This window comes from Dermacentor andersoni, chromosome 10 (genome assembly GCF_023375885.2).
Source record: "Dermacentor andersoni chromosome 10, qqDerAnde1_hic_scaffold, whole genome shotgun sequence".
Classification (NCBI taxonomy): Eukaryota; Metazoa; Arthropoda; class Arachnida; order Ixodida; family Ixodidae; genus Dermacentor; species Dermacentor andersoni.
In genome coordinates, this window is record NC_092823.1 from 3,527,504 (window position 1) to 3,599,592 (window position 72,089).

Here is a 72,089-nt window from a genome sequence, read left to right on the forward strand (position 1 = left end):
ATTTATAAGTGTAGTGGAGATAGTTTTCAATTAAACTGAGTTTTTAATTATTTATTTAACGGCGCGTACAGGCATTTACCAACTGTAGCCAGCGTAATTGAAAGGCATATCTTCTGGAAGCAAGTTTTTAGAATTGCAGTAGTTTCTCGACATGTGTTACCAATGTATGCGACGATATGCATTGCTGTTTCGTTTATTTTTGAGCTTCGATGCTTAACAAGACGATTTGATAAAAACGTAAGCGCTGCAATGATGCATCTTTAACGCGAATTTGACGACGCTCATCTGAAAACTGGAGCCAGTTTGAAAATTCGTACGAGAGGTTTGTGCTTTGAGAACCAGCTGGCTTCATTTCTCAATTGGCAATCTGCGCCCTAAAGGAAAGGGTTAGGAACTTGACTAGTGAAATATATAGTTTATTTTGCAATTGCGCATTTTCATTTCTTGCCCAAGTAATGTACACTTCTTGGAGTATTCCAGCTAAATGAATTGATTTACACTATATGCCACATGCAATATTTATAAGTAGTAAACAGCGGACAGCGGACAGACCACACACATCTTTCAGCCGGACGATAACCGCACATGATGAATCATTGCCAGCTTGTTTCACCCCGGCTGCGAGACCTTCGATTCCTCCATGGTGCCTCGCTCAGCCAAAAATCAACCTCACAATACCTGGTATCTCGAAAAAAGCTGATCTATCATCGCCAGCCCTTAGACAGCTCACGCTACTACATTTGTACGAGAATTACCGTGATTCTACGCATATTTACACTGATGGATCTGTCCTTCCAAGTAGCTCCGCGGCGGCAATCGTCATACCAGCGAAAGCTACAACAATCAAATTTAAGACGACCCACGCGACAACATCGACGGCAGCAGAGCTCGCAGCGCTCTTTACTGCCCTTCATCACATTGGTGATGAACCACCACATAAATGGACAATATTCTGCGATTCGAAGGCGGCACTGCAGTCTCTACTGTCACCTTTACGACGCGGACCACACGAACAACTAATATTCCATATTACAGAGACGTTGCAACATATAAGTGAAGCAGGCCATGAGATAACCTTTCAGTGGCTTCCAAGTCACTGCGGGATTATCGGCAATGAACGGGCGGATCACGCTGCCCGCTCAGCCCATACTGAGGAGCGCCACGTCCCAATTCCTGTCGCTAGAACTGACGCGGCACGGAAGCTCCGCCTACTTGCTCGGCAGTGCACCGCGTCGCAATGGAATGAGCCACATTTAAGAAACACGCGACTGTACTCACTTGATCCAACACTAAGTCTTGGAGCGCCATCACAGCTTCGCCGTAGAGGCGCCACGCTTTTATATCGACTTTGGTTGGGCGTTGCCTTTACTAAAGCCTATGCCTTCCGCAAAGGGATGACCGACACACCAACCTGTGACCACTGCGGCTATGAAGAATCAATTGGCCATATTTTGTGTGCCTGCCCGCAGTACAGTACACAGAGGGCATGCCTTCGCCACGAACTTGACCAACTGGACGACCAAGCGCTATCCGAAAAAAGAATTCTACAACATCGAAAGGACCTACCGTCACAGAAAAAGGCCGTGCAAGCGCTATTGCGCTTTTTGCGATCTACCGGCCTGTGTGAACGACTTTAACTGGAACGCCTTTTGTGTGTGTGTGCCTCCATGTGTGCGTGCTTTTTTTCCCTTTTTTTGCGTTTTCCTCTCTGTCATCTTTCTAACCCCTATCCCCCATCCCCAGTGTAGGGTAGCAAACCGGAGACTCATATCTGTTTAACCTCCCTTCCTTTCCTCTTCATTCTCTCTCTCTCTCTCTATAAGTACTGTTAAATTCTAAATGAAACACGTGTTATAGATTGCACTAAGGCCACCGCACATTAAAAATAACAACAGGCAATATAACATACTTATGTTTAGTAATTTTACCTCCCTGCCCCAGTATTTGGTAAATAACTAGCAAAAAGCTGTTAACGATATGTGATACGTAGAAACTGCTCCCTTTCTGGCATTCTACTTTCTTAGCGGCTGTTCATCAAGTAGCATGTAGCCCAGCGATACAAATTGGGTATTTGTTTCCACTTCTTTGCATACGTAGGTGCAAATAAGTTCACAGATTCTTCTTCGAACTAGATCATTTTTAGCAACGTTTTCCGATTGCCTTCTTGTCTTCATGGTCGTGTTGTTCTACTGGTTAAGTTTTCTGAAACATCTTTCACAAACTGGGCAAGCAGCAGGCTTGGTCATCTTACACGGCCCATAAAACTCTGTAATCCACATTCAATAAAAAAATATTCGTGTTAGTTTAGTATAGAAAGGGGCACTTTTATGGACTGAGGCTCTTAGGCAAAAAAAAAAAAGTGATTACAAGGAGTAAAATAAACCTTCTGCATGTCCTAGGAGCTCCCCTAAAATGTGGTTGAACATGTCGCAAGCCGCATGGCCGCACACGCAAAACCCTGCGCCACATTACGGATCCGCAATGATGCCGGTTATTATCCACGTATCTAATACACGTGGTTTTGGGGTATTTATTTACCCCCTTCGCGAACTGCGAACCCCTTTCAGAAGGTTACTATCGCCACGCTAGCTCTCCAGGGTCACGTGAAGCGAGGTAGCTCAAGTAATTACCCGTGGGATACTGCCGGCGCAGGGGTAATGAAGTTAGGGCCGGAGACGACCACAAAGGCCACTGTTGATGAATCACACGCCACGGGGAGCTCGCACTAATTATCACACGAATTAGATTAGGTCCACTCGACACACCGGTAAAACTGTTCATTCATAGTTTTTTTTTTTTTCGTGTACGATTTCTGTATCGTCAATGTCAGGCGGATTGGGCTTTTTTTTTTTTTTGCTTCACCTTCTTGAGAGGCGAATGTGGCTATACTATGGTGCGCTCGAGCACTGTTTACGTGATCTCGTCTATTTGTTCTTAGAATGAACGCAGTGTATTTTCCCTACGGTGCAGAAAAGTGATTACCGGGCTTTGCATGCAAACGGTCTAAGTTTAGAATCGTGCCCGCAACGCCTTTATAAACAATTAAAGACAAGTGGGGTTTCACTCGCCATTGCATAAACTTTGCACCATCACTAATATTTATTGCCCCATATTCTCTAGCAATGTATTAAGTAAAAAGGATAACTGCTCTAGCTTAAATACTACCACTCTTGCAGATGGTTCCTATACACAACCATATATATCTTTGTATATATGGGTATGCTGCGAGAGAGAGCGAGAAAAGGATGCATAGAAAGGCAGGGAGGTTAACATGAGGCAGTTCCGGTTGGCTACCCTGCACGGAGGGAAGGGTGAGGGGGGTAAAAAGAGAACGAGAGCGGAAGGGGGAAATAGAGAGAAATAGAGACGAGCACGTATAAACCGCGTACACTACAGAGCGGTAGGGGGCGGCGTTCCCTACAGTCTATCGTGAAGCTCCGCAGACCGCAGGAACATTAATAAGGGGCGGGTAAGGTCTTCAGCGTGGATGTTCTGTGGGAGTACTGACCTAAAACTTTGAGTGGAACTCGAACGCTTTCACCATGCGTCGTTTGCGTTCGTTGTCCCCGGACATACGGATGCACCTACCACCTGGGTTACCACCACGTGAACAGACCATGCTGTACCGTCTGTGGCTAGGCATTGCATTTACAAACTCATATGCTTTCCTTATTGGAATGGCCAACAGCCCCACGTACGCCACATGCAACATCGATGAAACACTCGCACATGTTATCTGTGCCTGCCCACGATATAGTGCCCAAAAACAAGTGCTGTGCAGAGTGCTGGGCTATTTGGACAATCGTATGCTGCGAAATACAACAACAAGGCAGTACAGTAAAGCTAGAGAGACGAAGCGAACAATTAGTAGAATTGCGAGAAAAATTACGTCGTCCTTTGGCACAACAATATTGCATTTAAAAGAAAAAGCAAATTCGAGCTAGCTTTCGAAGGGAAAAAAAATTGGGCCAGACGTCAGATTTACGTCATGAAATATCGCCTGTAATGACAAAAACAAAATCTACGGTCACTTCGTTGAACTAAACTGCTATATATGGAAGCCTTTCTATGACTGCCTTGCTGTTGTTGCTGCTGTTGCTGGAACTTGTTCCGAAGGCGTTGTAGTCGCTTCCGTTATGCCTCTTTAGCCTTCGTCCCAAGAGACCAGTTGAGTCGCTTCAGTCGCATCCGTTCATTGGCTTTCACCCTTCTTTTGGTAGGAGACTCTGGAAGACGATGTTCCTTTCCACTCGAATGTTGTCGCTGAGCCTTCCGCGACTTGCACTTTCGTGCGGCAGCGCGAGCGCGCTTGGTTGCTGGAGAAACGGGAGCACGCTTCGGAGTCATCAGACTGCATCCGACTGACTCGGCTAGCGAGGAGCGTCTGCCGACGCCATTTTGGAGCGCGAAGGTGGCGCCTTCTACTGGGCGCACGCGTAGTGCGCGCGCCACTCTGATGACGTTACGAGCGCCACCTAGCGGAGTGTGACGTGTTCTGCGAACAGACGCCACCGTGGCCGTGAACATGAGCCATTAAAGGATTTGCCTTAACGCTTTGCTGAGCTACACTGCGATAGGCGAAAGCCTATCTATGAGTACCTCTGTTGCTGTTGTCTGAACTGTTCTGCGAACGGATGCCGCCGTGACCCCGAATATGGGATGCAATGACAGCCATATGGCTGCAGGATTTGTCGCCGATGTGCGCGCATCCCACGCGCATGTCCGCGCTTTACCACGCGCCTACTCGCACAGCGCTACTGGCATGGCGCCTTCTCTCCTTGCTCCCCTCGCCGGTGATCGCCGTTTTCCTGCGTCCACCACGGACTGCGTCCGGTCACTCATGAGCCACTAAAGGCTTACGCCTTAAAAGTGGAATGGTTGGATGAGTGCCAAGAAGGGCATTCTTTTTCCGAACGCTTCCCTCAGTCACTTCGATAATTTACGCATCTCTGTAGACCCATCGACAATGCTTCCGTCCAGTTTTATTCGCTTCACCATGGCACTTAGAAGGGTCGTTTGCATGCAATCGTTCGCGCTCTTCTCGAAGGATTCGTTAACGCAGTGGTCAGTGTAGTGAACCTGAACGAACGTCGTAGGCTGAACAGATTATGAGATGCAAAAGTACTCAACACGCGGTAGTATACAATCGGTCTGCTTCATGTAACAGCTGAGCTCAACAACGTTGCAATGTATATACTATTTGTACACTGTTATCGCTAAGCTATGATGGCTGCAGTCTAGGCACTACATCGCAAACAATGGCACCAACCGTTGCCTTAGCATAATAGTTCTGTGTTTAAACCATGTAAGAGCACGTTCGTAGTTAGAGCCGTGAAAAAAGTTTCCGACCATAACAGGGCATATTTTAAACTTTAAGTGATTCTCAGCCCGCCTTTCAACTCTCGCCACATAATTTCCACAATAAACTATACATATAATGATGTTTTTGACACGCCAACTTTGCAAATATTTAGTACAGTTTCTGCACACCTAACAATAGTGAGGGACGTTCACTACAAATGTATGCTCCTCTGGCCTACGCTGAGGGGAGCGAAAGAGAAATGCTCTCGAAACTGCTGCCGGCCGATCCATAGAGTTGGTGTTCTGAACAATACGAAAATTGTTCTACAGATTCAATTACCACACTGCACAGCAAACTTTCGCCACTTTCGCCCTTTAGTCGTAAAAAGAACTCTGGTACACCCACAGTAAATCTGAATATTAACTCATATGACGTCACCACGGTTGGCGCCTTTCTGACGTCTATAAATGGCTGCAGTCGAGACAAAGCCGGGTCGCATTCAGTTCGAATGGAACATAATAATACTTGAGGTTTTCGGAAACACACTGCAACTAGCTGGTGGCAGAAAAATCGAACGTCAGAACGCGCGCAGAAAGCCTCCGCTTATGGCTGGCGCCAATAATAGCAGCTTTCCGATTTATGGTCTCATCAGAATGGGAGTGGCACCAAGAAGTGCAGAAGAACAAATAAAGAAAAGTGCCAACAAATCTCCCACGATAACGTTCGCGGCAATCCTACGTGCTCAGCTATTAGCGAGCTGAGCATTCCGCACCCATGCCACGTGGCCTATGACTAATGACCATCGTATAGTCATAAAAGTCTGTCTGCCTCGTAAAGTAAGGAAGTTGTTTCCTCGGCAAGCCCGTGGAACGTTTCCGAAAGTAGAAGTGCGCGTTATGCTTTGGATGTTACAATTACGAGCATTCTTCGGTATTCGCAATGATAGTTATATTCGATGGTGTGACCAGAAGGCTCACTTTACTTTAACCGTACATTTTTGTGGATGTTACAGACGCGGCTACGGCAGGACCAGGTGTATTTGATTCTATTACAAGCACTTAATTCTTTCCTTTTTCTTCTAGTAGTGCTGCGCTAGAATACTCATAAAAAATTAAAGTTTGGACAGATCCCAGACCACATCCGGAACATTCTATTAGCGTGACATGCTTTGTTGTTTCCATTGAAGTGATTCCAATTAATGTGAGGAGAATGCTTATAGTTCTTTCTTGTGCTATTTATTTTTGTTCTCAATGGTTGCCTAACTAGAAAGCGCGCTTTATTGATTACGACGGCAGGAGCAAGTGAATCTGCTTCGCTAACTGGATTTTCCTATTCCGTATTGTCGTATTCTGTTTAATAAAAATTGCACGTTCAGTCCGATGGTAGGCAGCAAACCATGTCGCACACTGAAGCATTCTTTTTCTGGAGGCCTTCCTGGATTCTATCCCGACGCCGTCTGCAATGAAAGTTTGTTTCGATCACTGCAAGAATGCTGCGATATATCAATCGTCTGCCTCCCGTACAGAATTGCATGGTGCACCTCAAATACGTTGAATATGATTTCCGTAAACTAGAAACACGTCAGGTTTGGAACATGGTTACCGGAATTGGAAGCATAAGAATTTCACTGTTATTCTTAAATTAGTTTTCTGTTTCATTCTTGTAATACTGTCCAGCTCAGTATGAGAAGCATATAAAAAAGTTCAATATTCTTGGTGCTTTGGCCTGAAATCTCTTCAAACCATGACTAGTTCTCGAGAAAAGCAACACCCACAGATTTCACTTGCTGAATTTGTTAAAGAAATACAGCGGTAACAAAGCAGACGTAAACATGGACCACGGGACACTATCTTCAATTGCCGTTCAGAAAATTCACTTCTTGCCTTGTCAAGCTGAGCGGAGCACTGAAACAGATGCCTGCCGTTCCGGATGACCCCGCATAAGCTTCGTAAATTTAAGTATTTGTTGTGAAATAATGAAATTGAATGATTGTGCACGATATGGACCGAAACAAAAAAGCAAACACAGGAACATTCACAATGCCACGAGGTTCACAGGATGCACTAAAATTTTTGTTTTGTACCAGATAACAATTTGTCCACGAGAAGCTACGTCGGACCGACCAGACGCTGTTTGAATCGTACAGGGTGCTTTCTTTTTTTTGGCTGCACTAAATTTTAAAGAATTGCCTACTGCTGATAACACGTTCATAACGCTTGAGCTAAATTACTCGATAAGGCGGTCATTACTTCTAGGAGAAATCAAAATGCCTAGCTGAATAACAAATATAATTTCCTAATTAGATGTTTAATTAATTACCTTGCAGCACATATTTCAGTCTACAAAATGTAGGTATCTAGTGAGGTTGCAAGGTATCCTGACTTGGAACGAATTATAAAGATTGCACCAGTTTCGAGATGTGCGCCGTCGAAGTTGAGGTGAAGCTGCACGGTTGTTACACTTGCTTTACAAAAAAAAAAAAAAAAAAAAAAAAACTCTTCCATACACTGAAGAACAAGAGTAACTGGGACGCCATTGCATTTCGTCGGGTCCTTCGAAAGTTACTATGTCGTAATTGGCGCAGTTCCGCAAATTCCTTCCCAGTGGATGACCCTTGCGAACTAAGGGGCTACAACTCGTAAATATAAACAAGTGCTATAATGCAATTTAAAATTCGTTTAGTGTAATTATGCTAATTATTCCAATGCGCCTTTCGATTTCTCGTAGAAGTAATGGCTACCGCATCGAGTAATTTAGCTCGATCGTTAGAATTATGCTATCTGCCGTAGGCAGTCCTGTAAAAGTTTAGTGCAGCTAAAAAAAAAAAAAGAAAGCCACCTTGTATATGCTCAGGGGACACAAATACGCATGCGGCCTCGGTAGTGGCAGCGGGAATCTTGGAGCGCACTGGGCAAGAGCAAAAGCCAACAAATTTTCTGTGACACCTCGGTACTGAAAAACTTGGTAATTAAAGCAAAACAGGAAATTTTGGAAGCGCGGCTTGTATTCCGGTATTGCAGGCAATCGTGTCAGCGTTACTCCTGGCAGCTTGGTAAGGAAAGAAGTTCATTTTTTTCTCAGCGACAATTGAAAACAATATCTCGTTGACAACCCTCAGAACTGCTTTTTAACTGTTCTTTTCTTTTTCTTTATTTTTCATCCCCCATGTGTATTAAAGTAAACTGCAGTAGAAAGTTTGCACTTGACGTGATCAGTCAGATTCACTTGTGTTTGTCCTTGTTCGAGCTGCTTCCTCTCGCTAGCGCAAGAAAGAACACTTCTAGCGCTTCTCGCGTCTTCCAACAACGTATGTCTCGGTGAATCCAGAACGAGCTATGTAATTTTGCGAAAACCGAATAGTCGGGAACTCCGTCCCTTGGGCCGAGCTCTAACGCTGATTTGACAGTGTCGGGCAAGTGAGAGTACCAAACAAAGGACACCTAGAGATGTCGACTTGAAGGGAAAGAGCTGATTTAACCAGGCAGGACCACCCCGTCGAACGTCGTCGCGACTAGTCCTTACTTCTTGGCACCAGCTGTCGTCCGCGCTTGCCGAATTGCGGCGCTATCGGGGAACAAGGGATCGTGCCTAGATTGAGCACAGAACAGACCTCTCGCTTCCCTATCATTCCCTATTGCCTATTCTGCACTGGCACTGCGTACTAAAATGACCGGAAAGAAAATAATGGCGAAACGTGTCGGGAATTTTTCTCCCTAGTTAATATTCGGATTTTTGACTGTCATTGCTCTCATTGAATTAGGCCAGGCTGTTTGCCATGAGACCGGCAAAGCGAGATCACATTTGACCTGTTGGAATATTGTCGTCTCATTCGAGACGGGCGACTCTTTTCATAGCTTGATATTTCATTCTTCCCTCTAACTGTCATCAAACTATATGTTAACAAATTGTACCTTAGCATCGCATACAGTTTTCACCTCTTTGTTTGCTTAATTGTTTCATTCGAAGACAGTATACTATTGTGTATAGTTCACCTTCTGTGATGATGATTATGCCTCTTTAGTACCCACACTGCTATGTCCCGTGTTATCGCGATATCATTATATTGGAAGCACCCGCCTCAGTTGCAGAATACTGAACAAAAGTTATGGCCATTCCGTCGTCGTCATGTCGTCGTCGCGATGCCGTCGTTGTCTATTCCATCTTCGTTACTGCACTTGCGCCATCCCGATGTCGTCGTTGTCACGGCATCGTCGTCATACAACCGTCGCCGCGCCACTGTTGTCACGCTTTGTTAATGTCGTCACCATAGCATCGTCATTATTTCAGTATCTTCGTCCCAGTGTTGTTATGTCGTCGTCGTCATACTGCCGTCGTCGTTCCATTGTCATCATACAGTCGTCGTCATGCTGTCATGTTGGTTAAGCCGTCGTCGTTCTCTCATAGTCACTGCAGTGTTGTCACGTTGTCGTCGCGATACAGTCACCATACCATTGTCATCGCGTCGTCGTTGTCGCATCTTCGTGACACCGGATGAAGATGTGTCCAACTTGGCCTTCTGCTCAATACTTGCCAATGGTCGTCATCACCCCGTCGTCGTCATACCGTCCTCATCCTTATTTAATCGTCATCCCATCGCCGTCATTACGTCGTCGTCCCACCTTTGTCGTGATATCTTCTTTGTCGTTCAATGCTTACCATTGCGCCGTCGTCTTAGTCATCGTCAATCGTCATCTTTCTCTCATAGATAAAATTCCGGTGTCGTCATGCCAGCGTCATAATGCCGTAATGGTCATTATAGCGTCGCAATCTCGGTAGCGTTATCCCAGTGTGTGTTAGTAATTGTCATGACGTCGTCATCGTCATACTATCGTAGTCATCGTCGACGTCATTTCTTCATCACCATTCGTGAGCTCAGCATGTTCGAGCGCCACAACTTCCGGTTGAGCTAGGCTTTTCCCGTTTAAGATGTGTCCAATTTGGTCGCGTGCTCTATTCTTGCAAATCGTCATTAAAAAAGAACGTCCTTCAAAAAATCCCAATGATTTTTTTTGCCAGTGAGCAGCTATTACGCGTGTTTGATTCTGACTGGATGTTACTAATTTATTTTCATGAATATTTCATCTTCATTGATTCTGCCGCCTTCTATCTGCACAAGGTGGAATAATCACGCATTTGCCTATCAATCCTAAACTACCTATACCGCTGACTTGGGCACGTTAAACACTTCGAAGCTATAGTCTTGCGATGGACGGGTCAAATAGGTAAGGAATACGGACGACGAGGCCCTGACCGTCAAATAAACTTTATTTCATGCTACGCACGGAATATAAATCAATGCAAATCACGCCTATATTTTGTGGCCGAAGGCAACGACAAGAAGCTGTGGGTTTATTGCGCTGTTTTCCGTGAGTGGCGCAACTGTAACGTTGCTTTTGTAACTGCGTTAGCAACGCAAGCAGTCTTGTACAGGCGAAAACTAAATGCTCGGACATTCCCCATAGAAGGACCTACGTTCAAAGAAAAAGAAAGAGCTCAAATTACCACATATTAAACAGGGCTTTGCATTGCTGCGAAAGAAGCTCGTTGCTCACGTCGACTATTACTAAACGCACTGTCTGCTGGCATGGCGAAAGATGACAAAATAAGGAATATCGAAGACAGAGAAGATAGCCATAACTAAGCTCGGCAGGCTAAGCTTTGCTGAAGAAATGAGGAAAAGAATAAAAAGAAGGTCGAGAGAAGAGATAAAATAAAGTGTAGATTTGCACTGCAGTCGCGAGACTAATCGAACTAAGCGCTGAGTCACGGACGGTCCCTCAGTCCGGTTACCAGAAGCAACGACGAGCCTTTTTTGCATTGGTAATGAAGAATATCTTATGAAGAAAGTGGTGTCGACTGCAAGTACTGCTTCATTTCATAAGGTGAATATTAGGCTTCACTATCATATGGATTGTTTACGCTGAACAGCCCTTAAAGTATCATCATGTAATTCAGCCCGACCTAAAGCTCAGCTAGATTGGCTTCCTAAGGGACACCACTACGAATAATTTCGTATAAAATTTTTACGTTATCGGGCGTTGCATTACTAGAAGGAAGTGGTAACGATCTCTCATCTAATATTACTGAAACAAAGCGCAGAGTAAAAGCGCGGTTCTTTCACCTCCTCCTAGATTCAGGGGCAGCTCGCGTTAGTCACCGCTTGCGCGCTAGAGAAAGCTGACTGCTTCATTTACCCAGGGGCAATGACTGGCACGAGGCCGCCCAACTCTGTTGCCACACAATTGACATATTCTTGTAAATGGGAGAAAAGGTTTTAGTGCGTTCGCAATCCTCTCTAGCTTTCTGGTGATTTTGGTTTGCCGAAAAAAAAAAAAAAAACACGTTCATGTTGAATAGACGTGAACGTTTGAAGGCTGCGTGCACCATGCCAGTTCAATAATGCGTTTGACATTTAAGAAACAATACGCTTGTGTTTCTGCATACAGCTCATCACTTTGACGATTAAGTGTGAAAATTATTAATTTGTCATTTTGCTAGTGTCTCAGTTTTTCGAGCTAAGCCACAGAGGCGATGAAAAATCACTGTATTTACATCGCTTACGGTTAGTTCTGCGGCTTGCCCCAGCCTGCTTTCGCAGTATTCTGCATCCTGAGCTTGTGGGTTTTCTTCATGACCGGCAGAGCAACTGCAGTGACCTGCCGCCGGTGGCTTAGGCTACAGCGTGCTTATCATGCGCATTGCTTAAGCGCATTGCTCATTATGGCTCCACTTCTGTGGAGCCATCGAGCTGCACAGAAGTAGAGAAAAAACACGTTAGTTACATATAATTCATCCGGCCATGCGAAACCGCGTGATGCCATGATAAATATTTTGCCCATGATCCACGTCCACTGAACGGCACGGTAACCTGCACGGTTGCAAGAAAGAAAAGTGGGGATTTCGACTTGAAGTATAAAACCTCTGTAACACGCTTGGAGGAAAAGGTGCGAGCGAGTTCACCATGTGCACCGTTCTCTAAATGGCGATTGAAAAGGTTCAGGAGAGCTTCAAAACCAAAAAGATAACCCAGTTTCCTTCCACTCTGCGAAGAAGAGTGACCAGCAAAGAGCTGCAAAGAAATGCCAAACTGCACCTCCGCCGCGGATCGGCTCGGAATTGCACCAACTTCGGGATTTCTTCCTTCACGCGGACACGATAGTAACCTTTGACAGCTTCGCAGTAAAAAACAACAACAAACAGCTGAAGATTATACCTAAAGATATTCGAAGACCAGACAAAGATGGACCAGTTTCTGTATTATTGACAATTTTACACGTTAGAAAAGAAGGGCGTGTTAAGAAAACTTTGGCGCATAGAAACGCACTCGTAGTTCACGTTCTAGCGGAAATCATTATTTTATTTCTTACGAAAATATAAAACGACCTTACGGGCTATAAATGTGTGGGATGCGCATATCCTCCATTCTTGAAGATAAAAGCTAAAAATTACTACGCGACCGCGTCTCCGCCCCACGCGCAGATGGAACTACCGGTTTCACAAAGGCTATTTACGAGCGCACGCCCGCAGCTTTCGAGGATTTCTCCACAGTTGATATAATGAACTGCCGCTTCGCGTGACAAGTGCAATAACTCGCTGGCGCGCGACCATTGAGAGGGTACAGAAATAGCATCGGTAGGTATAACTTCGGCCGTTGAATCCATATGGATGTTCCTGAAACCGCGTGTTACTTTGGCAGAATCAATACGCGGATCGGCTATTTTCAACTTTGGACTGCATATGCCTATAACCGCGGCTTGTTTTCTCGCAACGTAAAAGAAAAAGAAGAAGAAGAATCCTCGGTTGTTCAGTTCGAAGTTGCAATGCGTCCTTCACCCTAATGCTGGTTGTATAGAATATAATTTACCTTGCTCTTCGGAAAAGCAGCTACTCTAAAGAGTATTCAAACCGAGTTCCTTTTGCCTACTGTAAGCCGTTCATCACATGCCGCGGTGGCTTAGCCAATATGGTGTCGCGCTGCTAAGCACGAGGTCCCGGGATCAAATCCCAGCCGCAGTAGGGGCATTTCGATGGAGGTGAATTGCAAAAAAAAGAAAAAAGAAACAAACGAATACGCCCGTGTTGCGTGCATTGCGGGCACGTTAAAGATCTCCTGGCGCTAAAAATTAATCCGGAATTGCCTAATACGGCGTGCTTCATAATCAAATAGTTATGGCACGTAAATTCCCACAATTCAATATGCTGTTCATTGAGCCTAGAGCCATCCAAGAGCACGTTGAAAGAGTACTATAAGAAAGGGTGTGGCATAAAAATACACATACTGATCACAAGTTTCGCATCCTACGCAATTTCTTTCATTTTTAAGTGAGCTACTCTCAGATCTATGAACAAAAATACAGTACGACCAGTAACACGAACGTATCATCACGCCATCTTGGTAAAGCGTCCGAGCGAAATGAGATTCGAAAAGAATGAGAGCTAATCGGTCGGAAACCAAACAACCGGTGGGTTACACGGCATTAAGAATCAGATTAGGGGAGACAAAAGACGAATAGTTTCTGACGTACTAATTATGAACGGGCAGTGTCGTCGGAAACTGCGAGTAACTCCCGTTTTCCAAATTGTATCACTCTGATGTGGGTCAAGAGACTATCTACACTTCATTTTGTCGTCCTAATCTTTTCCTCCCCTTTTCCCCAATGCAACATGGCCAACCAGGATCACTCATGCCTAACCTCCCGGCCTTTCATTTATTCCCTCTCTCTCTCTCTCTCTCCCTGAATTCCCCAAACATACACATAGTTCAAGTTGAGTTCAGGCATACTTGTGGCATATGGTTAGCGGAGCGCTGGATCGACATAAGCGTAGTCTATGGAAGCCGCTCCTGTTGTTAAACTGAACAATTTCGTAGATCTATCAACGCATTGTCTGGTCTTCTTCTTCGTTTTTTTTTTTTATACAAGTCAAGTTGCAAAGGAAACTGTCTTTGGTGCCCGGGCAAATGACATACAGTGCGTGACACTGCCGCACCTGCCTTACAAGACGACGTAAGCCAAAGAAACACCCCAGAAATATATTTAAGAAGCAATTCTATTTTATCAACAAACAAGGCAAAGACACATTATTCTTTATAGCAATCAAAATTTAAAAAAAAAATTTCGAGACAATAGAAAGAGAACTAACAGATTACACGGGAGAGAAATATCAAGATATATGTAAAACATACCCGCCGTGGTTGCTTAGTGGCTGTGGTGTTGGCTGCTAATCACGAGATCGCGGGATGGAGTACCGGCCACGGCAACCGCATTTCGATGGGTGCGCAATGCGAAAACATCTGTGTGCTTAGTTTCAGGTGCATGTAAAGAGTCCGTGGTGGTACAAATTATTCCAGAGTCCCCCACTACGGCGTGCCTCATAATCGGATCGTGGGTTTGCCACGTAAAACCGCATAATTTAATGAAATAATTATTTTTATGTGAAGCGTAGTAACCAAAAGTCAGTATAATAATACCGTAAACGGATTACAGTTTATTAGCTGTGCGCTTCAGCAAGAAAACATGATTTGATAGTTTTATTATTTCGCCACATAGCTGTTCACTTATTGAGATGGTCTAAAATATACGGCACTTATTAACCAATTTCGATGCCGGCGAAATCATGACCTTATCACCATTATTTGTTGGCGAACGCAGTGCACAAATTAGGAAGGCTCTCAATATATATGGCTTACCTTAAACACGAAAGTTTGCTGTAAATTTAATCTTATCTGATTTGCAGTGATAAGGATTTCCCAGACTTCATTTATATTTGTATATAGTTCGAAGGTTCATTATACCGAATATATCAAAGCAATGTACAGTGCGCTCAGAGTAATTAAAAAAAACACGGGGAAGGCTGGAGATGGAAATTCATAACGATGAGCAAAACGACAACAAGGTGAAAGCAAGAGCCAACGTTTCGACAAGTGGACTTGTCGACAAGTGGACTTCAAGGCCTTGAAGAAGACAAGTCCACTTGTCAAAACGTTAGCTCCTGCTTTCACTTTGTTCTCGTTTTGCTCATCGTTCTGAGTAATTCAAGTTACCTATGGCCCCATTTCCTCGATTTTCAAGCAGAAAGACATGATTTAAATTTGTTACCGTTGTTGTCGCCCTAATTAAAACAAATAAACCACGCTGTCCTGGTGTATTGAGTGTTGCTACCGTTTGTCCTCGTTTTTTGGCGCAGTTTTAAGGTTCCTTCAAGCATGAACCAACCAACCAGTAAGAACATCCTACTAAAGTATTTTTCTCGCATTGCTCTAGTTGGTAGATATTATAATTGATTTAACACTCATACAGCACGAGACCATATGTGATTTATACGAGTGAAGTATAAGAAATATTTTCATTCTCATTCTGAACAGCCCATTGAGGGCACGCTATCGGAGATGCTGTGCGCATTGATACTTTGTTGGTTATATTTAATGCCTTTCAGTGTCATTTTCCTCCTTTCACTTTTCGCAACCATTTTCGCAACCACCCCCCTCCCTCCCCGTTCAGAAAAATGCTGGCAAGTCATCGGTGAAAGAATTTAACGTGCAGTGAAAATATTTAATTATTATATTCGCGCGCAGTTACCCTCTATGAGAAGAAATGTGCCTCGCGAGACCTGCTGGCACCAAAATGCCTATTACTGCTGCTGAAAAAAGAAAGCAAAAGAAAAACCGGTACCCTTTAACTGGAATATACGTGTTTTAGAACTAACAATACTCGTATAAGAGATACATTTCGTTACTAGGACATGCACCTTCTTCAGCAAAATTGCTACAAAATGAACGGCTGCCTATTTATAGACAGCGTTTAATTAAATAAAAACTATTAGGATAATACCCTGATCTCATTGCAAGAATAGGCTCCGTTACGAAAATGAACCAGATCTCACGCACTGCGGGAATCGACGTTATGCGAGTGAGTGAGTGAGAAAACTTTTATTGTCCGTAATGGGTGACACCGGAGCTCCGGTACCGCTCGTGGGCGTCCAAGGAGCCCGATGTCACCCTAAGGGGCAGGTGTTAATAGACGAAGCGAAGCATTTTTGTTAGTAGGTGACAACGCAGCATCCTACGGGATTACGGAAAGCGTTATCAGCTGGACCAACGTGTTTGTGGAAGACGAACGGTTACGTGTCTGACGTGAGCGTGATTGAGTACCGTAGCAAAACGACCGCGACGGCAAGCCTGTTAGGACATCGGGGCGATTCATATCCTGGCCTTTCCACGTGAGCTAACGACATGCAGCTTTCGCGCCGTACGTACGCACTGGACGAGCGTGGGCGAGAGAAACACAGATTAAGACGACCACGCTATAGACAGACCACTCGTTATAGCGACTGTGCGTTATACAGTGGTGCATATACCTGCGGTTCTGTCACGTGGTGTATGTTGAAACGACGGTGACACTAGCACTCCGGCGATGAAATGTCAGTAAACGAAGCCAGTTGGACTTAAATGCGGTACTGCGCAGCCGTGTTCTAGGTAGCCTTAGTTGCTACAAGCAGAACGTGGGCTGATCCCGAAGGCTGTGTAGTTCAGGAGGACGCTTCGCCGCGCGAGCAATCACGGAGAAATAACACGGGAGACAGGCGCGTGATGCAGGCGTGAAACGTCTCAAAAACATGGTCGGGTTTGGCACGAGAGGTGTACGCGTGCAATAATTTTGATGTTTGTTGTACATATGTTCTTAGGGGGAGGGGGGGGGATAACGTGAGTTCGACTGACAGGCAATAGTTACAGATCGATCGTGGCTGGAGCACTGGGCTGCTGTACTCGGGGATAAAATTTCGATTCCAACTTTGCTCGTGCATTTAATTTTACTACAGAGGTCTGAAGTGTAGCGAGACAGCAAGTATCTGCCTACCTAACGCAAAGTGTCTGAAATGAGGCAAGATATGCTTCGCAACAAAATAAAGAAGATATGACATATTAAACAGCAATCTGAACTGAAAGGCTGTTACAATTGTGAATAATTCTTTTGCCTACACTGTAAACAAAAGTTAGCCGACATTGGGGTTTTTGCGGCTCATGAGCTTTGAAGACTACCTTGCACCAGAAAATTACTCTGGCATGAGGCAGTAAAATGCGTTACATTACATCGTTTTACTACCATCTCTGAGAAACGTAGTAAAAGGATGTCATGAGCCGGCTTTACGACGTACGGAGTTTTAGATCACGTGACCAAAAACCATCTATTGAGAGTTTAAAACCACGTGATCTGGAACCAACCTGAAGATCACGTGATTAAATACTACCACTTTACTCCCCAAGGTCTCGATCATTGCAAGCTCCGCCCAATCCAGTTAAGCCTATGCTCGGCGACAGGCACGGCCGCGGCAGAAATAGCAAAGATCGATGCCGTGGCGGTGCATCCACCAGCGGAACGGCAGAACGTTGGAAACTTGGAACGTATGTACGTCGCGTAAGAGGTGCCTCAAGTGGACGCGGCTTCCTGCCGGCGCGCCGCCCGTTGCACGACCGACGAGCCAATCGACTGCATTGCGTCAGTGCGAACTCATCGAAAAATAATGTTCCGATTCCGCTCTGCATGGCGAACCGGCGTGGCCATGCTCGCATTCAGCGACAAAAATCGCCTCAAGAATCGTTCCTGGACCGATCCTCTCTACGGCAGGTAAATATCTTGCCGTTCGCGAGGGATACCGCCATCGGCCGGCAGCCTACAAACGGCGAGTTGTCGCGTCTGCTGCTCCGGCCGGAAGCAAGCGTGTCGGTCAAAGTTCATTGCCAAGCACAAGCCCACTTTTTCATGCTTCTACGAGCTAGAAAACGACTGTCTCTTGTCCACTTTGAAGCTGTGAACGGAATCGTCACGACCCACTGTAGCACAAAATAAACAAAACGTTGGTAAGTTGTAGTGACAGTCAATGGAAAGCCTCACGCACTAGAAATAGATGCGATCATGTCGAGCGGTCTCACCAATTCAAGATGAGGGCATATAATCTCGTAAACACGACAGCTAGCGCTGTAGGAAGCGTGTATACGAGCGGTGATCATGAATTTGTGCTCAGTAGGCGTCAAAGAAGCCCGTAGGCCATCCACTATTGCAAGCAGACGGAGCTGCACGGACGGCGCGCTGATGGGCTCGTGTTCGCCAGCTAAAGCGGGAGACACACGGCCCGATTCGGTGTTCGATCCGGCGTCCGACGCGCCTGAACGGCAGCCGGAATCGAGGTGTTTTGCCGTGCCGAACCGCCGGATCGGACGTCCGGCGTGCGACAAACCGGGCAAATTTTCATCGTCTGATGTGTCCGACAACCGCACTGACCGCACCGTCGTTTGGCCGCAGCTAATGTGACGTTCTCTGACGTTCCCTCCACGGAGGCGGCGCTGGCAGGCCGGTTTCTCGCCGTCTTTGTTTTTCCTTGCCTGCTGCAGTTTGTTGCCGACACGAAATAGTTACCAGTTCAATAAAGTTATCTCGAACGTGTGCTTATTATGCAAAACAGCGCCTAGTACACTAGCACTAAGCTACCGTCGAAATCGGGAGCCGCGACGCGAGGGCCTTTCCGTGGGCAAACAGCACACACCGACCGTCTGAGCGAGGCTGCTCGCTTCGCTTGCACGTTTGCCCTTCGCAACGACTGCGTCGAGTAAACCAATTGTATTTAATTACGGGCTACCTAAGTGCACAGCGTTAATTGTTTTGGCAAAAATAAGCCCTCTTCATCGAGCTCGGGCTGAATCAAGCGCTGTCGGCCGCAGCGTCCGCCTAGCTATGCCTGCCGGCCGTATCGCTGGCTGTCACCGGAGCCGTCAGTGGACAACGCGCCGTCGTGAAGTGTTCTGTCATTTGCAGGGGCATAATTTTATTGACAGTGTTCACGTAAAGCGAAGCAGTGTTGTGCAGAGTTGTTTATATTGCGTTTCTCGACGTGAATATGTACTCAAGCGGGGGGGGGGGGGGGGGGGGGGGGGGGCTGGATCTGGGCGGAGCTTACGCGCCGCTCGACCGTTCGGATACACGCACGTTGGATCGGACGCCAAATCGTACCGTGTGTCCCCTGCTTAAAGCTCGCTCATGGTTCGGCGTAAGTCCCTGTATATTGTTTATAAATAAAGAAGCCTACCTAGGCATTGTAAACCCAACAATTGGAGCCTAAATGCCTGCCCTCCTCCCAGCTGCGGCTTCGTTTGAGCGACAAAGTCCGATTTCGAAGGCCGTGCTTTTGTAAACTGCATGCCACTGAAGCGGTTGCGAATCTTGAAGGCGCCATCCGCTTCATTTTTTTTTAAATATATACAGTACATTTTCTTAAACTTCGTATAAAAAAGTGCATATTTATACAAAGTTAACACTTTTGGACCCAAGAAATTTGTTAAAGTGTCCCTACCGATTGTTGTTAGGAAAAAACACGTAATTTTCTCATTTACGATACATTTTTCTAAAAACCGTAGAGTGGCGCCACTGCAGTATTTGTGTGGTCGACATACCAGGCCCCGCACACTCTCAAGTTCAACAAATGGCCACAGAGGGCGAAAAATCAATCGAGGCGCGTTTCAGCGTAAGCGCGCAAGTGGAGCTACTGTAATTTGGTCGACTACTTTAATTTGAAGTTGAAGTTGAAGTTGAAGTTGAGGTTTATTTTCTTTCAAAGATGAAAGAGGGAACTGCGACAAAAGGCGGTAAAGCCTGACGAGGTCACAGTTCCCCAAAACAGCCAATACAGCAGTGAGCAACACAGAAATAAATATTAACATAGTATGATAGTGAAAAATACATTGCATCAAAACAACATTGCATCAAATACATTGCATCATAGTATGATAGTGAACAAACTACATTTCATGAAACGACAATATTACCGTGAAAAAAAATATTACTTTTAATACAAAGACAGTGCACCATAAATCAAAGGCAGTGTATAAACATGGCATGAGGTCGATAAAGAAAACACACACATAAACAACTTGATACGAAAACAAGAGACGCTTCGCTAAGTGAAAAACTGACATCATATTGAGTCAGTGCTAATTAGTAACTTTTTTATGTCTTTTTTAAATTTGTTCTTAGAGAGATCAAACATGACGCTTAAAGATGGGTTATTGAGAACAACTGTAATTTGGTAATCGAGCTTTTGTTTGCCGTAATTTGTCCTCGTTTTAGGGACCAAGTTTCTGTGTTGCCGAAGGGGATATTTAGAAGGAGGGCGGTTTGGAGCAATGGAATACAAACGATTACGATGGATGTACTGTAACAGGCGATATGTGTAAACATGGTTTGCTTTAAGTAAATTATGCTTATGATAGAGTGGTAATGTTGGTAGGTTTTCGGGCCTACCATGGTAACCCTCAATAGCCCGCAATGCCTTCTTTTGTAAAAGCAATAACTTCTGTAAGTTACTTATTGTTGTAGTGCCCCAGACCAGTGCACAATAGGACAATTTGGAAAAAAATAGTGCATAGTATATGGACACCTTTAGGGAAACTGGCAAGAGATCGCTGATCCGGTAAAGACAACCTACAGTTTTACTAAGGTCCGTAATAAGTTTTGAAATATGTGTGTTCCATGATAAGTGCTCATTAAACCAGACACCAAGAAATTTCTGAGTTGTTACCTGTTGCAGTTTTGTGTTGGCGTATATTAGGTTAAGTGTGTAATGAACTGAGGCATTAATGGGTCTGAAAATTATGTACCTCGTTTTTGACAAGTTTAAACTGAACTTATTCGCCTGCATCCAAGCGTATAATTTTACCAAATAAGCGTTCACGATAGTTGCTAATTCCGGCAGAGTGCGTGATGTGAAAAAAATATTTGTATCGTCAGCGTACATAACCAAATCTGGGGAATCAGGTATGTTACAGATGTCATTTATATACAATAAGAACAAAAGTGGACCTAATATAGACCCCTGCGGAACCCCTTGGGTAATGCGCAAACGGTCCGAAACAAAATTATTCCATTTAACGTATTGTATTCTGTTATTTAAGTAACTTTTCAGCAAGTTTAGAGCTATTCCGCGTATACCGTAACTGTTCAGCTTACTCAAAAGAATTTCATGCTGTACGCAGTCAAAAGCTTTCCGGAGGTCTAAGAACAGACCGAGAGTATATGCTCTGGATTCAATGTTGTCAATGATTTTTTCTTTAACGGCGAGTAGTGCTTGCTCAGAAGATTTATTTTTCAAAAAACCATACTGAGAAGGGTTAATAATGTTATGTAGGCTAAAGAACTTTTCTAATCTACTATTAATAGCTCCTTCAAATACCTTCGATAACACTGATAACACGGAGATGGGACGATAGTTTGTGATTTCATTTCTATTTCCTCCTTTATATATAGGACAAACACGAGCAATCTTCAATTCATCTGGGAACGTACCACTTGTAAACATCAAATTTATAATATACGCTAGAACCTCGCATATTAATGCAGACACATACTTCAACGGTATTGCTTTGATGTCGTCATGGCCTGCTGAGACATTGTTTTTTATTTTCCCAATGTAGGTAGCTACTTCTTGTGGGATCACAGGCAGCAACGAAATAGAGTTAGGTAAAGTGATAATGAGGTTGCATACGGGAGCATTAGACAGAGCTTGATCTAATGCAGGCTTGCCAGCTTCAATGAAGAAATGGTTTATTGTGTTAGCTAATTGAGTTCCGTGAGCTTGGGAATTAGATGCAGCGATTTCCGAGTGGTCCCTGCACTTGTGTTTGTTTATTAGTTCGTTTATCTCACTCCAAACTTTCTTGCGATCATTATAAATTCTGGAGAACCGTTTTCTATAGTAAGCTGTTTTTGCAAACTTGAGGTCTTTATTTAGTTTATTCCTGAATTTTTTGAATTCTCTAAAAAGGACTGCATCGCGAGTATGTACAAAGTCATGATACATTTTATTTTTAATACGTATCCTGTTATATAACATCTTATCAACCCATGGCTTTCTAGATTTTCTGAAATTGTGTTTCACCTCAATTGCAGGAAATGCAGCATTATAACATTCCATGAACTTGGCAAGAAAAGCAGTATATGCCGCGTTGACGTCAGATATGCTGTATACGTTCTCCCAACATACGTTCTGAATAAGAGTCATAAATTTGATGAGATTTTCATCGGAAATTACCCTAGTTACCCTCGTGGCATTTTTCGATACTGTCTTAATGCGTTTCACAGGAAGAAAACAAAAAATCGGGATGTGGTCACTGATTTCACAAGATAACAGGCCAGACTCCGTTTCTGGAGACACCATATTTGTGACGCAAACATCCAGCAGGGAAGCTGTAGCAACGCTAATTCTGGTAGGCTTGTTTATAGTATTTAAACAACCATAAGATGCAATAAGGCTATTAAATTCTCGCGTACTGCGATCATCGTGCATGAGGTTAATATTAATATCACCCATTATTACAAAAGGCAACCGGGAATTGGCGAGGTTCAAGAGCAAGTTCTCGAAAAATTTGAAAAAAGGTAGTTTGTTCCCTGCGGGAGGTCTGTATACAACAGCTACAATGACACTGGACAGTGATACGGCTAAACACTCAACATTGGAATTTGTTACAGAAATTTCGTCAAACACACACTGTGGATAACAACTTTTTACATACACGGCAAGACCACCACCCCTCATATTCGAACGAAGGAGGCCATGATACTGGTAATGTTTGAATGGAAGATGATCATCGTGCGTTGTAAGCCATGTTTCGGTAAACAAAAGCACATCAAACGGTCGGTTTATTGATCCAAGAAACATATCTAGACCGTCGCGTTTGTTCTTCATACTGCGGACATTATTATGCATAGCAGAGAACATTTCTGTGAGAGGAGTAAACTTACTGTTAAAGTAAGAAGCATCACAATGAATACAGTGGGGCGGGCAATCCACGATATCGACTGGCTAGTCACCAGCTGACAAAGATGTGGATGCCTAATGGGTCATTTTACTGAGGTCAGATCGCGCACAAATTTTTATTGTGTCAGAAGTTTCATCCCTGCGTGCAAAGATTTTGCCTCCGTTCGTCCAAACAAATTTCCAACCTACTTCTTTCTTACGGGCAATGGTTGCTCCCAGCAGTTGTTTGTTGCCGTAAGTCAAGTGTTCATTGACATAGATGCGCCCGCTATCATTGAGACCAAGGTCCCTGTTAGATAGCGTGTGCTTTCTAGCCTTAGAAAGAAATGCATGGCGCTTATCTCGGCGGACAAAGCGGACCAAAATGTTGGTTTCGCCTTTACTACTGATGGGAAGTTTGTGACACGTGTCTAAGTCGGCGATAGAAACTTCTTCATTGATGGCCTCGCCAAGTTTCTCAATTACTTCTCTGGGTTCAATATCTGACTTCACACCTTTGATTTCTAGGTTGTTTAGGCGGCTGTATTGTTCAAGTTCTTCCACTTTTTGGGCCAAGCGTTTGTTTTCAGATCGAAGATTTTCATTACAGCTTACAAGATCGCTAATCTCCTTTCTTAGCGCCTTGATATCAGAGCTGATAACTTTCGTCTCGTCACAAGTGTCGCTACAGAACTTCAAGCTATCCTTGACGGAACGCAACTCGGCCCTCATCTCACGTTTGAAATCTTCTAAAGCCTTCATGATTTCTTTTTCTTTCGACATGGCACAGGAACGGCAGAAAAGCAAATACGCAAATGATTCAAGTTTTCAAGTTTGGCAGCAGTGCGCTACAGTGCAACAAACTATGCACTAATAAAAATCTGTTCAAGTCGCTCACCTGCAAAGAGCAGAGGGAATTAGCGACGTGCTTTCCGTTTGCGCACCGCTGCCAAACTGTTGCAGATCCAGAAGTGTCGCAGTTTATATGCTCGTGGAAAACAGCTGTCGGGCGCCGATTGGACGCCGATTGCGGCCCAGGTACTGCAGGAAATCCGCTGTGTCCAGGCAGGAGTGGTTGCGCAGTGTAGTCCGACGGAGCTCAGGCACGTGTGACGAAATGCAGACGTTTGATGCTGCAAAGAGCAGAGGGAATTAGCGACGTGCTTTCCGTTTGCGCACCGCTGCCAAACTGTTGTAGATCCAGAAGTGTCGCAGTTTATATGCTCGTGGAAAACAGCTGTCGGGCGCCGATTGGACGCCGATTGCGGCCCAGGTACTGCAGGAAATCCACTGTGTCCAGGCAGGAGTGGTTGCGCAGTGTAGTCCGACGGAGCTCAGGCACGTGTGACGAAATGCAGACGTTTGATGCTGCAAAGAGCAGAGGGAATTAGCGACGTGCTTTCCGTTTGCGCACCGCTGCCAAACTGTGCTTTCTCTGCTAGGGGCGCTGAACATGCTGAATTTTTTAATTTACACAAACCATTGACATGAACAATCGAGGTGTATAAGGATGCTTTTTTACCTCAGGCAAATAGGCAGTTGATTTTTTAAATATTTGATTGTTGAAGCTGCTTTTTAGTCATAGCGTCAAGGTTTTTGTGCTCGATTAACCACCGACAGCCGACAGCCTATTGGTATCGATGTGTTTCCTGGCCGTTGGCGTTCGAATACTACGGCGGTAAAACATTTTCGAAAGCATGCTGGTTTCGTCTGCGAGTGATTACATAGACTTGCTGTAAAAAGGTCTACTCTTGGCAAAGAATAGTGCCTCATTTTGTTTAGGCGTTGATTATCATAATGAATGCGGCGGAGGTTGAGGGAGTACGCTTGAAGGTACGTTTTTATGCCGTTGATCTCCATAACACCGCAAGTACGCAAACCGATGTCACAGAACACCCGATGCATCATTGTGTGTTCTCCGTCATCGCTTGTTTGCTGTATGCCTACTAATTCTTCATTTCTTCAAGTGTTGTATCCTCCTTTTGTCCTTGCTCTCTTGTGCTTCACTTACAGTATGTCGTTCCGTCAGCTGTAATGCGCATTTGCAAAACCAATATGTTTGATAAGACGCAGTGGTTATCATAATTTCACTACACGTGTATTAAGCTGGCACATATGGTTCCGATACAGATACCTGTACGCGAACTTGCACGACGTTGATGCGGAGATTAGGATAATTATGACACCCGTAAGGAAGAGGCAGCTGACGGCCGTATAAGCGGTTGCGTTCTTTCCGCCAAACTACCCGGCCTGGTAGTGCTGTAAAGATGCTGTATAAAAGTGACACGCGGTGACAGGGAAATTATTATACTTAGCAGCCGACCGTACGTTTTGTAGCTTAGGTCTTCTTTCTTGTGCGTTTGTGCTACCCTTATTAATGAGCCATTTCTTGACTATGTTCTTGACTATGTAACCGCGTTTGTGTGGATGCGTAGACGTGTGCTTTTTGTTGTACTTGTAAAATGCAAATAAAATATTTTCAGGCTTACTCAATCTTTGGTGTCGTGTGCGTTTATTCCAGTCGAGGCCATCGTGCCACCTGGAAACCGCACTCTGTCAGTAGCCCTACACGAAATGCAACAGCTGGAGCGCGGCGGCACAATTTAACTCAGGGTAACGGCGGCGTAATAAACGAAAAACCGGTCGGGATGCCCTTAAAAGTCAGTTTAGAGTGTGCCTTAACTCGATATGACTCAGCGCTACATGTATTCTGCTGCGCCTCGATCGTGCTCCCGCCAGTTTGGTTGCTGTGTAGCAAACGTAGCGCCTACATTAATATGTAGGCGCTACGTTTGCTACACAGCAACTAAACTGGCGGGAGCACGATCGAGGCGCAGCAGCCAGAAACCCAGTAAAGCCACAGAACACCTGGTGAAGCGTGTGCAAAACCCCGTTTCCGTTTCCTGTTGTACAGCGCCACCTGTGGTCGCATACTTTAGTTCACGACGCCACCGCTATGCTTATTTCCGTAGCACTGTGGAAGGTACAGTTTCCCTTCTCTAAGTTTGTATAGGTGTTCTGTGGACATACCACGTTGGTTGTAGTGAATGCACCTTGCAGTAAGGCGGTATTTGAGTTATATTTTAGAAGTGCCTAGACAAAATCTGCTCCTTGTCGTGTGCAGTAACCATCGCAAACCCTCCGGACTTGTGTAACGCCGTTAGTTCGCCGTGTGTTTCGTGCGATCTACCAGTGTCGACAGTGAGTGTCATACTACAGCGCCCGTCCGAGCTGCCTTTGTTCTGCCGAGCTGCCTGCCCGCGCTCTCGTGAAAAGTCTGGTACTGGAGCTTCGAATCGTAGTGTATGGAAGACTGTTGAAGGTTGTGCTTTTGTGGAGCTGGAGTTCATCGGAAGTTCTACAGTGCTTGCGCCAGAAAAACGTCGGTGCCTCGGTACCTTTGAGACGAAGGAGCGTTGGCCAAGTCTTTTTGAAAGGTAAGCAAGTTTGGCCCTTGCGCGCATTCTTGAACTTATGATTTACGTAATGAACGTTGTGTAACTAGCTAGAGCAACGCGCTTTCTGATCGTAGGTTGGCCGTCTTGCTGTGCACATTTAGCAAACAATTTCACGAAGGCTTCCTCTGATGTTACAGCGTACTTGCATTCTGCTGTAAAATATATGCTACCCGCCTTGATTGCTATGCCTGAACGGGCACACAATTATGAAAACACTGAAAGTTGCTGTTCGTTCGGTAGTTTTCTGGCAAGAAGTTATTCGTTATATATGCATTCCCGCAAGTACAGTACATGTGTAATGTATCCGTCGATGTATCATGGGCTTCGCGCGTTGGCACACGATTCCTATGTTTGACGCTTAAGCAGATAGAAGCTTGTATGAAGATTTTTCTATGTATACAGTTTGGTTTGGATGACCACGTCGCGAGAACCTGTGTATTGTTTATGTTCTTGAGTGTCTTCGCGTATTTGTCTTCTATGTTGCAGACCCGACATAGGCCGATATTACAGTAACGAAGTTTATTTTTAATCGAGACATTTCAGACACCGGCCTTTAAGAAAGACATAGACCAACCAATTCTTACGAACGGGATGCCAGCTCTTGCAATCGTAGGTTATACGGCAGTGCGTAATAAAGTAAGGACTGCGATTTTGTAGCGATACTTACCCCTCGATTCTATACCACTCTTGTCGCCCACCGCAAACGGCCGGCTGTTCCAGTACGTAGCACGGGCCGGGGCGACGGTCAAACCACTAACGAATAACGAAAAGGAATAGCATCGCTACAAAATCGCGATCTAGCTTTCAGAATGCTTTTCATGTGCTTAATATTTTTGTTTAATCCAATGCGCCACGTTTTACTGCATACTTGAGTTTTGTTTTTGATTGTCCTGGTAGCCTGTTGTTGCTGATTTCGTTCCTTCCTGAAACTTCGCTTGTTACAAAATATCAGTGTAACCTCCTTAGATATAACAAAGAGACATTTGTGCAACCAGACGCAAATTCATGCAGCTGGCTGTGTGAGGCTCTCTTTGCAATTCCACATGACACTGGTAAATCACAAATTCCCAGGTTCACAACACAATAAATTAAACATTTCTTACTTTTGAAGGCTATGCGGATTCTGGAGGCATCCCTACATCAAGCAGGAACCTGCTGCACTGCTGGAAGCTGGACAGCACGACAATAAAGCACGTGATCTGTGTGCTTTCTCAAAGGTGCGTACAAAACTGGCGCTGCCTTTCGAGTTGTAGGACACATTTGTGTAATATGCAATCATTTTACTGTATTGCCATTTTCAGGATTTCTAGTGGCTGATCACGAATTTTATGTTTTGGTGGAGTGCCCTCAGTTTAATGAATTTACCTAAAGTAGCCTCCTCTGAGTTAAATATAATTGGACGCTTGAGTAATTATGCCTTATATACTCCATATAGACTATATTATTCTAGCCAAAATGCCTTTTTAAGAACCATGAATTGAGGTTTCGCGTCTCGAAAAATGCGTTGTACCGCCTAAAGACATGGTTTAGACAAAAGTGCCTTAAGCAATGCTTTCGCACAAAAGTTGTATCATCAAGAGTTTCATAGAAGCCTGTGTGGTCGGTATGAAACATGACAAAGAAAGACATAGACCAACCAAATACAACATTAAAAGCAATACATTTTGGCTTCCATATGGAAGCCTTGTTCACAATAAGGCAAAAAAACGTGGAAGTGCATATTTAATTAAGTAAGTTTTAGCATAAGATGGGCGTGGGCTCCTTGGTTTCAGATAAACGTGGGTCCTGTTGATTGCATCTCCAGGGAATCCGGGTACAGGCATGGCTTCCAATTTCTTTCCTGGCCGATTATGCTAGACACTATCCAGTCACTATTGTGTTTAGTCATTGCTGCATGCTCTGCCAAAGCATTTGATGCCACTCTTTTCTCATCCACGTAGTTCTGATGTTGGCGTAGCCATTGTTTAAAGTTGCCCATTGCCGTAATGTAGATAGTATTCATATACACATGTTATGTTTCAAAGGTCAGAATTCATGTCAGTAAAATTTTTGATACAGGTTGTTACTGGGATGGCTACCTCGTTGGTTTAGCATGGCTTGTCACTGGGATTGCTCTCTTGTTTGTTTAGCTTCTTGTCGCGTTCTTATGGATTTGATTTTGTGCACCATGAGATGTTACACACACACCTTGCATATACATGAAAAAAAGGTTTACAGCAGAGATAACATATATGCATGGGCATATATATGTGTCAATAAAATACCCGAGCCTCATTTCTGCCTACAGAAAAAGAAGTTATTTCTCCTCGAGGGCATGACTGCTTCCAATAATGAACCTCCAAGGGAAGGTTTTCTCTAATCCCCATTTTTGATATCTACATGCTTATGTGGCATGTACAAACTGGACGAGTGGTCTAAATTTTAAATTTGAGTAATAATTGCAATAAATAACTCATTTCACCTGTCTTCTAATGACTCTAAAATTCTATGCTTCTACCTTGCCAAACCTTTTATGAAATTAGTTTGATGAGGCCCAATATACAGGGCTTTCTAAATTGAAGGTATCAGTACCTATTAAAGACTGTGCTAACTATGAAAATGCTGCTTGTGTATGTGGTTTATTCATTTCTCAGACAAAAGCTTTACACCCAAGTGCAGTCAGTAAATCGAAAACAATTGCGTCTTGTTCAATAGTTCTCGAGCACTTGTGCGTCACTATAGTCGGATACAACTTTAGAAAAAAGGGGAGGCCCCGCCCAGATGACTGAAGCGCGACGTCCGATTGCCTCCGCGACTAAAATAATCCCGCTCAAAAAATTGTGCTTCGGAAACGCGCAATTCTCGGTATAAATAAAGACTTTGATGACTGGATTAGTAGAGCTCTCATGTGCTACAGCACATGCCAGATCGCGACAGAAAAATAACCCCGTGCCTTCCACAACGCTGCCCGTCGTCTGCTCTTTAGCTTCATTGCAAGTGGCAAAAGTAGAAAGAGCAACTCTGCATGGCATTTGTGCTTGTTTACATGTACATGGCAAATTTACTACTCCTGTTCCGAGCTTCAAATGAATCAGTTGCTACTGAACCAGTACTTATATAAAACAATGCATTTATCGCAACCATTACAAACCCAAGATGCTCAGTGTCAGCGAAAGCACCGGGTTAAAGGTGAGGAGGGAGGTCAAAGCTTCGCATATTTCGGGTGGCAAACTGTCGACACCCTCGTGAAAACGCCCACAAAATGTGGAGAAAAGAAGAAGCAGCACGAAGTAGGACACATGTGCGCTGAGGTCGTGTGCACGATTTCTTTCACCACAACGAGATACCGACGATCGAGAAGATCACTAACGAGTTCTCGAAGCGTATGTGGTGTTATGTTTGTGCCCTGGGATTTGCCTGACGGAAGGCCAGTGCTATGGTTTGTCGACCGTGGAGGCAGCATTCATCCCTGCATGGTGCCTGCCTGCTTCGGACACGACTACGTGCACGGCTCGGGTTTCCTCGCGGCTGCACGGCGTCCACGACGGAAGCAGCCACCGGATCACGGACTGCTTTTCGGCCCCTCCCCGTCCCGGCAGCAATGCAACCCCCCCTCCCCCTCGTTTGTCCGGCGGCGCCCGCACCACAAACGACTCCCGCTGTGTTGGGGACAGTTTCCAAAGGAGGGCTGTGTTTCGACCCAGTGCCTTGCAGTTGGTTCCCTTTGTCCTATGCGGGCCATAAAACTTGACCAGCGCACCATTCTGACCGACCGCCAAATCGTCCCGACGCCGCAGCGCGGTTCAAGGAAGCGCCGGCCACCGAGAGCGGCATTAGGACACCGGAGGCTGCCCGGACCCTCTCTCTCTCGACCTTGTTTCGTCCTTGGGGACTGTCTGGGGGATCTTTGGACTGAGGGGTGTTATTTAAGCAGCTTGCAGCTGCTCTGTTGGTCTCTGTCCTGATAACGACAACATGTAAACATTGTATAAAGAATTATTCGCAGAGAAAACTCTCCTCGTCTCTGAATCTGCGTGAAGCGAGGTCCAGACCTCCTGCCAGCCACACATACCTCGGCAAACGCAACAATGGATCTCCCATCACTGAAGCGGTGTACTGTGTGTCAAGCACAGGAGCCAAGCATTCTCCCGTGGCCTCTCAAATAAATAAGCAGTTCATTTGATGATATATTCCTTTTAATGGAAGCCCAATTCTGAAAAAGCAATGTCCTGCACAGATCATGCTCAATATAAGCGTTGGCATGGAAACGTGCAGAAATGCCGGAAAATCTGAATGCAAATGCAGTTATTAATCCTGAATAACTATGTGGGGTCCGAAATGCTCATTCGGGCATCCACTGTCCAGCTTCACACGAAAAAGCAGTAGTCAACGTGAATGAAATTGACAGCCACTCTTAGCAGCCTGCACGCCAAAGCACATTGTGCTTTGCGTGCAGTTGTGCTGCCCCTACTGTTTTTTCCAGCCCGTTGAGATGAATAATGCCAATGTCAGAAGGCCCAATACTCTATTGGGCAGCCACCTATGAGCATGACGGGCCCTGTGATGAAATAACAGTCATCAGGGCACGCTTCAAAGGCACCTTTAGCAGTCTGCACGTCAAAGCGCAGTCAATCCGTCGCCACTGTTGGTGAAATGGCAGCAATCAATGGAGAATGACAGCCACTGTTGGCAGCTTGCATGCAAACACACATTCATGTGGTGGCATTGTTTATTTTGGTTACCTGGCCCAGGCAAGTAATGCGAATAAGAGAACAATTATCAAACATCATTAGCTTAGTTAGGCCCAATATACCCAGGCGGGTAGCTATTAATAGCAGTAGTCAAGGGCACGCTCAAAAGGCACCATTAGCAGTCTGCATGTCAAATCACAGTCATACCGCAGCCATTGTTGTATTTGTTTATCTGACCGGGCAAGTAACACCAATGTAAGCACAATTATTCACCCTGAATAGCTCTGCTAGCATTGTGCTAAAAAATGCTGAGTGAAGTTGAATGTGTTTTATTGAGGCAATTATTTAATTCACAAGCCATCGGCATGTCGATCAACGGCCAGGTTCAGACAATGTCATTTGTGAAGTAATAAAGGGTGAAAGTTGCAAAAGCTCTTAGTGCACTGCTTTGTTGGGCTCCATTCACTGAATAATGTCTTTGCAACGGCGAAAGCGTCAGACAGAAATCACACCTCACTGCACATTGTTATTCGTGCTGAAAATTTTCACCATCATATGTGATAGGCAGTGAAACCGTTTGTTTACTAAGACTGCATGCATGAAAAATTCAACAGCATAGCAAGGTGTTTCACAATATGCAGCCTTTCATGTGCACTTCTGGCTAGCTGCCACATGCACTGACGCATAAACATGAACAGAGGTAAGAGGCAAAGTTACTTTGCAACCCACATGACGCTTTTAAGAAAATGTATCTCTAAACCTTTCTGTTTTGATAGGCGATCAAAATTTGTTTTGAGCAAGTTGGTTAGTCACATTGCAGCAACAGCACAAGAAACAAGGACAGAAAACGCAGCGAGTAGGCAGATTGAGAAGACGAGGTAGACCAGCGAGAAAGGTTTTAATGAGATGGAAGAGGCCAGTTGTGCAGTGTACAGGAGTTAGTGCTTTGAATGAGATTGGCTAATGAAAATGTGTAAAGACTTTGCTGAAAGAAAACTAGCAAAAACAAATGCTAATATAAAATAAAAGGACAAATATGAGTAAGTGCAAACACGCATGGAAGCAGGAACGCTGGCAACACAACTTATGCGTGACTGTGCCACAGCACGCATTCTACAGCTTGCGTGCGCGGTGAGCACTGGTGGAAAGAAATCAATCGACGGTGCTATACACAACGCTCGAACACCGCTGTTAGACGCTCGGCTATCTCACTGTTGACAACAATCATTCACGCTAAGTTGACGGCAACAAATCTTTGCATTGGAGGCTTCTTTTGCAAATATTTTCTGTTGAGACGCTCGTAGGTTTGTTTCACGCACGCTTTTCTAATTTCTCCTCAGAATGGTTTTGCTCCATCACTTTACCCCGTCCGATGGAAAATGCAGCGACACGGTACACGAACTCACCCGCAGCTGACAGCAGGCACCAGACTTTGGCAAACTTTTCTTGTCCTAACTTCACTCGGGAGCGAAATAAAAAACATGGAACAAACAGGCAGGATGTGTGTATGCAGCAGTCACCGAGACATCCTGTTTTCAGGCAAAGCATAGCGCAGCATCAGCAATGCTCGCTGCAATGTTTCTTCGCCGGATCACGGCTTAGAATACACGCACGCAGCACAGATGCCGCATCGTAAGCTCGCAGTAATATTTCCGGCATGATAGACAATGACAAACTGTTTGGGAATTCACTGTGACGAGGCATTGACGCGCACAGCTGACGCGACTTGGCCTAGTTCGAAGCCCGGGCGGCCATCTTCTCCGACGGCGGGCCACCGGCCGTCCGGCGCATGACATCAGTCCAGAGTGCGCAACCATTAGTGGATGCTCGTGTGCATCCGCCTCGGAGGAGTAAACGCCTCTGTTTTTCTAAAGTTGTATCCGACTATAATCGAGCACAGCTTGACCCTTGGCCTAATACTAAATCAGGCTTGAAGCTTTCAATGTCTGCTAATCGCTAGAACAGCACCAGATCTCATTCTGTGCCAAGGGGTGGAACGCATTCGCTTAGAGCTAGGCAGATGAATGTCTTTCTTTCGCATTGAAGTTCCCAATACTTTCTAGTCTTAGGTGAAAGTACACAGCTCAGCACAACGCACGTATGGTATACGTAAGGGTACTTTGTTCTTTAAACCATATCAACAAGAAGCAGCTACTTCCGTTTTTGCACACCTTACCCTATTTCCTAACCTTTCCTTGATCAAAAGTGTGGAAAATTAATCTGTGCTTGTTCTATTGTTTCACAGGTAGACATCGGCGACGGTGTATATGTTGAAAAGTGCCTGCTGAAGAGGCTGCGCCTGGATGCTAACAACTCAGGCTTCAAGTTCGCGGGGGTCCTCCTTAAGGCTCCTTTTACAAAAGAAGAGGTTGAAGGGAGGCGCTACACATGGATGCGCAGCGATTGTTTGTGACATCGTCACTGCTGGCAGGCCTGGCCTGCCTTTTCGCTTCGTTCTGGGTCTTCCACGTTATCTACTCGAAAAGGCCCACAGGGTTTTGACATTTATTGAGCACTGCTTTCTGGATTTGAGCTACACAAAGCTGCAGGTGAAAGCATTGGATTTAGTCAATATTTACAAGAACTATTGCTAGGCAAAAAAATTTTCAGATGCATATCCTCAAGAAAGTTTCTGTAAAAATTATTTTGCCTAACAAAAGCACTCGTGGGTTCTGTGGCTGGCAGCTTGCCCAAGCCATGTAGCACAGTGCTTGCTTTAAAGGGACACGAAAGGGAAAATTTATTTGAGCGTTATCAAATCATTTTTCTACAACACCGAAAAAACAACTCCCTCCATGAGAATTGGCTTGATAAGCCAGATAACTTGCAAAAACGAAAACTGGTGTCGCCACCACCACCTTATAATTCCTGCACCAGCTCGCTGTGATATGGAATTTGACGGTGTCTGTTCGGGTCTAGCTAATGTTCTACTGGCCAATATTGATGAATTCTGTTGTAAAGGTGTCAAAGAATATACTTAGTTAAAGTATGACTCCACACTGATGTGCGGGCACTGCATAAAACTTGAAAGTTAAATCTTCATTTTCTCATCTATTAATCCGCTTATTGCCACAATATTCATGAATACAGTTCTGAAAGATTGTTTTATCAGTCTAAAATGATTTATTGTTTCTCTTTAGTATCTCTGTAATGGACCTTTAGCAACAAAATGTGTGTTAGTTTGCGACAGGTATTCTCAGCGGGGGCAAGAGCACCAGCAGCATGCTCAGTGATTCTGTACCAACTGATAATTTGAAGGATGTCCTGTGCCACTAGGGTTAGGCCAACATGACTCTGTGTTAATCACCACAAGTGTATTATGCAAAACTTAATGGCCCAGAAATTGGTAATTCAGGGGGGAGTTGAATTAGCTGTTTATTTTTTTTTTCTTTATCATGGACTTCTCACATTACACTTTGTCACAACGCATTCACTTTAAAGTAACTGGAGAATAAGGTGGTTTGGTATTCAGACATGCCTTCTGTGTGTAAACAGTGTTAGATGAGCAATACAAAGATACACCATAGATGCTGACTGGCAACATGAAGGGGTTTGAGGGCAGCTACGAATATACATCCTTGTAGTCGTACCTATAGCACTATGTTCAATTTGTCACACAAGCATATGGCATCCATCACAACTGCATGCCTAGAAAAAGACAAGGGCAACACACTCAATTACCTTTTATTCTATCTAAGAAGCACTACAATATTTAGGCAACGAAATTGACATCTGGCTTGTACCCATAAGTACTGCAATACAGTTGTATAACATGTTCCTCTTGTGTGGAAAAAGGGCTGCATACGTTTTCTTTGAGCACAAGGGGGAGTGGTATCAGTTAAAGCCCCTCCATCCACGCGCCACTGCCGCTTTCTTAAGTAGCGACAACCTTTGTTGTGCGCCGCCTTTTCCCGTGACATCAAATCCGGTTCCAGCATTTCCAGTTTCAAAGTTTCCGGTTCCGGCGTTACCGCTTCCTGGAGTTGTGCTGCGGGAATTTCCGCTTTGACTGCCGATGGTGAGATGCCCACGCGTGCTTAGCAGAGCTGTGGTAGTCACCATGAGAAGAATGCAAAGGCGACAAGCTGTTGTATTCCGCTGAAGTAGTAACTCGCGGTCGCTGTTTTCTAAATGCACGAAAAATGGCAGTGGTCTCCAAGCGCCCAGGCACTACATTCCACTGTACGTTGTCTCGTGGCACAACCCGTCGCAGGTTGACGCGAAACAGCGAACACGATCAGATCGCTGGTTACAATAGGCGGTGGTACTTGGATGGAATCGCATTCACAGTTTAAACCGCAGCTGGTGCAATTAAAGCCTCTCCATCGACGCGAAAGTAAACAACGTTAAGAAAAACATAGCGTTACTTCCACTCGGAACAGGAAGCTGCAGCTACGGAAGTTCCGCTTGACGCCGGAAGCTAAAGGGGCGAGTGGCAGAGGAACGTGGAGGAAGAGGGTAGGTTGGCGGTACTTAACCTGGTCGGCGGAAACGTGTATGGAGGGGCTTTAGTATCAGTTAATGGCTGTTTTCACATATATGTTTTGTCGTGTGTATTAGCAATCACCACTTTCCTTATCTGAGTGAGGTCATTTTTTAGAAAGTTTGAAAGTTTATAGAACATGTTGCTCATGGTTGTTGCAGTTTTCTTCCTAACTATCCATTCATTGCACTGTGCACCCATGTCTTGGGCAACTAGCTGTTTGAAGGTCAGCATGCTATCGATGGGTCTAATGATAATCTCTAGTGCCCTCTCATTTGCTTGTTGCAATACTTAAGAGTTAGATTTTGTATATTGTGTCACTTGTTTATTTTCACTGTACTTTAGTTTCACTACATCTTGAATGTGTTGTGATAGTTTTTCTTTTGCAATGAAAGATATGGTGGGCAGTTGCCGACACTAATGTTTCGCTGGGGCAGTAATGGTCATTAGCAGCAGATGCTAGCTGCCCTTAAGTGCAATGTTTTTATGTTGCATAGTATTGTTCATGATCCATTGAATGCACTGCACGCGCATGTTGTGGACAACTGCCTGTTTGAAGAAATTATCTGCATATTCAGTGGGTCTAATGTGAACATCTCTACTACTGACTTAGCTTCACTACATCTTGAATGTGTTGTGATAGTTTTTATTTTGCCGTGACAGATGTGGTGGGCAGTTGCCGGCACTAATGTGATAGTACGAATGCTTGCTGTATTTACCACATGGTTGTTTCATTTCGTCTGAGGCAGTAGTGGCCGTTAGCAGCAGATGTCATTTGGCATTAAGTGCAATATTTTTATGTTGCATAGTTTTGTCCATAATCATCCATTGAATGCACTGCAGACCCATGTTCTGGACAACTGCCTGTTTGAAGGAATGACCTGCATATTCAGTGTGTCTAATGTGAACATCTCTAGTACTGCCTGTGTATTTGTGAGTTAGATTTTGTATTGTGTGTCATTTTGTTTTCGCTGTGCTTTAGTTTCACTACATCGTGAATGGGTTGATAGTTTTCCTTTTGCAGTGAGAGATATGATGGGCAGTGGCCGGCACTAATGTGATAGTACGAATGCTTGCTGTATTTACCACATGGTTGTTTCATTTTGTCTGGCGCAGTAATGGCCGTTAGCAGCAGATGCCATTTGGCCTTAAGTGCAATATTTTTATGTTGCATAGTTATGTTCATACTAATCCATTGGATGCACAGCACACCCATGTTCTGGACAACTGCCTGTTTGAAGGAATGACCTGCATATTCAGTGGGTTTAATGTGAACGTCTCTAGTACTGACTGTATATTTATCAGTTAGATTTTATATTGTATGTTGCTTGTTTTCACTGTACTTTAGTGGGATTGCACATTGAATGTGTTGTGATGTATTTTATTTTGCTATGAGAGATCTAATGGGCAGTTACCAGCCCCCAGTCTGTGTATTAGTACAAATATTTATTATGCTTATCACAGCATGTTGTAAGGCTATAGTTTTGTGATGATTAACTCATGCCTGACTTTTTTATGAGAAACATGTCACAACTAATAAACAATCACTCATGCTTGGGATCCATGAAATCATCCTTGTAATCTTTCAATTGTCTTCGAACTACTTCCACATCAGGCCCAAGAAACTCCAGAACGCGCTTGAAGAATTACTCTCGGAAAGAACCGAGAAAACCTGATGAACGACGTAAAAGAATACTCCGAGATCAGCTCCAAGAAACCACAGAATGGGCTTGAAAATTTCTCTCAGGTAGAGCTACGAAACCTTGATAACGAGGTAAGAAAATACCCCGACATCAGTACCAACAAACTCGAGAATAGGCCTGAAAATAACTCCCAGGAATAGCCTAGAAAACTGGATGAATGATGTAAAAAAGTAATCCCACATCACCTCCAAAAAACTCCAGAATGGGCTTGAAAAATTACTATCAGATAAAGCTGAGAAAAGTTAATGAAGGAGGTAAAAAAATACTCTCACATCAGACCCAAGAAACTCGCGAATGGGCTTGAAAAATAACTCTCAGGAATAGCCGCTAGAACTTCGTGATGGGAGTAAAAATATAGTCGCACTATCGTCCCTAAAAACCTTCCCACAGATTAAAAAATTACTCTCGTTTCTACATACAAAAAACTTGGTCAGCATGGTAGTAAATTTTTACCTCGACTGGTACGTAGTAAAAAAAACCCAGAAACGGGAATGCGATACAGGACGAGCGGTTTACTCCCGTTTCGCGTTATTTTTGTTTAGTGTGTAGTCGAAGCCAAGGTCAAAGGCAAGGCCATCCAAGGTGAAAGAGTTTGTCGCTGTTGCGCGCGCACTCCCACACGCCCGCTCACTGACTGTGATTAGCTGGGAGCCGCTTTACTTCGCTCACCGGTACAGATGTGCGTGCCACACATCTGTACCGGTCCGGACATCAACCCAGGTCCGGACCCTTGGAAGAAACTAGCCATGGGTGAGTTGGAGTTAATTGACAACTTGAAATACCTGAAAGCTCAGTTATTGACAAATCCTAAAACAAGAACTCACTTCAGTAAGCGCCATTACTCAATTAAAGATCTGCTACCACAACACTGCGCTGACCCGATGTAATCCGGTCTAATCCAGGAGAAGCGACGACACTCGGGCTACTCTATAGGCTCATCTGCGAACTTTTACAGCGTCAAAGGAACGAAAGCGCTTTCCCTTTCCCTCACCTTAGTTTGCCGGTTTCGTTTGAGACGGCGACGACTCACAGCTGCTCAGCGCAGCTGGCTTAGCCGCTCATGCTTTTTTGGGGTGTGGGTTGAGTGCTGTGAGTGTATTCCTTGGCTTAAATTAAACTTTGCGCTTGATCTGGAAGACCGACCATGGGGAAGCTTCGGAACCATCCACGTTTGTGGGGGAGTCAAGAAACTACCGAGGCAGAGGAGTTCAGATAAGATGACGTGAAGGTTATATCGGGGAATCACAACACTTGTGCGGCTCTGTGGCGTACGCCAGGTTAGTGCGATCCCCCGCAAACGACTGGTAGGCGACATTCTGTTTTGTAAGCATTTCTTTTTTGTTATTGAAGCCTGTTCGAGCACTCCCGAAAATCACAAACTAGAGTAGCTATGCCTCTGCTTGGTGAAAGCTTAGTTTAACGCACAGTAGGTTCGATGAGTCAGCGTAAACTTTATTGTTCCTTAGCGTTTCAATAATAATTTTTTGCCCAGCAGGTTTGTTGACCCACGAGATGATGCTCGCGCTCATATATTGCTGTGTCTCAAGGCACGCAGTGAGCTTACAACGATTTTAGTAACTTATTAAAGCAGAAGCTACCAGTCTTGCACAATTTCTTTTATGCGTTGCATATTGCAATCACTCAGTTCAGCCCTTGGGCGCGGCCGGGCAGCCACCATTGGCGGTATGAGCCATCATAGTGGCTCATACCCCTACACTAGAGTTTTATGCGTTGCATATTGCAATCACTCAGTTCAGCCCTTGGGCGCGGCCGGGCAGCCACCATTGACCTTTAGCGCAACCACGTGACGTGACGTCACGACACCCGGAGGAAAAGCTGGGCCCCAACTCGCGCGCAATATGCAACGCATTCTTGGCTTAACCAAGCTAAGCCTGGCCATTTTTTTTCTTTTTTCGAACATTTGGTTCTTCACCGATAGTCGAAGAAAAAAGGCTCACTGTAGGCGTTCCGACGGAGTTCGGTGAATTTTTGCTAGTTTTTGAACGAGGCCTTCATTCCTCCACTCTATTCAAGCTGAACGAGGCTCACACCTTGGCACCTGTGTTGAATGTCTTATTATAGATGCGCTGCGTGGCTAGATTAGTCGGGCGCACCCAAAAGAGCGGGTGTGCCGAAGTTGCTAGTCCTGCGGTGAGCATCTCACAGACGGCACTTCTTTCGGTCCACTCAGAACGAACCTATTGTGTTAAGCGGTGCTGCCTGTTAATGTCCGCGATTGGTTCCTGACAGTCGTAGGCAAGTTCGGTACAATGCTTTAAGACCAAGCGCAAGATCTGTTTGTTTACTTTTGTTCTCGATGCGCGTGCATGCGAGTATGTGTGTGTTGCTTGGGTGATTTGCGATGTTTCTATCTTGCAGCACTTCAGCTGCCTTTCAGCTGCCTTGCAGCTGCCTTTCTATTGAGTGCTCATTTTAATGGTCTCTAATTGAAGCAAATTATGATGGCTGTCTTTTTTTCGCATTTAAAGAAACAGACGAAACCCGCTAGACAGGATGAGGTAGAGACGTTGAAAAGCCTGCCAATTTCCGAACGGTAAAAGAGTACGCAATGGCTCCAAAAGGTGGGTATTTGAACTGACGCATTTACGATGGTATCTAATGTAAGCAGGACGCACACACACGCACCCCCCCCCCCCCTACACACACATATATATATATATAAACGAGAAGAAAGGGGGTTAACCGAGGGGCCTGATTTTAACCAGTCATATTATAAGAAGCCAACAAAAACTGACACCAAGGACAACGTATGGGAAATTACTTGTGCTTAATAAATGAACTAATGAAACGATAAATTATTGGAAATTAAAGTGGATGAAAAAACAACTTGCCGCAGGTGGGAACCGAACCCACAACCTTCGCATCCACTTTTTTTCATCCATTTTAATTTCCAATAAGCACTAGTAATTTGCCGATTGAGGAGGCAGCAGTTACGAAGTACCATGCAGCTCTCACCACGAGAGGGACCATCTAGGCTACAGAAATATGCGAAAAGCTTTCCCTCGTGACTTCTTTGCCACAAATAACTAATTTGCATTAAAACTATTTCATGGTTTGTTGTTAAAAGGGGAGAAAAGAAAATCCTTAGAACATGTTTTCGCCAATGATTTATTAAAGATAGGAGCTTCAGTTGTAGCCAGAATGAACAATTGCATCCGTACTAACATGCATCCACATCATATGGCGCGGTCGATAATTCATTTATGTTGATCTCACTCTACAAGTACTACCGTAGAGCCAATGAAGGAGACCGTGGATGAACAGAGCGCGTCCTACTTGCACAGACGGGTCATTCCTGGCTCAAGACTTTTGATCATAACTTATTTGCCAGAGATAAAGACTAATTTGAATAGTGATTTATTAATTTATTATTTACATATTTATTCGTGCCTCAAGGCCCAAACATATTTCACACAGGAGTGGTAGATGTGAGAATATTAATACATATGAAAATTAATACAAATGAGATTAAGAATACTACAAAATTACAATTCCCTATTAGGTAGTAGTGCGCGAAAAGAATAGGGTAGCAATACATGTGAGAATAATAATAAAAGAAATAGTACTTCTTATGGTACAATGATGGCTACTAGTGCTGGAGCGATGGAGCTAGGGCGATTAATCCCGGAAGGTGATTCCAGTCCACTCAAGTAGGTGAATGAAAGCGTTCAGGTTGGCTTTTGCATGGGAAGCAGCCATAGTGTGACCTTGTCAGCGTAATCGATGCGTGAAGAAGTGTAGGATAGTCGTGTTATTAAGTGAAGAGCATAGCTGTAGAATGTGATGATGGATTTTTCGAAATGAAGAGAGGTGAAAATGTCTGCGGCGGGATGCAACTGAAGGAAGGGGGACTGTATTTTTCATGTCATTGATACTAGCTCCGTGCCGATAATTGGAAGTAATCAATCAATAATATTTTGGACAAATTCGATTAAAGTAATGACTGTGCTAGAAGAGCGATCCCATGTAGAAGACGCGTATTCAAATTTTGTTCTGACTAGAGTTTTCTATGGTAGCGGCTTAAGAGATGAAGGGAGAACAAGAAATTTTACGACGGAGATAACTGAGCATGCTGTTAGCATCCTTAACTTTGCAATTGGAACGCAGAGTCTAGTTCAGGATTGAGATTATGTTAACGCCGAGATATCGCTACGAACTAACACATTCCAAAGTCATGTAATTGAGAAAATGGCAAGGAAGGGGCACATGTGGTTATAGAGCAGCTTATGGCTACAAGATGTGCAAGCGTTAATTGTCTGCATGGAATGGTGTTTTAATTCTTTTTGTTTTTTTTTACAACTGAAGGAAAGGTATTGGCAAAATCCTTCAGTGGCTCATCTAAATTTTGTAGTTATACGACACGCACATTCTTGCGCCCGCATCCCGTTGTTTGGCTTTGAGGTTTTACTGGGTCATGTGACCGTGATTACTCTGTCTCCTGAGTGAACAGTGGGCCTTCTTTAGTAAGGACCTGTATGGACCCGTTTTCGCGCTGCTTTTTTATCATGATTTTGTTCAACATCTCTTGTAATTTCGACCAAACGCGCAAGATCAACGAACTGAAAGTTTCCAATACTTGTAAATTGTGCGCTCTGTGTGCGATGAAGTCCTCTAAAATGCCCCGTTTCTGCCTGCATCGCAAATTTTACCCTGCTTCTCGACTAGACAATTTGCACTTTGCTAACATTTCCTTTCATTTAGCAGTGTCACGTCCACCATGGCGACAGGTATAGCCTACATTCAAGACACATTTTGTTTCAATCTTAATTTTTGACTTTCGGTGAAAAGCGGAATAACTTCTTCGAAGCGTATGAGTGCAATGTCAGTAAGCGTGAGTCTACCGCAAGCCGCTCAAACGGCTATTGCGAATTTGTCTTTGGACATTAAAATGACGCTGCATATATGATGCTACATATGCTGAGATGAATTACTAGTCACGTTTTGCCTGGATTCGAAAGTCTGACTAGCACACAAAGCTCGGCTGCAGAAGAAAGATACACAAACACAAAGAAAGGACAGTTGCGAAAAGTGTTGAAAAATGGCAAGGCACAAATAGAAACTGCTTTGTAACCTCTAGAAAGTCCGATATTTACACGGAAGGGGACAATATTATAGCATCAAGGGCATTTGGTCGATAACCAGACATGGCGACGCAGTTTTTTTGTCATGTTAAGGAAGGGCGTGTCTCTCGCCTCGTTCAACTGGACTGAAAGTCATCACGCTTGTTCGAGCCACAACAAAAAATTGCTCGTCTCCTCGATTGTAATCTGGAAAATTGGCTGGACAGTACGAACAATCTTTTCTTGGTTTTCGTTTCTGCTTATTTTTATTTTGTGCAATAATACACATAAAACAAAAGCGCGGATGACAATGTTCATCGAGATAAGGCTTAGGTTCCTAATGGAAACGCGGCCAGACATGGGCGCATTATACTTTCAGAGAACCCTCTTTACCATACCATTATCTTTTTATTCATCTGAGATACCCTTTTTTCTTGTCTGCCCTCTCATCGCGTGTTTCAGCAACAGGCAAGGAAATCAGCTCGTCCGGCAAACCATTTTGTCTCTCTTTTAATAAACATATTTCGCCCTCTCGAAATGCACACGTATACCTGTCGTCGCTCTTCGTATCTGAACATTCTCCGTCTTCCACCATGTGCTCAATCTCTTCTTTATTTATGCCTTTCTTCGCATTAGCTTATTTGGCTCACCAGCTCTCTGTTTTTTTTACCCGCTACCGGGTGTTTCTTTCACTATTCCTTTCCAATCAGCGCTAGCGAACCAAGTGCGGTTAATTACGAGTCCTTTCCTGGGTTTCCTTCCCGCGCGCTCGTTTCAGATGTTCCTTCATTAGGCAGGAACCTAATTACTTCGCAACCTTCAATTCTTAATTTATTTGCACCTTCTTGCAAAATTTTTACTTCCCTTACCTGCTTTTTGCACCTTCCTGATTATTACACTGGTGACAGTCTTTCAGTTACGATTCTGGGCGCCACAATGTTTTGCACGTGGTGGCTTTGGGTAATTTAGGTTTTTTCGGCTATGCTTTTCTAGCCAGAGATTATTATTATTATTATTATTATTATTATTATTATTATTCACCGCCGGTTAGCGGTTGAACACTTCTGGAAAAAACAAGTTGAACGCACCCAGAGAAACACAAGATGATTTTGAAGGTTCACTTGAGAAAGCTGCTAAAATAAAACACTGCCTAACGGAACGAAACTGTAATGGAACACATAAAATTTTCACAGATATAAATGAAAGATTACTCACACACTGGAACGCGTCCTAATAATATTGTGCAAATTTCGGTAATATTCAAATATTTGTGGGATTGTTGATGGCTCTCAATAACTAATGTCCTCGACGTTAGCCAAGCCGGAAAGAGTTATAAGACGTCGCATAGACGTCGCATACAATCTGAAGGATTCACATTTGTTGGCATGCCGTAATGTGCGATTATCTACAAGGTGTGGCGTTGCTCAGACAAGCGTACTTGTAGAGCAAGTATGTCTTTTCACAAGTTTGTTATACGCTTATTGTTTTGTGACCTTTCTTTCGCGGACAACTTATAATAAGAAAAAAAATTAACTTTAGTGGGGGGTTGCAGCATTCGTAAGTTAACCAAAAATAGTTCGTTGTAGAGCACTGGAGGGTTATTGCTTTTCTATGCGTTTTTATCAATGCATTTCTACATCCAGCATTACTTCTGATTGTGTTGTTTGTGATAACGCGTGTATTGTCACAATGACATGCAGATTCTTTCTGCAAGTTTCTAAGAGACTCATATTTAAAGTTGAAATTGGGCTCCGATAAGAATACGACATGCATTTCTCTATATATATCCACGTTCGTTCAGTGCACTTCTGTGTTTAGAATGAACCAAATGGTTCGCAATACATTTCGGCGCGAGCGGAATTCGTTTAGTGCAGTTCACGGTGATCGTTGAAAGAAATGAACGAAACTGAACAGCACACTTCGAGAGTAGACACTCTGTTGTAGGGTAATATCTCCCCTTATTTCACACACTACACCGTAGCATGTGAAACAGTTTAATGGCAGAATTAGCACGCTTGCGTATATTAACGTCGATTTATTTATTCGATTGATCAGAATGTGTTGCCCTCGGCCACACATACGGCATGTTCACATGTAAACAGCTGTAATAATTGAGGTGAGTGCATGTTCTGCAATAGAAAACGATATCTGGTAACATTCGCTGCTCACAGTTCCAGACATTAACACGTAATGCACACACGTGGAAGTTTTTTCGATTACGTGACGGAGCCCTTCGAACGAGCATCCTCAAATACACGACCCTTCATTCTGAAAAAAAAAAAAAATTCTGTTAGCATCAGACGACGGCCGTTTCGTAAACACCGATTGTCACTTGCTGCACCATGACTTTGTCGAATTCTCGCGTTAAGCGAGAACAACGATCGAATTCTAATTCGACGTAAGAGGAAGGGTATGCAAATTCGGTTGATTCCCGTACACTAATTCAAAGGGCGTGCTGAAATACGCGCGTCATGTCTGCATCCAGCATCATTTGCACTGGCCTCGACAAAAGTTTGTGCTTCTCCGATTCACGCTTTCGTGGCACGAGATCTCTAAGCTCACGGAGCGCGAAGCGTAGAACTAGCAAACAGCCTTAAAAAGTGTCCCCAGATTAAAATAGACCGGCAGGCCGGGGCCCCGGTTTGTTGTCGCTGTTTATGTCGCACTCGATCACCGGAAGAGGTTCCAACGTTTAGAGCAAATGAGAAGATTACTTCTTTAGCAAATTCTGTATCGGCAGTGCTGGCAAAGCGCATCAGTAAATTCAGCCCGGAGGCACCATACCCACCATCGTTCTTCAAGCACAAATCATCACAGGTGCAACGTGTTTCAGTAGCAAAAATGAGCGAAGCCTTCAAGGGATCGCTAAAGCGAAGAGTAACGCCATATCGTCAAGCGCACTTTACTGTTTTCTCATGCGGTCAAACGTCGTTCTCGCAGAAGAAAGAAGTGGGGCGTTATCGGATATCGCAGAAAAGGCTGAACCTAATTTTGGCGCGCTAACTTTACAACATCTACAGTTGCACCAACGAAAACTGCAGCAGAAGCGACGCACGTAGAGGGACACCATGCGGGGCAACTACAGAATGAATAGAATAGACTTCGTAAGGGATGCGCAGTATAGCAGGTGGCGCATTTAGTCCAACGCTGAAACTGAACACTGCACGATTTTTCGTTTGTCCATCTCGATCTGCTAACTGGTTTGTTACAACAGCGATATCTCACTTTAAATATAGCATTTTGTTACAATAGTTGCTAAAAAGAATCACTGTCAAAATAACATGCACAGCACCATACGGTTGTTTTATTGTCAGGAATAGTAGCAAAGTCAGTGGTAGAACGACAAGAATAATAGAGAAATCAAGTTGCCGCAAAGAGGCATTCTGTATTTTGAAGTCTTTCGCCCCTACGCACTTATGCAAAGCCAGACTGATACTGGAAAGGCTAACTGAACTAGTTATTCTTTAGTATGAAACAAGTACAAAAAATATACGAAGCACGACATGCGACTGCAGGCAAGCTTGACCTTCATTGTAATTTCCAGTTTTTGGCAGAGAAGTTTATTTTTGCCTTTGCTACTTGCAAGATCTGAAAGGCACATCTCATAACAGAAATCACACTAGAATGAACCAAACATTATAATCATTCGGCGTGGTAGCAATGTTCAAGTGGAGAACATTACACCAGCATCTTATGTCTCCACACGTATCGATCATCGCTTCAAAGTTCATGTACCTGCGCAGCGCACAGTTACCTACTCACACTCGTTCTTGCCGAGAACATGTCTTGAGTGGAACCACCTGCCTGCGTCACTAGTCGCTATCACTGATACAGACCGTTTTCGCAGAGCACTATCAAACGAATTATAAGCCTACTTCAAAACTGCGTCACTATCACGTTGTCACCTATTGCTATAGTTTCTTTCATTGCTATTATTCCATGTTTTCGTTTTTTATATTCTTGTTACTTGATTTTTAAGTGTTTATTTTTGCCTTGTTACTTTTGTGCTTATTTACTTGTTGTTGCTGTATATTATTTGCGGTATAACTGTTCTTCACTTCTCCTTGTATTTATTTTATATGTACTGATATTCTAATGCCCCTCCCCTGTATAATGCTTCTTGTAAGCCCTGAGGGTAATAATAAATAAATAAATAAATAAATAATGTCTTAGGTAGGCGTAGAGCACGTCATCCATAGCTTTGAATACATGATGGAGGAATCAGGTGTGCAGTTTTAAAGAATGCCTGGTGCTGAGATTGGAGAGAGTGCGTTAGGTGTTTAGTTGCAGTATCGGTATGCCGGGCTTCTACACAACATCACTAAACATCACGGCGGCAGAGCGACCGCGATGTTTGCTTCCGTAAGCTTAAAAACGGAAAGTATTGCATGAAGAGCTTGTAGACATGAACCAACAAGGTGCAGTAGATCATTCTGTCTCCTTGTGCAATATCTCCCATCGAATTCTGTGCCTAAAATCAGAGATATCCTCGAGACTGAATGTTAACCAAAGATTATTGCGCCATTTTTGCATAGGGTTCCCACGGTAAAACTACAAATGAGGCACCGCGCGGTACGCATAATTTGAAGTTAGAAAGACCACATCAAAAATTAGGTTTGAAGAAAGACTCAGGAACGGGAAGGAAAGGAAACGGGCGGCCGAAAACGGCCGGCATTTCACATCGTGCTAGTACATCTCTACATGCCGCATGGCATTTCTGTATAGCCGTTATGAATAAACTTGGGCAGCGAGTGACTGCACCCGATTATTCCTCATTTTGCGAACGGTAACCACTGTCGTAACGCGGCCGTTTGGGCCTTGTGCTTAAGAACCCGTTGGCATGCGGTCAAACCACGGCTACCGCTGTAGCGTTTCCATAGGGGTGAAATTCAAAATTCCCGTATGCTGTCAATTTTTCACTGCCAGATAATAACATGGTTTTGAGCTTGGGGTTTCTTTTTTTCTCTAACAGTGCCGAAGCGCAAACGCTAGCTAGCGCTACCTGCGAAAAATGAAAGTGCGATCGTAACAAATGTTCAAAACAGCGAAGAACAACTGTGAATGAAAAAAATTAACCATCGTCGTAACCCGTAAATCAAACTGATGCCAGCCGACAGGCACGCGACTAATAACAGCTATATTGATGGACTGCTCTGGCGACAGGCGCATGAAGGAATGGATGCCGAGGAGCGCATCGCGTTAAAAAGAGAGAGAAAGAAATTATCTGTGCCGAGTGCGCAAATTGACAGGTCATGGTTTAAGGGAGAGATGGGTCTTGGGCGTAGCGCTGCAGTCGATTGCAGCTGACGCAGGGGAAATGTCACGGATATGCTGCTGGCCACGCACTCGCGTGGTCGGTAAACAGTTGCGGTCGACAGTACATAATGCTGCCAAGTACACTTTAGCAGAAGCATTGTTCTTCATATTTCCCCGTACACTAAGCGTGTCAGTCAGCAGGGATATTTTTTTCCTCAGGCTGCAATACTCGTGGGAAACTCGAGTGCACAGCTAGAAGCGCATGCGTCGATACATTTTCTCGTGAGTTTGGACTGTTGACTTTTATAGCAGCACAGTTACTTTTAGGAGCTTTCTTTCCGTTTTATTTTTCCGGGCCCGAGGTGGCCTTTCGACGCTTGACGCTCAAGAGCACTGGTACGGTGAGTAGCAATATAGCATACACCTTTGCCACGCTCCAATTATATCTGCCCTCCACTTCCAGCAACGAGCGACCACCTCAAACCAACAGCGCAGGAACCCGGGCTCTTCAATGCCGTGTCGAACTTGTAAGCCGTGAAAGAGGAACGAAGTCGGGAGTGCAGAGTATATTTACCGGCTGAATAGTTGAATATAGGAAACGTAAACGAATGAGTTACTGTTAACACCAGTGGCACGATTGAAAAAGCGCGTGCTTCTTTGAGCGTACATTTTATTTTCGTTCACTTGTGAGTTTTGTTGTCATGCAAATGGGGGCAACCAAGGGCGAAACAGGCCGGCAATCCTTGCTATTCAGATCAGCAAATTTTGTGTAGAGGTATATGTGGAAAGTGCATGCGTAAGTATGCCGTTACCAGCGCTTTCCGAAGTCGATGCGCAAGTAAAATAAACAGAGCAAATACCACGGCGCGGTCTATCACTAGGGTCACCGTTTCACAAGTCACCGTACGTTTTGCAAGTGAAAAAGTCTTATATTTTGTTATATTTGCGCTCTGTAGGAGCCCCATTCGCTTTGGAACCTGTTCATCAGTTATGTGTACAGGCCTACGGGAAGAATGCTTCTTGGAAAACAATTTTTGTTCCTAGAATGTTGTGGCAAGCGCTACCTGTTTATGATAGTAACCATTAAACCAAATGAAAACAAGCTGTACCAATAGTATAATTTCTAACCGTGCCTCAAAACGCTTTTTCTTTCTTAGGTTTGGCGTCATAGTATTCGCGACTGTGTACTGATTTTACTTCACTAAGCGCTGCATGTTCATGTTTAAACCTATTTAACAGAGTAGATTTCGTTTATGCACAAATGCAAAAAAGGAAAAAAAAAAAAACACATGGCGCAGAGATGAGCCAGAAATGCCTGGATCGAGTACTACATTGTCTTAGAGAAGAATCAGGCTACAAATGTAGTTTTCTTTTGACGTTAAGCCCAATTCCCTCCAGTCGGTCTTCTCAAAGTGCAGTCTGGTTTAAGGATACGAGAGGGCGACAAAGAGCAGCGCATGTGAGGGGAAGTGTACCCCAAAGGCCTCACGCCAGGTCGGGCGGTCGCTGTGTCTGACCAAGGGCCAACTGTTTTTAGAGCGAACGGCAGCAACGGTACAATCAGCTCAGATCTGAAAGCAAAATTAGTTTCACGACTTTACATACATGTCGATCGTTTGATAAGTGAAAGCTACTTGAACAACAACTGTCTACTGTAGGTGTAGGTTCACTACACGTCTCTCTTTAAGCCTTACGTCAGTGTCTATTTGAGCACGGTAGCCTTTATACCGTACACAAAAGGAGAATGTCTTCGGCAAGCGCAGCGCTAAACGACAAGACAGCAAGGCACAACTGTGCACTAAAAATAATTGCTCCTGCGAATAAGCAAACAGCTGGCGCATGAGCAAGCACGGGGAAACAGCGACATCGCGTGAGGCCGTTGCAGTGGATAGCTTGCAACACCGGTCACGCGATTGGGCGGGAAGCTCCGCATTGAAACGACGTGCGCAACAGCTTCGATCACGACACATTCACGTCGTGTGCGCCTTATTTCCGTAATAATACTTTTATTCTGCCCTGACATCACGCATGAACCATGCGCAGATATTTGCGAATATCAAATTTTTCTAGTCCACTGGGTAAACGGCATGCGTACGTTCAATCTTTTTCCTCTTCCAGCGTATTCAAGCTTTCAATAGCAACCATTATCACTAGGATTCCGGTGCGGTAATTTGTTTCAATATTTCCATAATTAGAAGTGCTCATATAGGGTTCATCAAAAACAAAACTTAAGGTAACCTTGATAAAAAAATTGTGTAAACACCAGTGCTTAAATTATCTTCTCTAGATTGTTAGATTACTCAATATACTTTCTCCCGTGGCACATGACACTCAAAACAACTTGACAGCGAAAACTCAAAGGCTTACCACGTCTGATTATTACATACGCTTATAAGTGAAATTTTCATTGAACTGCATCACACATGTCTTAGCTAATGCGGCAAGCACGTGCGAATTGTGCTCGGGAACGCTCATGGAAACATCAGCATTCACTGTGCTTGAAAAATGACGTAAGCGCTCATGTGATCACAGCCAGGAGCCACAAATTGCTACAGTTCTCGGTACTCATTTAATACCGCCCAAACTGGCACTTATGTCAAACGCTTGTATTATAAGCAGATCCGAGCTTGTTGCCGAAGCCTCTGAAAGCGTGAAGGTGTCTATGAGTTCGAGTCTGTACAAATTAAGAAAAAAATAGCAGTAGGTAAGCATTCGATTTGTTGTCTGTTTCGCAGACCTCAGGAAGAGGTTGTCCACGCGGGATTAACACAGAATTGCCTACCGATAATAAAATAGGAAACTGATTAAAAAAAGAAATAAACGCGAAAGATGCCTGTGAGATTCAAGCTGAAGTTCTTTAATTGCAGTATTGCGTATGCATAGCAGTGAGGCCAGCTGTCAGTCATGGTGCAATTTGTAGACGCTGTCCTACAATCAGCGAAGGAACTACTAGCATAGATCTACGGTCTTTACCATAACTCGCTCCTTTTCGAATAATTAAGGCTGCTCAGTGAAATTTCGCTGGCGCGAAATTTCACAAGTTCGCAATTTTTGCGAAAGTTATCGCATCCCGAAAGTGACCGTCCGAGAATAGCATCCCTAGATTTTTTGTTATAGGAGATGAACTCAAAAGCAGGACCTGGAGTCATTATTTGAATAATGACGTTTATATCAACACCAAACTCGTGCTAGGTAGGGCATCTTATCGAACTTGAAGAATGACCCCCCCCCCCCCCGCCTTCACCGCGGCCCTGTAACAACTTTATATGTATGAAGAATCTGTGGTCACATTTATGTACGACTGCCCTGTCTCAATGGGTCAATAAACAAACGCCAAGGGTCGTTCGCCAGCGCAACGTGCTCTAAGACTTCCTTGGAGTGTCGAGATAGCGAATGTGCTCCAAACTTTAAAGATACTGAAGTTTAAACCAGCCACAGGAATGACATTATCTTCATGGTCGGGGCATACATATCAGTAATTGTGGTAGCACGTCTGAAAGTCAGGCTTCTGAACTAGAAATATCATGCTGGCAAATATATACTCGAAAGGTCGCAGAAGTGCGCGTGATGCACTGATTCACACTGCCTTTCCAGAAGCATGCGCAGCTGCGTTTCTGTGCCGTAACTATTTAATCTTTAACATGAATCCCTAACTAGCTCAACTTTTAGCCACGGAAGTACATTAAATGAAATGCGTGCAGTCGCAGTAACGCTCACTTACAATAGATGTACTAACTGTTTTGGCATGCGGTTAAGCATGACGACGCCGCCAATGCCAGCTGCTACGTAAGCAAGTATTAGGTATATACCGTCAGTGGCTATTGTTGAGCGTATGTGTGCTCTGAAAGAAATTGGCGTTCGGATAAACAGTCGGAGGCCGATGAGGCCGATCAGTTTAGATATATGTCCTTGACCCAATAATAATGCTAGAGTCATTCGCAAGATGATTTCGTATACATTTTTCGGTAGATATGAGCTCGTATCCATTGTAGAAAATTAGCGGTTACAAGAAGGTTAATTTATCTCCTCCCCCGAAGCCAAGTTATATAAGATCATAACAATCACGAAGTGGTACGGTGTAAGCCGCAACTACGACTTGTGGTACTTTGTGTGATTACATTATCTTGTAATAACGATGATCAATCTGAGCAAATTGCGGTTGCTGGCTCAAAAGCGTACCTTCGCATACCTGTGTCATACACTCTGTATGCAGTGCACCTTTGAACAAAAATAAGACTTTTTGTTAGCGTACCGAGACAATGGCAAACTTTATTAGATCGACTTCGACTAGTGTGACCTTCACTAAATACATTCAACAATAAAAGAAGCGCGCTGATTTCTCATAAGGTTAAAGTGAATCAAGTGAGGTCAACTCAAATTTACTGCTAAGATGTCCACTTCAGCCACAATAGAGGCGAGTACCTAGTGTTAAGTTTAGGCAAGCGAAGACTCACGCGCTCTCTTTAGGGACTATTCGCGCATCGTGCCATTTTGGGGATATTAAGAGGATTGTATTATGTGCTGGAAGCAATTCCTTAGCCTTCTGCAACCTAACACCAAATTATTGACAGCGTGCATGCGTTGAAGCATTTTTTTCAACTTCGGGCGTAATTGCGACAATACGCCGCCTTTTTCGCTCTTGTACATTTTTTCCATAGCCCTAATGGCTTTTTTCAAGTAATAATCAGATTCCTAGCTCTATTTAACCTCGTTTAAAGTGAAATGCAATATCAGGGAGTACATGCTTCCTACCACTCCACCTGAACCCCCAGCTAGTGCATTATATACAGCGTTTCTTCCACTGTCATTTTCAACGTGAAATAAAAAAGCGCAGAATACACTTCCATAACAGAAAGTGTCAGACGACTGCAGAAGAACATCCTTGGAACATTTACACATCTTGCTGCACCCTAGCGTACCCTTGTTACGCGTCGGCATGGATCCTTGTCAACGTCGTTTTGTAGTCAGGGCTGTCGGATGCGGCACCCAGACCGGCATGTCTGCGTCGTCTTCTTTGAGAACCTTTCGTTCTTTTTTGTTGTAGATTTAAGTTTCGCTCTTGTGGTATCTGAAATGCAGAACGCATCCCTCTTCACTCCTGCATTTCCCGAGAGTGTCCTGAAAACCGTTTTTTAGTCCGCTTTCTTTTTTTTTTTTTTGTCCGCTGTTGTATGACAAGAGGACAGCGCCACCTTGAGCAGTGCATCCGCACTGTCTGCGGCGCGCATTCATCTAGCTCCCACGAGAGCTCAAAGCGCAATCTGTCATTGCGCTTCGGTTTTGCCTCTATATGTGGCTTCTCCACTGAATGAAGTCACCTCGAGTCATTTTAGGCTGGCGTTTCGCTCTCGGCTCCCACATTAGCCAAGCCTTTTTTTTCCATAGCGCCCTTCTGTCGCGACAGCCTAGCCCCATGCTGCACGCATTGTGAAGCAGGATTTTGATTTCACGGCGCGCCGTGTTTGTTGAATGTACCTCGCCCTGCGTTCTGCTTGAATCGGAGCTTGTTCGTTGCACTCGAACATGATTGCAGAGGCACGGAGTGGAGGAGCGATGGAAAGTAACAAATAGTTAGCGGCTGGCGTTTGCATTGAAATTTCTGCACAGGAAAGACAAGGAAAAAGTACGAGCGAGGGCCCTGCCCGAGTGTCGGAATGGAAACAGCCGTAGTCGGCATTGTCACGGTGCTACGATGCTGCAAAAAAACTGGTAGAATGGGTTTGTGAGCTCTCTGCTTAAAGGCTTAGCAAATGTGCGTCAGTGCAAGGAGAAAGCAGCTGCGGGTGCAAAGTACTTTGAAACATCATTGAAAGAGACGTTAGTGTGTTAGTTTACACGGTCATATATATGCATGCTTGTTACGAGTATTGCTTCCTTGAATTTCGGAAGAGAATTTCTCGCAAGCTAACAGCGAAAATCAGCAAACATAAATACCGAAATGAGTAACAAAATACTACCGGACCTTACACAGTACGGGACGGCTAAGAATGCCACTGAAAGTTGGCAGAATTCATAACACGGTAGGAATACCGGCTTTCGGGGCAAAACACCATAATCGACTGCTGTATCTAACAGACATTTCGGAGACTATGCTCATGGGCCTGTAAACTGCGCTTAGGAGTGCATCAAAGGAAATGTAATAATCAGCCGTCGTAATATTACTCTGAAAGCTCGGTTAACCTCTGTTATCTTTAAAAGCCTCTTTTCTTTTAGCATAACATACCAGGCAAGTCACTTCTGCGGAAGCCCGCAAGGAGCAGGAAAGTACATGAAAGGAGAAAAGTGGCATCCGTCCCAAATGTAGCACGAAGCTACGAAGGTAACCCATACGGCTATATCTCAGTAAGTAATTGCATAAAACAATTACAATATGTAGCATCAGGTAATTAAGATTCTAATCAGTGAATTTCATTATCACCTTTTCAATTATGCGTTTTCATTTCTTGTGCAAGTAATGTCCGCCTGTTCGGGTAGGCCAGCTCACGTACTAGAATTGTGCGATCTGAATCACGATATATTAAAATTATTTTTGAAACTGTTCACTGAAAGACGTGGTGTAGCCGGCAGATTTCCTTGCTTGACCTTTGTTTCTTTCAATCTTGTGAAGAAACTCTTTAGGGCAAACGCAATCGACGCCCTCATGTTCGGTACCCATATTTTTTATTTTCGTGTATATATCGAGTGTGCTGTTTATCCTTGCTCGCGAGCACATACTTTGTTCCTTTGTTCTTTCTGGGATCATTGTTTTTATACGTTTCTCAGCTTCATCACAGCTCATTCATCTGAGCTCAGCTTCATGGCTATGTCACATTAGCAAGCATGGCGCTATATAGGACGGAACAAAGTGCAGCCATGAAAAAAAACCTAATTCCCTCCAAAGTAAAGATTCGATAATTGTATTTCCGACTTTATGCCAGCTGTGAAAGTGCAGTTTATGAATATGCTTTAGACTCCTTTTTAAATTTACGGCCGCGGGCAACCTATTCACACAAACAAATTCAATAATAAAGAGCCTTTGCACAGCAAATTGTGCTTTATATTGAACTCGCAAAACTCATTTTGAGACATTTGTACAGAATAAGTTGCTGAAAACGATGTTGCATATAGCGCAGACAGACTGCGCTGTCCGTCCGTCCGTCCGTCCGTCCGTCCGTCCGTCCGTCCGTCCGTCCGTCCGTCCGTCCGTCCGTCCGTCCGTCCGTCCGTCCGTCCGGCCGGCCGGCCGTCCGTCCGTCCGTCCGTCCGTCCGTCCGTCCGTCCGTCCGTCCGTCCGTCCGTCCGTCCGTCCGTCCGTCCGTCCGTCCGTCCGTCCGTCCGTCCGTCCGTCCGTCCGTCCGTCCGTCCGTCTGTCCGTCTGTCCGTCTGTCCGTCTGTCTGTCTGTCTGTCTGTCTGTCTGTCTGTCTGTCTGTCTGTCTGTCTGTCTGTCTGTCTGTCTGTCTGTCTGTCTGTCTGTCTGTCTGTCTGTCTGTCTGTCTGTCTGTCTGTCTGTCTGTCTGTCTGTCTGTCTGTCTGTCTGTCTGTCTGTCTGTCTGTCTGTCTGTCTGTCTGTCTGTCTGTCTGTCTGTCTGTCTGTCTGTCTGTCTGTCTGTCTGTCTGTCTGTCTGTCTGTCTGTCTGTCTGTCTGTCTGTCTGTCTGTCTGTCTGTCTGTCTGTCTGTCTGTCTGTCTGTCTGTCTGTCTGTCTGTCTGTCTGTCTGTCTGTCTGTCTGTCTGTCTGTCTGTCTGTCTGTCTGTCTGTCTGTCTGTCTGTCTGTCTGTCTGTCTGTCTGTCTGTCTGTCTGTCTGTCTGTCTGTCTGTCTGTCTGTCTGTCTGTCTGTCTGTCTGTCTGTCCGTCCGTCCGTCCGTCCGTCCGTCCGTCCGTCCGTCCGTCCGTCCGTCCGTCCGTCCGTCCGTCCGTCCGTCCGTCCGTCCGTCCGTCCGTCCGTCCGTCCGTCCGTCCGTCCGTCCGTCCGTCCGTCCGTCCGTCCGTCCGTCCGTCCGTCCGTCCGTCCGTCCGTCCGTCCGTCCGTCCGTCCGTCCGTCCGTCCGTCCGTCCGTCCGTCCGTCCGTCCGTCCGTCCGTCCGTCCGTCCGTCCGTCCGTCCGTCCGTCCGTCCGTCCGTCCGTCCGTCCGTCCGTCCGTCCGTCCGTCCGTCCGTCCGTCCGTCCGTCCGTCCGTCCGTCCGTCCGTCCGTCCGTCCGTCTGTCTGTCTGTCTGTCTGTCTGTCTGTCTGTCTGTCTGTCTGTCTGTCCGTCCGTCCGTCCGTCCGTCCGTCCGTCCGTCCGTCCGTCCGTCCGTCCGTCCGTCCGTCTGTCCGTCTGTCTGTCTGTCTGTCTATCCGTCCGTCCGTCCGTCCGTCTGTCCGTCTGTCCGTCCGTCCGTCCGTCCGTCCGTCCGTCTGTCTGTCTGTCTGTCTGTCTCTCTCTCTCTCTCTCTCTCTCTCTCTCTCTCTCCGTCTACGCATTCCTTCTATTTTCGTTTTCATAATGCGGCTGATCATGCCTGACAGCATCTTCGGACCTAAACCAATTCAGTTGATATAGAGCCATGCATCCTACGGGGTTACTTCCTTTAGATTCGCATGCTACGCGAGAGAAAGCCCCATGATGTTTCACCACTGCCGCGCAGATTTGTTCCGCAGCATTAAAAAGAACTCATCGAGAACATCACGAACAGTGCGGCGGACGTAGAACATCCTTTGTAGTGGGATGTGGCGCTGGCTAAAACTCCCATGGCTAGATGTAGTACATTTACAACGTAGTAGATCGCGGTAAGCGAGTGAAAGTGGTAATGGACGTACATAACTTATGCCACCGTTGCTTCCCAGCTTTTGCATGTTCAGGTTAGACTTTTGGTGCACCGCTCAACTGCCTTCGCAATCTTCAAGCCTTAGAGAACGAAAAAAAAAAAAATAACCACGCTCAGCTTTCCGTCTAACTCCTCGGTGTCGTTCGTAGTTTGCGTGAAAGCCTTTATGGCCTTCATGGAACAGCTGCACTAACTACTACGCACGCTTGATATCAAACTGTCCAATCCGTTTACTTCGTTCCGTTCGGCAGGATTACATTCTCGAAATAATCACCAATTAGAAACTTTACTGACTCAAAATTATCTTGCTGGGTGGATTTGTGGACGCGCTATGAGAATTGCGCAGTCGTTATTACCCCCACACAAGTACCGCACGTAATTTCAGAAAAGAGTACGGACGGATAAAGGCAACTAGACTCAGTATCACTTAAAAAATGTTATCAAACCGTCATTAAGTCGGACAAATCTGCATGATACTATGGCGTTTTCTAGATATCTGTCTCTGGAATCCGCGTGGCTACTTCCTCAGGTAATGTTATGAGCATTGAAGTTACTGCAGAATAGCTCTAGTAGTTCGATTTTCTAAAAGAAGTGCACTAAAGTTGAATCAGCGATTCGAGATACTGATACCATATAAACGACAACAATGGTCACCAACAGCTTTTTGAACTGAACTTTACCGGCAACAAATGCAGGCCCATCAGGATCCGAAGACAGGAGGAGACAACAAGGTATATTGCGTCTGATGGGTAACGTAGTTCTGCTAGGGCTCGGAGTTCCTAGAGATGAATACACGACACAGTTCGAGAGCCGGAAGTCGCGGGCTACACCGTCTGCGTTAAGGTACACAACTGGAAATATGTCCTGTGAAACAACCTTTCTGAAGCCTGCACCATTGGATCGAATGCCATTTGCATTCCTTTGAAATACGGTCGTGTTTCGAAAACAGTTATCCATTTGACGAACCATCATGCTATGCTGTAAGCTATTTCAGGAGCACCAACGGTTCTAGCAAAACAATTGCGCTCACCCCTGAAACGTCGTTTGCCAAAGGAAAAGCCCTCAGAAATGCTTTTAACGGAACAAAGCGTAAGTACATCACCACATGCTGTTTAAATAATTCTCGTTCACCTGAGACATAAGCAGGTGATTGTGTTCTCTCACAGGGGTGAATGCCTGCTGGGACTTATGTTGGTGGTCAACATGAGTCTTGGCGACGTCTTTCGTCAGCTGCCGTTCCAGCTTCGCTTGCCTTTAGTGTACGGTAAGTCAGTAGCCGTCATCGCATAAGTCTTCACGGTCTATTCAGATAGAGACGGAGGAGCGGATTTCACTGGATTGACGGCGTCTAAGTCCGAACGAGGCGAGTCTTCGGGGTCCGTCGATGTAATATTTGTTTTCACCCGAGCATTGAAGCCGCTTCGTGAAGATGTGTGGACCGTTGCAGCTGGGGCACTTGGGATTATTTCTAGAGGCGCAGGCTTCAGCCATCATGCATTCCGGCAGAGGTCTTGCATCGCGATTGGCCATGGCTGGACATCGCAATGTGGCCGAATGGCTGGCAATTGTAGCAGCGAGTTTGCAGGCTCGAAACATTTTCTGCATAATATGCTCGTGAATGCCAACAGAACAAGTGTTTGCGATGGTTTATCAGGCGAGTTTTGTAGGATGAAGCGTTTAAGTACATGTTGTTCCACGGCTCCGTCTTCTCACCGAAACTTCTTTGGATTCACTTTCTTCTGGCTTCATTGGAGTGCGACTAACAAATTTTGGGCCGTTCTGTTCCTATTCTCCGCATTTCTTTTATACACACACCCACGACTTATATAATGCCAAGATCTTGCTATGCTTCCGCAAAAGGCAGCGCGTGTACTTTAACGTTCGGCGACGTATCGTAACCGAGATAGGAGTGATAGGCCTGCTTTCTATATCTACGTCCTGTGTGCCTTGCCCCATCAGGACCAGACGAGATAGGCTGCCGACAAACACGTCCAAAATGCGGAATTTTATTCCAAAGCGTTGCTCACTCCACTAAATAAGCTCAACGGAGTAAAAAATGACGCTTTGTGCCCTTTCCACACGCTATACTCACAATTACATAATATATAAATACATATTTGAAGCAAAATGAATCGCATCCAATTTCAAATCCGAAGCAGTTCGTTGCCCAGTCCGAGCCAAAGTCAGACAAAGGTCGCACGTAAACACGTACCGCTTTTGTCTCCCGAAAATGTGTGCCGATCCCGGAGATCATGCAGCTCCAAAAAGCCGCCCAACATAGCCCAAGCAATTCTCGGACATAATGCCAAAATAAGGTGGCCCGATTGTCCAGTATTGGAAATATGGCCAGCAGTAACCAGACATCTTGTGATTTACGGCAGTGCAATTGGCGCGTACCAGACAGCGCAAAAAAAAAAACATCGGATATAATACGAATTATGGAAGCCCGCGGCCGCAGGTGATGTATACGTGAGAGCTAAGATGATCTACAACACCAACGTGCCTTCGCTTTTCATTGCTCGTCACCTCATTTCATTGCCTTCAGGTACATTGTGATCATTCTATTGTTGTCACGTCATCGTTATCCTTCCACCATTTTTACTCTGTTGCCGTCAATGCGCGATCATATGTACATAATCACGCCGTCGTAGAACAGTTGTCATCATACCGCAGTCACCATACCATTGCCGCAAAGGGATTGGTGATATCGCCTCGTCATCCCTGCGTGGCTTCATGCCATCGTGGTTGTTACTTTGTCTTCATTTTGTCGTTGCAATTCCACCTTCGCCATATCTTAGTTGTCGTAACATCGTCGTCATATGGTCCTGTGGTCATCACCATCACCATCAGCAGCAGCAGCAGCGCCCTATTTTTATGTCCACTGCAGGAACAAGGCCTCGCACAACGACCTCCAAATACCCATGCCTTGCGCTATAGCTGATTCCAACTTGCGCCTGCAAATTTCCTCATTTCGTCACCCCACCTAGTTTTTTACCGTCCTCGAAGGAGTTTTCTTTCCTGTGGCGCACATTTTATAAAGCTAGCTGCCCACCAATTATATGCCCTACGCATTACATGGCCTGCCTAACTTCTATATTTTTCTCAGAATGCGAACTAGAGTATCGGTTCTCGCCGCTTACTCGCTGGTAAACACCGCTCTCTTCCTGTCTCAATGTTACGCCTATCATTTTTCATTCCATCGCTGGTAAGCTGTGTTAACCTGGAAATTTCTGTCCCACATGTTACCGGTAGAATGCAATGATTGCGCACTCTTTGTTTGAAAGAATAGTGGTAAGCTTCCCGCCAGGATTTGCTAATGCCTGTCGTATGCACTTAAACCCATTTCTTATTTTTTTGTAAATTTCCTTCGCATGATCAGTGTCGCTTTGTGTAATTGGCCTCGATAAGCGTACTCCTGTAGATACTTTAGAGGCTGACTGGCGATCCTGAATTCTCGTATCCTTACCAGGCTATAGAAAATTATCTTTGTCTTCTGCATATTACTCTTCAACCCAAGTTTTACACTTTCTATACCAGCCGTGGTTGGGAGTGGCTTTCACGAAGGCGTACACTACTTTGATTGCAATGACCGACAGCGCCGCATGCGACGTCTGCGGCGGGGAAAAGAATATTGAACATTTGGTGTGCCATCGCCACCAATTTCAGACCGAAAGACAAACATAACCTATCGCATTGGTACGACTGGACGATTTGGCGTTGCCTGTGAAGGTGCTACTTGAAGACCGCCCCATCGCTCGTCAGCCCACAAAGCGGTGAAGGCACGCTCGTCTTTCTTGAGGGCGACTGCCCTATGTGAACGTCTTTGACTCGCTCAGGCTCTGCGTGTGCGTGCGTGAGCTCACCGCGGCTTTCCTCCCATCACATCTCTCTCTCTCTCTCTCTCTCTCTCTCTCCCTCATCTTCTTCGTACCCTGAAGTAGGGTAGCCAACCAGACGCATTTCTGATTGACATCCCAGGCTTCTCTCTTTATTTCCTCCTGCTCCTTCTTAGTTAAGGTTCTCAATCATTTGTTGCAACTTATCCTCATGTTATGCTGTTACCGTCGTGCCCTCTTCGTCATACCCGCAATCATTTTAACATCGTCAACCCGTCGCCGTCACTGCAGCACCGGCATCGTTCATCACGCCGTCATCATCCCACCATCGTCGTCGTCATCTCATGGCCGTCATACAGTAGTGGTCAAACCATGGACGTCATACTTTGGTTGTCACGCCGTCATCGTCGCCATACCATCATCGTAGTTCCAGATTCGTCAGTCCCTAGTCATCATGAAGTCGTTGTCACACCATCGTCGGCGTACCATCATTGCTATTTTTTCTTCCCATTTGCGCCATCTATGCATTTCAGAAATGGCGTAGGCAATCACCGAAGATTATTTGTGCCTCATTTTTTAACGCATTGCGTTCGAATACGTTAGTGATTCTTCGAAAGCTATATGACAGAAGAAAAATGATTATATTGCCACTGATAACGCAATGATCCACATCAAACGTAATGTCCAACATTATAGTAGATGCCACAAGTCGTCGTGCTTAAAACACTCCTCACGCAAAACTAGAATGAAGCCATACTGCAGGGGCTTCATTACTCACAGGTCAATATCAAAGTATCATTTTTTAACTTCTAGAGTTCACATTTTCTGGAGATTAGTCACTATAAAAATTATAATTCAATGAAAAAATACTGAAAAATATTGGCAAGTTACGAGCTTTTATTTTATATTATTTCCCATATGCCTGCGGCAAACTCTCCAAAAGTTACAAAAAAGTGACTTAATTAGTGTTAACCTTTACCGTCAGTGTTGGGTGCATTTACGGAGAGTGCCTCTATGGAGTACTGGTTCACTTGCCTGTAGCTTTCACTTATTCATTTCATGGTCTCTTGTGAAGAAATACGTTAAAGATATAAATATTTAGGAGCTGTGTATCTATGCATATTTCAAAGCATTGGCAGGGCCATTTCTTGTTCAGCCTCGACATAGAATATAATTCATCGTAAACTATGCTACGTGCTTAAACTTAGGGCTTTGAACACATTATATCAGCGCGCACAATAAATAAACTACTGACACAAATCGAAGAAATGTCATTTTTTTGTGAAGCAATCACGAAACCTAGCGTTCAGTGCACAGATGCGACCACAAAAGTAATTGCTTTGATAAGCTGAGCCTGTCCAGTTTCAAGAAATTTGTCACTCTTTTTTGCTATGTCGCTGTCTATTAGGCTGACTGTCACGCTTGCAAATTTGCTCTTGCGAGTACGTGGATCGTTGAACGAGCCTAAGGTGAAAGGAAGAAAGCGGAATAAGCAATCATATGTCACAATCATAGGATGATGATGATGATGATGATGATGATGTGACAAGGTCCCGAGTATGCGGGCGCTGACGCATGATAATGAAAATTTGCTGCAGTGATTGAAAATTACCCAAGTGAGCAGAGGCAATCCAGACAGAAATATATTATGGAGGCAATCATAATTGTAAGTGGTTCAAGCACATGCAAATATCACGGAGAAAACAACAGGGTTGCCTGGTTTTTGACGAGCACTTCCGTGCTTTACATTCGGTCGCCTTTCGCTTTTACCGGTGATACACGCATGAAATTCAGACTATATATTTCAGATATTATATAAATTAGCAGAGATTCAGCCACAGGCACGCTTATACATGCCACCCCCAACTTTTTATTGTTACAAGTTGAAAAGGCGATACGTGTCTTCGAAATAAGCGCGCAGAGGATGTGTATTTAATATTAGATTTTGATGGTTATGTGTTCTGGTGTATTTTCCCCTTTGTTCCCCCGTTTACGGAACAAGTAACGTCCGTGCGCGTTCTTTACTTCTGCTGTGCACTTCCATTTCTCTCATTTACGTGATGTGTGCATGTGTTTGCATGTGCTTGTGCTTTTCTATGGAATCCTTTGACTGGTGCCTAATTCGTTCGTGACCTTGGACTGTAACACTTGAAGAGCGATATCAAGTTATAGTTAGTGCTTACACTAGTTCTTGGTGCCTCTTGTCTGAAGCCGCAGATATGTCATATGTGCCTTCTAGAAGTCTAATGACACCCTTTGCTCCATCTGATTATGGTCAATCAATAGATTGGTTCGTTCCATGTTGCCTGAAAGCTTTCATGTGTCCTGTATCTCACCAGAGAAAATGTAAAAATAAAGATCACGAAAAGGCAAAGCATTCAACAAACTTCGTAGTATATGAGTCTCGCTATTCGAAGCTGATCAACCTGCATGTGAAAAGGTGATTTGCACGGTAGAGGAACCCGCCCTGGTTGCTCAGTGGCTATGGTGTTAGGCTGTTGAGCACGCGGTCGAGGGATCGAATCCCGGCCTCGGCGGCCGCATTTAGATGCAGGTGACATGCGAAAACACCTGTGTGCTTAGATTTAGGTGCACGTTAAAGAACCACAGGTGGTAAAAATTTCCGGAGTCCTCCACTACGGCGTGCTTCATAATCAGAAAGTGGTTTTGGCATGTAAAACCCCATAATTTAATTTTTTTTTAGGTAAAGGATGTACGTCAGCTGCACTCTGCAAGAGAGACCCGAGTTTCTTTCCACAAGTTCTTTCAATTACAGTTTTATGCAAAGAACCTTCAGTTTTCTTTCCTTTTTGATTTCAGGTGTTTTCCTCTTTGCTTGGTTTTAGCCTTGGTCACCTAAAGACGCCAAACTCTCGCTTAATGTTTGTAATAAAGAAACAAGTTCAAATAAACAACAAGCCATTATGTTATATTTGTTCAAGAACAGCATCAGACATAGACTGGTGCGCTTACAATCAATCTGCCTGAATAGGAGAGAGGTATGATATTTCTTGCTGAGGTAGGAGGCTTGCACGATTTGTCAATTGATTTGAGCAATAGCGCAAAAAGATAACAACCAAAACTAGTGCATAAGAGGTAGGTACCACAAATAAAAGTCTATATTCAACGGAATTCTATGCAACGAAGCACACTATACGCTCACAAGAACCGCTTCGGCTCAAGTAAATTAGAGGGAAGTGCAAGAAATGAAAAAGTATTCAAAGGAATTTCATGAAACGGAGCACACAATATGCTTAAAAATCTGTTTTAACAGAGCTATGCAGCTTCATATTGCTACGGATGAGATGGCCTTATTTACAAGGTAACGAGGGGGGAGGCGGATAGAGACCAGATTGCACGCAGTCAGACATTTTCTACTCCACTCGGAGTCCCTTAAACTCCTCTTCTTCGACAACGCCACATAGAGCAAGATCTTCTGGCGGGGACAAAGCTCGCCAAGGGAGATGGTGAATCGCATTAGTAGTAGCGCTTCATTCGGGAACATAGTTATGTGGCTCCCCTTGTCTAATGCCTTCGGGCCTTCAAGGTGATAATAAATGAAAGGAATTATTATGGTAGTGCTTCAGACGGGCCACGTGAACCACTTGTGCCACGACCGTCGATTATTGGAGGTATGTTTTGCTGCGACGTATTCGACGTCTTTCAATACATCGAGATAAATTTGCGATAAAAGCCTTTCTTCTCTAGAGGTGGCCACAGTAAACCGTAGTATACTGGAGCAATAGCGTCGGGTATATGCCGGGCGTTATAGCGTGCGTTGGTTTAAACTTGTGAAGCGGGTGTTCTTATGTGAACAAGCCGACGTGTTTTTGGGCACGACACAATGTCTCGGCAATGGAAGTGTCTTCATGCAGCGAAGGAGGAGGAGGAGAAGAAAAAACTTTTTTCAGATCCTGCACAAGGTGTTACCACCTGCCTGGCTAGTCTAGTTTTGGGACGGGGGTACTGGACAGCAGGGACTTGAGGGATTTGATCGTATAGGATTTAACGATTCCTGAAAAGCAATTTCGGGAAATGCCAGGGCAGAGCGAACCGCACTCCAAGAGCATATGGTCAAGCGTGTATATCTCTTTTTTGCGTGCTTCGCATATAATATCAATGTCTGCAATATCATGCAATGCTTCATTTATGCAGGTGAATAATATGACTGTGCCTGTAATTGTCTAAATTTAACTGCAGTGTAAACGCCACAACTGCGTCGAACAACGTTTGGAGACTGTGAGCGTACAGCAGATAGAAAGGCCCATACTCTGTTACATTGCGCTTGACTGTATTGTACGCGTACGTGAAGCGCGGCATCCCAACTCTCGTGATCGGTCGAGACGCACAACGAAAACATGTTGGTAAGCGTATGATTTGTGCGCTCGGTGAGGCGATTTCTTTGCGGGTGGTATAGCGTTGAATGGCGATCAGTAGAACCGCAGAGGAGCACCAAGTTTTCAACAAGGTCGGCGGTGAATCGCCGTCAACGCTAACTTATACCAACTCATGGATCCCCGTGGCGTAAGATTGCAGAATGAAGCAGCAATTACGAGAGCAGAGGGAAGCGCTGCAGTCTCAGTATATGGTGTCAATAACTCAAAGCACACAATATTCCAGCGACGATCGGTAGCGCTCTCGATAAAGGGGCCAAGCCAGTCAATACCAGCTTTTGCAAATGGTAAAGTAGGTGGTTTTATCGGTTACGAAAAGCCGGAAGAAGCCCGCAATCCACCAACCAAGCAAAGAGAAGCATGAATCGTCACTATATTGAAATTTCGACCGTACAGATATGGCCTAAACTTCTGGATGGCGAAGACTAGTGCGAGTCATTTTAATTCGGTAACTGTAAGTGTAATTTCGCTCCCCTCTCGTCAGTATCTGACTTGCGTATGCGACGTTGTGCAGCCGGCCATGGTGAAGGATGGCGCCAATGCCTGCTCACACCGATCGCGCCGATCAGATAGCGACAGTCCGATGTGCTGCAGCCACTCCGCTCTTCTGCTGCCTTGCAGAGGGACATGATGTCACAGCTTCACATACTGCCAGTCGCTACGTTTGCAGCCGAGGAAGCAACAAAGGCGAATCGTGGTGCTCGCGAAAAGACTGAGGCCGACACTGACCACGAAGCTATCTTCAAGATAAAGCCCGTTGTAACACGTCGCTGTGTGCCGGAAGCGCTTGAGTGTAGTGAGGAATTGTTCTTCTACCTTCTGTGCACAAATTAATAACATTCCAACTATTAAGAATAACATTTGTTCACCATAAAGTTGGAACAATTATCGACGACGCGCCCTGGGTAGCCAATCGGAGAGCTCACCCTACTAGCAATATTAGGTCGGTTTACGTCAAATGGTTAGGGGCGGCTTAAAATTCGTCGGAGCGGTGTGCTGCAATCGGCAGCGATGTACATTTTTAAAAGCCTTATAATAAATTACACGCTTTACACGGATCACTTCGATACGTCAATTAATGATCCGAAGAACCTACTCTAACGACTCATTACGTTCGCACAATATCGTCAAAATTGTTTCAGGGTCCCTTTCGGTAAATTGCCTAGCTCTCAACAGCATTTTGGCCAGTACGCTATCTTTGATCACCACACACATGCACGCACACACACGTGGTCCCAATGATTTGCTGGGTTACGTATTCACAACTTAAGCAAATGTAATCTTTTTCGGTAATTTTACGAATTTCTAAATGCGAAAAATATGCGCACATCTTAAATAGAGAGAAAGCTTCCGAACACTGCCCACAAGAATGAAAAATTCTGTGAACTAATATAAGCACAATTGACTGTCTAAGTAGCTCGATCATCATCATCATCATCATCATCATCATCATCATCATCAGTCTAGTTACGCCCACTGCCGGGCAAAGGCCTCTCCCATACTTCTCCAACTACCCCGGTCATGTACTAATTGTGGCCATGTTGTCCCTGCAAACGTCTTAATGTCATCCGCCCACCTAACTTTCTGCCGCCACCTACTACGCTTTCCTTCCCTTGGAATCCAGTCCGTAACCCTTAATGACCATCGGTTATCTTCCCTCCTCATTACATGTCCGGTCCATGCCAATTTCTTTTTCTTGATTTCAACTAAGATGTCATTTACCCGCGTTTGTTCCCTCACCCAATCTGCTCTTTTCTTATCCCTTAACGTTACACCTATCATTCTTCTTTCCATGGCTCGTTGCGTCATCCTCAATTTCAGCAGAACTTTTTTCGTAAGCCTCCAGGTTTCTGCCCCGTAGGTGAGTACTGGTAAGACACAGCTGTTATACACTTTCCTCTTGAGGGATAGTGGCAACCTGCTGTTCATGATTTGAGAATGCCTGCCAAACGCACCCCAGCCCATTCTTATTCTTCTGGTTATTTCAGTCTCATGATCCGGATCCGTGGTCACTACCTGCCCTAAGTAGATGTATTCCCTTACCACTTCCAGTGCCTCGCTACCTATCGTAAACTGCTGTTCTCTTCCGAGACTGTTAAACATTACTTTATTTTTCTGTAGATTAATTTTCAGACCCACCCTTCTGCTTTGCCTCTCCAGGTCAGTGAGCATGCATTGCAATTGGTCTCCTGAGTTACTAAGCAAGGCAATATCATCAGCGAATCGCAAGTTGCTAAGCTATTCTCCATCAACTTTTATCCCCAATTCTTCCCACTCCAGGTCTCTGAATACCTCCTGTAAACACGCTGTGAATAGCATTGGAGATATCGTATCTCCCTGTCTGACGCCTTTCTTTATTGGGATTTTGTTGCTTTCTTTGTGGAGGATTACGGTGGCTGTGGAACCGCTATAGATAGTTTCCAGTATCTTTACATATGGCTCATCTACACCCTGATTCCGTAGTGCCTCCATGACTGCTGAGGTTTCGACTGAATCAAATGCTTTTTCGTAATCAATGAAGGCTATATATAAGGGTTGGTTATATTCCGCACATTTCTCTATCACCTGATTGATAGTGTGAATATGGTCTATTGTTGAGTAGCCTTTACGGAATCTTGCCTGGTCCTTTGGTTGACAGAAGTCTAAGGTATTCCTGATTCTATTTGCGATTACCTTAGTAAATACTTTGTAGGCAACGGACAGTAAGCTGATCGGTCTATAATTTTTCAAGTCTTTGGCGTCCCCTTTCTTATGGATTAGGATTATGTTAGCGTTCTTCCAAGATTCCGGTACGTTCGAGGTCATGAGGCATTGTGTATATAGGGCGGCCAACCTTTCTAGGACAGTGTTGCCACCATCCTTCAACAAATCTGCTGTTACCTGATCCTCCCCAGCTGCCTTCCCCCTTTGCATAGCTCCCAAGGCGTTCTTTACCTCTTCCGGTGTTACTTGTAGGATTTCAAGTTCCTCTAGACTATTCTCTCTCACCTTATCGTCGTGGGTGTTACTGGTACTGTATAAATCTCTATAAAACTCTTCAGCCACTTGAACTATCTCATCCATATTAGTAACGATATTGCCGGCTTTGTCTTTTAACGCACACATCTGATTCTGGCCTATTCCTAGTTTCTTCTTTACTGCTTTTAGGCTTCCTCCGTTCCTGAGAGCCTGTTCAATTCTATCCATATTATAGTTCCTTATGTCCGCTGTCTTACGCTTGTTGATTAACTTAGAAAGTTCTGCCAGTTCTATTCTAGCTGTAGGGTTAGAGGCTTTCATACATTGGCGTTTCTTGATCAGATCTTTCGTCTCCTGCGATAGCTTACTGGTTTCCTGTTTAACGGCGTTACCACCGACTTCTATTGCGCACTCCTTAATGATGCCCATAAGACTGTCGTTCATTGCTTCAACACTATGGTCTTCTTCCTGGGTTAAAGCCGAATACCTGTTCTGTAGCTTGATCCGGAATTCCTCTAGTTTCCCTCTTACCGCTAACTCATTGATTGGTTTCTTATGTACCAGTTTCTTCCGTTCCCTCCTCAAGTCAAGGCTAATTCGAGTTCTTACCATCCTATGGTCACTGCAGCGCACCTTGCCGAGAACGTCTACATCTTGTATGATGCCAGGGTTCGCGCAGAGTATAAAGTCGATTTCATTTCTAGTCTCACCATTCGGGCTCCTCCATGTCCACTTTCGGCTAACCCGCTTGCGGAAAAAGGTATTCATTATCCGCATATTATTCTGTTCTGCAAACTCCACTAATAACTGTCCTCTGCTATTCCTAGAGCCTATGCCATATTCCCCCACTGACTTGTCTCCGGCCTGCTTCTTGCCTTCCCTGGCATTGAAATCGCCCATCAGTATACTGTATTTTGTTTTGACTTTACCCATCGCCGATTCCACGTCTTCATAAAAGCTTTCGACTTCCTGGTCATCATGACTAGATGTAGGGGCGTAGACCTGTATAACCTTCATTTTGTACCTCTTATTAAGTTTCACAACAAGACATGCCACCCTCTCGTTAATGCTATAGAAATGCTGTACCTTACCAGCTATGTTCTTATTAATCAGGAATCCGACTCCTAGTTCTCGTCTCTCTGCTAAGCCCCGGTAGCACAAGACGTGCCCGCTTTTTAGCACTGTATATGCTTCTTTTGGCCTCCTAACTTCACTGAGCCCTATTATATCCCATTTACTGCCCTCTAATTTCTCCAATAGCACTGCTAGACTAGCCTCACTAGATAACGTTCTAGCGTTAAACGTTGCCAGGTTCATATTCCAATGGTGGCCTGTCCGGAGCCAAGCATTCTTAGCACCCTCTGCAGCGTCGCAGGTCTGACCGCCGCCGTGGTCAGTTGCTTCGCAGCTGCTGGGGACTGAGGGCCGGGGTTTGATTGTTGTGTTCATATAGGAGGTTGTGGCCAAGTACTGCACCAGGGTGGCCAATCCTGCTCTGGTGAGAGAGTGCGTTACCGGTTCTGGTCACCGGGATCAGGCCGCACTCCACGCCTGTTTGTGCAATTTTCTCAACACACGGTTGTTGTTTTTTTTTATGGTATTTTCCGGTGGAGAATTCTGCGGTCCGGGATTTGAATCACGGTCCTCTTGCACGGGAGGCGGATACTGTACCGTCCCCGCAGGAGGTAAATTTAAAAATAAATTGTGGGCTTTTACGTGACAAAACCAATTTCTGATTATGAGGCACGCCGTAGTGGAGGACTCCGGAAATTTCGACCACCTGGGGTTCTTTAACGTGCACCTAAATCTAAGTACACGGGTGTTTTCGCATTTCGCCCCCATCGAAATGCGGCCGCTGTGGCCGGGATCCGATCCCGCGACCTCGTGCTCAGCAGTCTAACACCATAGCCACTGAGTAACCACGGCGGGTCCCGCAGGAGTTGTACGCCTCATTTAATATACAGTGGTGCCCTATTTGATCAGTCGAGGTGGACCAATCTGAGCTCGGTTATACCGCACGGATGGCACTCGGCTAGCGAACCTGGTATTTATGATCTGCACATGTGAAGCCATAGATATTTGAAGATATATATCTTTCTTTTTTTTGTTTTAGGAGGGTTCCCGTACAGTGATAAAATAAACGAAAAGACATTAAAAGAAAGAAAGAAAAAGGGGCGAAAAGAAAGGAACATAACAGGTGACTTGAACTCGTGACCCTTCGATGTTGCCCGAAAAGATAGCTCAGTTGGTTGGTTCGCCAGGCCCCAGGCCACTTTCAAGCGCCACAGCTCCTGCTCCGAGCCTCACACTTACGTGGAAAGGGACTCATGTTGTCCGCGATAGTCGGTTTTTGCTCCGAGTGGTTGGAAGGCATACTTTCTTGGAAAAATGGCCGCCCGAGGAGAAGAGCGAACTCGAGCGGCTTTAGAGATTAGGAAAACTACCTTAAAATATTTAGACTTGACGGGAAGCTTCGTTTACAAACTTTAACACGGCAATCAGCACTCGAATACGACGAGAGAAATTATTGAGACGTGGAAAATTTCCTTGAAATAAATATGGTTTGCGAGACAAATGCTTGTAAGTATTGAACCTCTTAAAAGATGAGAGGAAAATATGCGCTCACCGAGAGGTCATCGTCTGCACGGGACCACTACCAGGCACCTTACTGAGATGGGAGGGGGCTCTGCGGGCCGGACACAAAGCCTCCCTTCTCCGCCGGCCAAGCGGGGAAAACGCGCTTTCCAATCGCTCAAGGTTGCGCCGACATAGTGTAACTCTAGCGTCTAGGAGAAGCTTACCCAGGTGCGATGGCGGCACGCATAGCGTGGGAAGCTAGCCGCCAGAATAACAATCTCAAGGACTGCTGCTGACGAGGGCGAAATACCCTTGTGTAATTATAATAACCCTAATAGGACTACTTTCGAAAGAAAAAAGAAGAAAGGAAACGGCCCAGAGGGCTATATTACGAGAGCTATGACTGATAGTTCTCTCTCTCTCTCTCCATATATATATATATATATATATATATATATATATATATATATATATATATATATATATATATATATATATATTCATCTCATCTATGGGATTGCATGCGCGCGCTGTTGCTTTGTTTCTGCGTGTAGTAGTTAAGAGAGCCAGTTTAAGGGTGGAGAGGAAGGAAGGAAAGGAAAGCAAAAACAGCAGCTCCGTGGTTTTAATGCGCACCCGTGGTAGAGAAAGGAGAGGCGATATAAGCGTGCGTAGCCATGATACGCCCACGACAAACTGCCTTAAAATTTTTAGACTTGAGGGAAAGCTTCGGTAACAAACGATAGCACGGCAATCAGCACTTGAATATAATTATAACCCTAATAATAATTGTAAATATTCATCTCATCTATGGGATCTAATGCGCGCGCTGTTGCTTTGTCTCTGCGTGTAGTAGTTAAGAGAGCCAGTTTAAGGGCGGAGAAGGAAGGAAGGGAAGGTCTCTGAAGCAAAATTGCAGCGCCGTGGTTTTAAAGCACACCCGTGGTAGAGCAACGGAAGGCGATATAAGCGCGCGTGGCCATGATACGCACACGACAAACTGCCTTAAAATATTTAGACTTGAGGGAAAGCTTCGTTAACAAACGATAGCACGGCAATCAGCACTCGAATATAATTATAACCCTAATAATAATTGTAAATATTCATCTCATCAATGGGATCTAATGGGAGCGCTGTTGCTTTGTCTCTGTGTGTAGTAGTTGAGAGAGCCAGATTAAGGGCGGAGAAGAAGGAAGGAAAGGAAAGTCTCTGAAGCAAAATTGCAGCGGCGTGGTTTTAAAGCGCACCCGTGGTAGAGAAACGGAAGGCGATATAAGCGTGCGTGGCCATGATACGCACACGACAAACTGCCTTAAAATATTTAGACTTGAGGGAAAGCTTCGTTAACAAACGATAGCACGGCAATCAGCACTCGAATATAATTATAACCCTAATAATAATTGTAAATATTCATCTCATCAATGGGATCTAATGGGAGCGCTGTTGCTTTGTCTCTGCGTGTAGTAGTTGAGAGAGCCAGATTAAGGGCGGAGAAGAAGGAAGGAAAGGAAAGTCTCTGAAGCAAAATTGCAGCGCCGTGGTTTTAAAGCGCACCCGTGGTAGAGAAACGGAAGGCGATATAAGCGTGCGTGGCCATGATACGCACACGACAAATTGCCTTAAAATGTTTAGACTTGAGGGAAAGCTTCGTTAACAAATGATAGCACGGCAATCAGCACTCGAATATAATTATAACCCTTATAATAATTGTATATATTCATCTCATCAATGGGATCTAATGCGCGCGCTGTTGCTTTGTCTCTGCGTGTAGTAGTTGAGAGAGCCAGTTTAAGGGAGGCGAA

At 44.7% G+C, this 72,089-nt stretch overlaps 1 long non-coding RNA gene across 1 annotated transcript; it reads left to right on the top strand.

The window, feature by feature from the left end:
- Window positions 1–26,115: 26,115 nt before the first annotated feature.
- On the top strand, window positions 26,116–33,532 carry LOC140213733 (uncharacterized). The gene is made up of 3 exons (XR_011890648.1): window positions 26,116–26,520; window positions 27,653–27,758; window positions 33,457–33,532. It is a non-coding gene; the product is annotated as an uncharacterized lncRNA (long non-coding RNA).
- Window positions 33,533–72,089: the final 38,557 nt, after the last annotated feature.